This window comes from Salmo salar, chromosome 22, assembly GCF_965601325.2.
Source record: "Salmo salar chromosome 22, fSalSal1, whole genome shotgun sequence".
Classification (NCBI taxonomy): Eukaryota; Metazoa; Chordata; class Actinopteri; order Salmoniformes; family Salmonidae; genus Salmo; species Salmo salar.
In genome coordinates, this window is record NC_138312.1 from 10,875,620 (window position 1) to 10,947,708 (window position 72,089).

Sequence of the window (72,089 nt, forward strand, 5' to 3'; positions counted from 1 at the left end):
AGCTACTGGGCGTGCAGGCTTTTGATCCAGCCCTGCTCAAACAGATCAGAGTCAGTTTATCAAGGTCCGGTTGAGCAGCTCATTTGTAAAATGTGGTTTGTTAGAGGGGGACTGGAATAAAAGCCTCCACAAACTGTACACTCTTAGAAAGAAAGGTGCTATATAGAACCATATAGGTTTCTTTGGTTTGTCCCCATAGGTGTACCCTAAAACCCTCTATGTAGGGTTCTTCATAGAACCCCCTGTATATGGTTCTACCTAGAACCCTCTATGAAGGGTTTTAACAAGAAGCATTTTGTCATATAAAGTTTCTTCCTGGAACCCTCTATGAATGGTTCCATCAGCCTTATTTGCCTTTAGAATTAAATTATTTATGACAATACATTATACAGTATACTGTGTAAACTGAACCCCCTCTGGGGGAAAGACGTTTCTTTCTAGAAGGGATATAGCTTTTGTCCCCCCAAAAAGAAGTTGGCGCAAGGTTTAGGATAATTAACGCAGTAGGTTAGGAGAATTAAGGTAGGGAAAAGGGTTAGGATTAGCTAAAATTAAAAAAAATGCAACTTTTCATGTAAATTTGAAGAAAGCTGCATCCCATTTAGACATGACTGCTTAAGACCTAGGCCTAATCAATGAAGAAAATCAATTAAATGTAATTTTCTTCAAGTGCCAATCTTACTTGCTGCCTCTTGTAATGTTAACCGTTTTCAACTCTCTTGGGTTTCATAGAGGTTGAGCAGGATTTCCTGAAGTTATTTTTCTTTGCCCTTAATTTTCATCTGAAGTACCACATCCTGTAAGATATATTTTCAGTTTGCATATAACATATGCAAAGTAAAATACTGTTCATGTTGTTTGTGACAACAAGAGGTTTCCAAATATGTGTGTTTTGGGATAGAGTGGGTGCCCATTAATCTGCTCATGTTGACTGAGTGCAGTTATTGAACTAGCTCTTCTTGTTCCATGCTGAATTCTTTCTCAAACTTCTCCTTTTAGATCCTCAAATTCTTGAAAACCCTCTTTGACTGTTTAAAATGTTCACATCAGATGAGTTATTGATCTCTTTTCATTTACTGTGTACAGTGCCTAGTGTTATGTTCACAACAGTACAATATAAGTGCATTGATGATTATATATTTCAAGTATTCATACCTGTCAGCATTTCATGGCAGTCAGATTCTGCTTGAAGACGTAGACTCTCAAAGGCAGCATTCATCTTCTATAACAATTACATAATGTAACTGACTCCAAACATTCTTTATTAATGAAGTTAACAAATAAATAAGTATTTTAATATCAAACAAGTGATGGGCTTCCTCTCTTAGAAAGTAAATTAAGAGAACATATGTTGGTTTGAGGACAAAGTAGACCACAAAATGTCTGAATTTCGATTTTGTGTGTTCCTTTTGTCCAGGTGGGAAATGGCAGTGTGGAGTGCAATAGAGATTGCGTCATCTGTGGATCTGTTGGGGAGGTATGCGAATTAGAGTCAGTCTAAGGTTTCTGGGATGATGGTGTTGATGTGAGCCATGACCAGCCTTTCAAAGCATTTCATGGCTACAGATGTGAGTGCTATGCGACGGCCATAATCTACGCAGGTTACCTTGGCGATCTTGGGCACAGGGACTATGGTAGTCTGCTTGAGACGTGCGTATTACAGCCTGGGTCAAGGAGAGGTTGAAAATATCAGTAAAGACGCTTGCCAGCTGGTCAGTGTATGCTCTGAGTACACGTCCTGGTAATCCATCTGGCCCTGTGACCTTGTAAATGTTAACCTGTTTAAAGGTCTTACTCACATTGACTATGGTGAATATGATCACACAGTTGTCCGGAACAGCTGGTGCTCTCATGCATGCTTCAATGTTGCTTGCTTCGAAGTGAGCATAGAAGGCATTTAGCTCATCTGGTAAACTTGCTTCACTGAGCGTCTCACGACTAGGTTTCCCTTTGCAATCCGTGATAGTTTGCAAGCCCTGCCACATCCGACGAGCATCAGAGCCAGTGTAATAGGATTCGATCTTAGTCCTGTATTGATGTTTTGCCTGTTTGATGGTTTGTTGGAGGGCGTAGCGGGATTTCTTATAAGTGTCGAGATTAGTGTCCCGCTACTGAAAGTGGCAGCATTTAGCTCAGTGCGGATGTTGCCTGTAAACCATAATTTCTGTTTGGGATATGTACTGGTCACTGTGGGGACGACGTTTTCGATGCATTTATTAATTAAGCTGGCGACTAATGTGGTATACTCCTCATTGCCATTGGATGAATCCAGGAACATATTCCAGTCTGTAGTAGCGAAACAGTCCTGTAGCTTAGCATCTGTTTCAGTGGACCACTTCCGTATTGAGTGCATCACTGATACTTCCTGTTTGAGTTTTTGCTTTTAGGCAGGAATCAGGAGGATAGAGTTGTGGTCAGATTTGCCAAATGGAGGGTGAGGGAGAGCTTTGTACAGTACACGTTTCTGTGTGTGGAGTAAAGGTGATCCAGAATTTATTTCCCTCTTGTTGCATGTGCTGGTAGAAATTAGGTCAAATGGATTACAGTTTTCCTGAAATAAAGTCCCCGGCCACTCGGAGCGCTGCCTCTGGATGAGCATTTTCTTGTTTGCTTAGGGCCTTATACAGCTCGTTCAGTGCGATCTTAGTTTGTCGTGGTAAATAGACAGCTACAAAGAATATGGATTAAAACTCTCTTGGTAAATAGTGCGATCTACAGTCAATAGGTACTCTAACTCAGGCGAGCAAAACCTAGAGACCTCCTTAATATTAGAGATTGCGCACCAGCTGGTGTTGACAAAGAGACACACACCACCCCCCCTGATCTTATCGGAAGCTGCTTTTCTGTCTTGCCGATATACAGAAAACACAGCTAACTGTATATTATCCATGTCATAGGATATTACAGTTTTGAATGTCCCGTTGATAGGATAGTCTCAAACGGAGCTCATCCAGTTTATTCTCCAGTGATTGCATGTTCGCCAATAAAACGGAAGGTAAAGGCGGATTATCTTTTCGCCAACGCAGTCTCGCCAGGCATCCGAGTAGTGGAGTTCTAGGGCCAAAACCAAAATGTGCACCCAGGGTGACAGCAAATTGGTAACGTTCTTTGACAACAACACATAATTGACAGAGTTAGTAAATTAGCAAGCAAGGGCCTTTGGCTATAGCCATTTTCTTTCTTCAGAAAACATTAGTACACAATCTGAAATTTTGGTACAGTACGTTAGTTAGCTAATAATGTCTGCTAGGCTGGGGTTGGAGACACATTTACAAAAAAACTAATATTTTGCAATAAAATATTTAGATAATTAGCTAAATAATTAATATTGTGAAATATTATGTTAGCTAGTAGCTAGCTCCCTACCTGGAGGTGAAGACAGACAACATTTTTTTTTAATTAAAATGTAATGGCTAAGCTGAGAGCTCAACAGGCAGATAGGACAGATTTTTTTTCCAATGAGTGAGCAGAATGCAATGATTTCTTCACTTTAAAAACCTAAACGACAAACGACTTCTAAACGTTATTCCATCCTAAACTAAATTGTAACATTTCTAAGATATTGATGCGATAGTTCCGTGCAGTTCTTTCTTATCTGCTGTGCTGTTAGCTGAAACATTTAAATATAACAATTAAGCAATTATTTTTGTATTTAGCGTGTGTGGAATGTAAACTACATGGCTGAAAGTATGTGGACACCTGCTCTTCGAACATCTCATTCCAAAAACATGGGCATTAATATGGAGTTGGTCCCCCCTTTGCTGTTTTAACAGCCTCCACTCTTCTGGGGTGGCTTTCCGCTAGATGTTGGAACATTGATTTTATTTTTTATTAACATTGATGCAGGGACTTGCTTCCATTCAGCCAGAAGCACTGATGTTGGGTGACTAGGCCTGGCTCGCAGTCAGCATTCCAATTCCAATTCAAGTTCTTCCACACCGATCTCGACAAACCATTTCTGTATGGACCTCGCTTTGTACACGGGGGGATTGTCATGCCGAAACAGGAAAGGGCCTTCCCCAAACTGTTGCCACAAAGTTAGAAGCACAGAATCATCTGGAATGTCATTGTATGCTGTAGCATTAAGATTTCCCTTCACAGGAACTAAGGGGTCTAGCCCAAACCATGAAAACAACCCCAGACCATTGTTCCTCCTCCACCAAACTTTACAGTTGGCACTATGCATGGGGGCAGGTAGCATGGCATCTACATGGCAACCGCCAAACCCATATTTGTCCATCGGACTGCCAGATCGTGAAGCGTGATTCATCACTCCAGAGAACGCGTTTCCACTGCTCCAGAGTCCAATGGCGGTGAGCTTTACACCACTCCAGCCGACGCTTGGCACTGCACATGGTGATCTTAGGCTTGTGTGCGGCTGCTCTGCCATGGGAACCAATTTCCTGAACCTCCCGACTAACAGGTATTGTGTTGACATTGCTTCCAGAGGCAGTTTGGAACTCGGTAGAGTGTTGCAACCAAGGTCCCATTCAGTGAGCTTGTATGGCCTACCACTTTACGGCTGAGCCGTTGTTACTCATAGACATTTCCACTTCACAATACCAGCACTTACAGTTGACCGGGGCAGCTCTAGCAGGGCAGAAATTTGACGAACTGACTTGTTGGAAAGGTGGCATCCTATGATGGTGCCATGTTGAAAGTCACTGAGCACTTCAGTATGGGCCATTCTATTGACTGTGGAGATTGCATGGCTGTGTGCTCGATTTTATAAAGCTGTTAGCAACGGGTGTGGCTGATATAGCAGAATCCACTCATTTGAAGGGTCCACATATTAACAGAGAAATTGAAAGTTACATCATACCATAGTTAAATATTTATTTTCTTAGTATATGGCTAGGCCATTATACTAATTGATGGAAACATTGTAGCCTAGGTTAGCCAATTCATTCAAACAATCCAATAGCTGTGTATGGGGATACATTATTTTATAATTAGGCTGCAATAAATAAACACAGACCTGATCCAGATAAAATGACAGCTTGTGTTCTGTTGTTTTATTAGTTTATTGCATTTTCTTTCTCTTGAATATATGTCTTTAATTATATCATAATATATCTCCTTGCTATATGAACACAATATCCCATATCTGTTTTTTTTTGTGAAAAAAAAAATATATATATATATATATATATATATATATATATATAAAAGTGTTACAAAACCATTCACATCATGGTCATCATCCATGTATGAAACACATGATTGAAAGTGTGTCTTTGTGTAATTATGTCAAAATACCTCAGTAAGTGGGGCATCAAGACCATCTCCCTCCTTCCAAGTCCCTTGAGCATATGAAAATGATGATGATGACTATAACATATGGTCTGTTGCCTCATGGATCAGAGTACCGTCACAGGACAACAAATAATTCATATCAATTTTCATTGAATCAAAAAAATTGATTTCTGCATTAACAATGACATGTCTTTAATCTCATCAAGTACATCAGTGTAGCCTAAAGGGGGTTATGTCTGGAAGGTTTTTGAAATTACTTGAAAAATAAGTAAAAATCTAACAATAAGTGATATACTATGTCATTTTGCGATATAACGCGCAATTTCTTCCAGGATAAGGAGAAACCTTCAGGACTTAAGAACCAATTGATGCTATATATGCAATATTGTCGGAGACTCCGTATGGGGGTGTGAGGAAATAACGGGTCCTCCGGAGGCATGCAGAGGGCAAATTGAGCCCTGTACCTCCCAAATTTTGTAACATTGCGGAGGGCTCTGCATAGACATGATTGGTTGACGGTAATTGGGGGGTGGGAAGTCCTGTATAAACACAAACTCACTTCCTTGACAACTTCCTTCACACCAGCTCTGCTCAACAGCTCTGCGCTGCTCCGCGAAGCGCAAGAAGTATGAATGCCTGACTTCTGCAGAGTCCGTATCACTGTAAATGCTGCACGGCCAATGCAGACTGCAGATTGACCATGTAGGGCCTTTAACTGTCATTAATGTAAGAGTCAATACTGACACCTAGTGGATAGAAATACATAATGGGTTAAGACGAATGATGTATTGAATTGAATTGTATATAAACCCTGGGTTGAGGATACTATGTATTAACTGTTGTGAGGCTTTGAAGCCACAGGTCGGCCATATTGGCACTCCCTGATAGGAGCAGTCCTCCATGGGAATGAATGGAATTCTACAGTGTTTCAAGGACAAAATTACATATATTTAGGTATTTATTTGTATAGCTCACAAATATCATTTCAAAGTATGCATTAAGGAGGCAAAAACAAATGTAGACATAAATAAATGCATTTCTATAGCTTCCAAAATATTTTTACAACGGTGGGGGAGTGCCAAGATGGAGGCACGGTGGCTTCAACACAGCACCCATAGCAGTCATCTCTTGAACATACACTATATATACAAAAGTATGTGAACACACCTACAAATTAGTGAATTCGGCTATTTCAGCCACACCCGTTGCTGACAGGTGTATAAAATCGAGCACACAGCCATGCAATCTCCATAGAGAAACATTGGCAGTAGAATGGCCTTAAAAATAATCTGTCCTCGGTTGCAACACTCACTACTGAGTTCCAAACTGCCTCTGGAAGTAACATCAGCACAAGAACTGTTTGTCAAGGGAGCTTCATGAAATAGGTTTCCATGGCTGAGCACCCACACACAAGATCACCATGCGCAATGCCAAGCGTCGGCTGGAGTGGTGTAAAGCTCGCTGCCATTTGACTCTAGAGCAGTGGAAATGCATTCTTTGGAGTGATGAATCACACTTCACTATCTGGCAGTCTGACGGACGAATCTGGGTTTGAAGGATGCCAGGAGAACGATACCTGCCCAAATGCATAGTGCCAACTGTAAAGTTCAGTGGTGGAGGAATAATGGTCCGGGGCTAATTTTCATGGTTCAGGCTAGGTCCCTTAGTTCCTGTGAAGGGAAATCTTAACGCTACAGCATACAATGACATTCTAGACGATTCTGTGCTTCTAACTTTGTGGCAACAGTTTGGGGAAGGCCCTTTCCTGTTTCAACATGACAATGCCCCAGTGCACAAAGAGAGGTCCATACAGAAATATTTTGTCGAGATCGGTGTGGAAGAACTTGACTGGCCTGCACAGAGCCCTGACCTCAACCCCATCGAACACCTTTGGGATTAATTGGAATGCCTAACTGCGAGTCAGGCCTAATCACCCAACAGTATTGTCCAACCTCACTAATGCTCTTGTGGCTGAATGGAAGCAAGTCCCCACAGCAATGTTCCAACATCTAGTGCAAAGCCTTCCCATAATAGTGCAGGCTGTTATGGCAGCAAAGGTGGGAACCAACTTCATATTAATGCCCATGATTTTGGAATGAGATGTTCGACGAGCAGGTGTCCAAATACTTTTGGTCATGAAGTGTAGAAATCATTTGTTAAAGCAGGAGTAATTGTTGTTAAGTTGTATTGAATAACATTGTGAATACATGTCATATCAAGAGACTACACCTGATTATTCATGTAACTCACTAACAGTGTTACTTTAAGGCCAGGTTTTTAGAAATGCTTTCAGAGAGAAAGAAACCTGACATGACAGTGTGAACAAAATGTTATAGTGATTTATTAAAGCTTCTAAAAGTTCTATAGCCATTCCATTTTTTTCACAGAATAATAAATTGCAGTTATATAAAAGTGCATTTATGAAATTCCAAACACAGTATAAACAAATGACCTGTATGTAATAATATTCAAAAATATATCACAACACTTATGCAGAAAATGGACCATCTGGAGTCCAGATTGATAAAATAGAGTATATTCTTGCAGGGCGGCAGTACATTTCAGTAGAAATTGCATGCCTATATCATACATAAGTGTATCTTGCTCCAGTCATATTATACTAATAATACATTATTCAATGACAGAAGTGGAAATGGGGCTGAGAATTATCTTTACATGAAATCTGCTACATGGCAAGGACTTGAACTGAATGAATTTGATGTCTACGTTATCTAATTGACTGTATTGCGATGACATCAAATTCACACATTCACATGGTAATGAGAGTTAGACTGTGTCTTCTGCAGTTTTTGCCTCATCAAATGCTCTCAACCTGTCGTTCCTGGCTTCTTTGGCAGCATTGTCCTTGTTGGACTCTTCTTCTTTTTCCTCCAGATTAGCCTTCATTTCCTCCTCCCTTTTCTCTTTCTGCAACAACCGGTAGTTTATACCCATCCCCACAAACAGGAACACACTGGCAATAATAAGGACCACCCCACAGCTCTGGTAGGTGTATTGGTAGTCATTGTAAATGTCTTTGAATTTACCTGTCGAAAAACAAAAGATTAACTTATGATACAATTTACAATTAATAGTCTTTACTTTTCATAAAAATTAACCAGTTAGATGATTGTGTGTCTTTATATAGAAACAAGGTGCGTAACTAAACTACAAATACATGTATGTGTGCACATACTCACCTAGCAAAGGGGGTCCTAACAAGACAGGCCCACACTCCACGATGGTGACCAGTCCCACTGCACTGGAGAAACGCTGGCTTCCCACCAGGTCTATGAGTGTCTCAAACAGCACAGCACTCAGCCAGCCGAAGGCAAAGCCAAAGAAGATGGCATAGATAACAAAGCCTGTGTAGTCCACGGAGATGGGGGCCAGGATGTGGCACACGCCATTCAACAGCACAGAGCAGGCAAAGAAGTACTGCACCCTGGGTCGTATCCACTTGGTATTGGCCACAATGCCCATGGAGGGCCGGGCCACCATGTCCACAAAGGCCAGGATAGACAGCAGGAAGGCTGCTTTCTCTTTGGGGATGTCCCTGCTCTTGGCGAAGTTACTGAGGAACACCAGTGGGGAGAAGAGGCCAAAGAACATGATGACGTTACCCATGAGGTAGAGCACAAAGCCCCGGTGTTTGAACAGCGAGAGGTCAATAAAACTGTTGCACTTCTGCCCACATGTCATACTCTCTTTGGCAACATCTTCACTTTTCAAGGAAGACTGTGGTTTTGGTTCGATGGGTCTCATGAGAGAGCCAGCCACGCAGCAGTTGAACAGCAGGCCTCCCAGGATCAGGAAGCTTCCCCTCCAGCCAAACTGGTCAAATAACCAACTGTTGAGTGGGGCCAGGGTGGACAGGAACACCGGGCTGCCTGCCATGGCGATTCCATTGGCGATAGGCCGCTTATGGTAGAAGTACTTCCCAATCATAGTAAGGGCTGGGTTCAGATTGAATGCCAGTCCCAAGCCTGTTGAAATAAATGTATAACAGTTCAAAAAATATTTATGTTTAGTGAATTCCCATTGGTTTTAGTCTAGACACAGGCTACGAGAGTGGTGATAGAGATCCTAAAGAGTTCCCTAGAGGGCGATAAAGGTCCTTAACAGAAAAAAACAAATTGTGATCATAAATGAAAGAGGCCTACCTCTGACAAAGGTTGAAACAGTACTCATATTTAAGTAAAAGTAAAGATAACTTAACCTCGGATCCAACCCTTTTTTCAATTTTCACCTAAAATGACATACCCAAATCTAACTGCCTGTAGCTCAGGACATGCATATTCTTGATACCATTTGAAAGGAAACACATTGAAGTTTGTGGAAATGTGAAATTAATGTAGGAGAATATAACACATTAGATCTGGTAAAAGATAATGCAAAGAAAAAAGCATGAGTTTTTTTTGTATTTTTTGTACCATCATCTTTGAAATGAAAGAGAAAGGCCATAATGTATTATTCCAGGCCAGGTGCAATTTAGACTTTGGGCACTAGATGGCATCAGTGTATGTGCAAAGTTTTAGACTGATCCAATGAACCTTTGCATATCTGTTCAAAAGGTTGTATCAAGACCACCCAAATGTGCCTAATTGGTTAATTCATACATTTTCAAGTACATAATTGTGCACCCTTCACAAACAATAGCATGGTATTATTTCACTGTAGTAGTTACTGTAAATTGGACAGTGCAGTTAGATTAACAAGAATTGAAGCGTTCTGCCAATATCATATGTCTATGTCCTGGGATTTTTTGGTTTGTTTCAATCTCATGATAATCATATCAGCTCAACCGTCCCATTAGAAAATAATAAGTAAAAGTGAAAGTCACCCAGCAAAAAGTCTCAAAGTATCTGGTTTTAAATGTACTTAAGTACAGTGGTGGAAAAAGTACTAAATTCTCATAAAAGTAAAACGTAAAAGGAAATGCTTATACATCAAGTTCCTTATATTACGCAAACTAGACGGGACAATTTTTTCTTTCTTTCTTTTTTCTTTATTTTATTGATGGACAGCCAGTACCACATTCCAACACTCAGACATAACAAAGTATTTATGTTTAGTGAGTCCGCCAGATCAGAAGCAGTAGGGATGACAATGCGTTATATTGATAATTGTGTGAATAGGACCATATTGCTGTCCTGCCTGAGTTAATATTTTTGGGTGTGAGGGAAAATGTATGGGAGTAAAAAGTACATATTGTCTTTAGGAATGTAGTTGTCAAGAATATAAATAATAAAGTACAGATACCCCACAAAACTACCTAAGTAGCACTTCAAAGTATTTTACTTAGTTACTTTATATATCACTGACCTCCGACCACTCCCACACAGAAGTACAGTCCTTCCACTGAGTTGCAGAAGGAGGCAGAAATCAGTCCACACCCAGACAGGAATCCTCCACACATCATGACTGGACGACTCCCATACTTATTAACCAGGATACTGCTGATAGGACCTGAGACAAAACACAAACATCACAAATGACAAATGCAATCCAAACAGTCAAGATGGTTCACGCGTTGGGAAAAGTTACATTAGGCAAATATGCCCAAGCAAAACTGACTATACCATTATGACTATTGAAATCAAATTTTGACGACCTTTATAGGATGGCAGAATCACATTTTGAATTCCTTTCTCTTTATTAACATGGTTTTAAATATGTTCATAGAGAAGATTCCTTTCTTTATTCAAAACGTGAAAAAGGGAAATACTGTATAATAAGAAAAGCCAGATAACTTGAGAGATATGTTATATTTGACCACTAGAGTTCCCCAAAGCCACTGTTCTGAGAAACACCGGTGCAGCCAGAGAATCAACACAACTTGTGCAATGATTTCTCTCACTGCAGCACTGCAGCAATTTCTCTGGTCTAGCAACTGTTCGCAATGCAATCTCACACCAAACAAGACAATCACAATGAAATTGTGAGGTGACGCTACGGTTTGTGTATTCCTAACGTATGTGCCGAGAATGACAAAAGAAGAAGTCTCTAAAGAGCACTTCAGAACTAGGCTACTGTAAAATCCTGCTTCATTCTGCTCTGTGGGTGATAATGTGTGTGCAGGATGATGATGTGTGTGTGTGTGTGTGTGTGTGTGTAAGAGAGAGGTTTTGTATAGAAAAAAAAAGTTGAAAGTACTTGGACACAATTAGGACTGAAACCATAAAGTACATTGCATTTGATGTCCACTGTCTCCAAGCAGCATACTTAGCACAACATAAATACAGTAGAGTAGGCTACACTTAATGCGTCCGCATGCTTCCCAGCCAAAACAGTTTGTGCATATATTATGATGACATTTGGTGACGTTTTTGTTTGTTTTGGACTTTGGTAAGGGTTTTGTTGGCTGTTCGGGCACACAACATTTTTTCTCAAGGCCAGTCGAAGTTCGGGAGCCAAAGTCTACACCCCTTCATCGGTGACTGGTCAACATTAGGGATTCTTCAATAAAGTCTTTGTTGTCATTCAACAAGAGACAACTAGTTTTCATGAAAAATACTGCATCAAACATCATGTTAGTCATTTAGCAGACGCTCTTATCCAGAGCGACTTACAGTAGTACTAATGAGTGCATACATTTATCGTACTTTTTCGTACTGTTCCCAAGTGGGAATCGAACCAACAACCCTGATGTTGCAAGAGCTATGCTCTACCTACATCTTAATTAGATGTAAAACTGCGCAACTAAGATCTCCTTGGCAAAAAATGTATGACAGATTTCTTGAGTTATCTTCGATTAATTGTGACTATTTTGAGAACTGGCTATCGCGTCTCAAAATGGACAAACAGTACTATTGCCGATTCATTTTTTTCAAGCAAAGGTCTTCTAAGGGAGTATGCAAGCACACTTTTCGGTTCGCCTAGCCGACATCAGCTAGACACCAGCTGCACTGAGGCATGGTGACTCCTTTAGGCAGACTCATTCCCTATGGGTATCCTACCATAAGTCCCATGTAATAGTAAATACTATCCCTTCATTTTGAAACAATACATTAAAAGGGAAATTACCTTTGTTCCACCCATTGTACCACCGATGTCTGAATATACAGTTTATTGTCTATTGGTGACTTGAATAACATACTCCACATTTTTCTAATCAATGATGGCCTCAGGTTCACCCCACAGTCTACTACTACAGTATATGCCCTATTATCTCCCCTTCTGGAAACATTGGAGGCTGTTCACAATATCATCATTTTGTTATTGTCTTAGACTGCAACATATTCATTCCAATAAGGTGTGGCTGAATCTGAGGTTTTGGCAACACCAATTCAAGGTAACTACGGATCATAAACTGAGCCTAACCACAGCTAGCTCACTACACTATGTGAACATATGCCTACTCTCTGTCTGCATGCCCACTCTCTGTCTGGCTTACAACAACAGGGCCAAAATGGGAGCGAAGATCGACGTGGAAGATGCTTCAGCCTCCCTGCCAAATCTCGGCACCACTGAAGGAACCTAAATAGAATGTGACAGTTTTTATTTAGAGGTTGTCCAGACTCATTTGCCAGCTCGGAACATGACAAAGGCTTCTTAGATTGTAATGCAGGCGAGGCTAAACTCCAACAAAGAGCCTGTCCCCTCCCTTTACAAAGAAGAGCTGGTGAGGGGGGAAAAAGTCTGAGGAGGTAGCCTATGACCAAACCTGACAATGTAAGACATTATGAGAAGGATAGGATAGGTAAGAAATTCAAGAGGGGACAAGAGGACTACGTCCCATTATTCAGTAAATGTATTAATTTTCCATAACATGATTTTTTTTTATAGCATTCATGGATGACTCACAAATACTATTCAATAAATTGTTATGGCAACTTACAGTTAAATAAGGCAAGCAACACAAGCCATTTTCTGTAGCGCATGAACGCCTACCTATCAAAAATGTTACATGTATGGATTGCCACTGTGCTGCTACTTGGTCTTTGGGAGTCTAGGTAGGTTACTGTTAAGTACTTCAAGACAACTGTAAAAAAAAGAAGGTATTTCTAAAAACAATTGATTCAATGACTCATTGAACTACAATCTAGAAGAACACATATTGTGTGCTGTGTACCGTTGGCCATCACTCCCATTATAAGGCTTGCCAGGACTGGGTTGTAGACGTCATTAGGGTCTGAGTCTGACAGGACCTGTGTATTCTGGTCCTGTAGAGGGGTTAGAGGTTGTGGGCTTACACAGTAATGTGTTCCTCATCATGCACAGGCAGTAATGTGTCCAGAACCTAGCTAACATGCAACCTACTCAGAGCTCAGAGAGGGGGAACTGGGATCTCCTGGGAACCATCTGAGACATTCTTACTGCATGACCCAGTGACCTGGCTTTCACCCATGCAGCTCCTGAACGTGTGCCTGAGCTAGGTGTCATCTTTTGAAGGAATGTACTGCTGAACAATAAATAGCAGTGATTCACTGATCTGGTGGGGGGCAGCCACGGCAGCTTTGTACTTCAGTAGGGTTAATGACTGCTTATCCATCTGAGTGGACTATACTTACACACATGATGCCGGTCGCTTATATACTAAGTTAGGAATATGGTTCCAAAATCATTCAAGAATTCATAAAGTGCTGCTATTACTGAAGCTTGACCTACTATACTGTGTATATAGTTTGTGCTACTACACGTGAAACATACCGGCACTAATCCTCTCATGAGTTCAGTATTTTGGTAATTACTCGTACAGTTGTTTTTCTTACACGTTATTGTAAACAGGCAATACTACTAAGCCGGCTGAAAACGCTGGCAATTTGTGCAGTTAATAACAATGTTTAGTAACTTTTACGAGACAACACCGCACCAGTTTATTACATTCATCTCCCCTCCTGGAGAGAACACAGACAATGCCGACAACGCTTTGTTACCTGATGCCAGACCTCGTCTTGAGGGACAAGGGGCATGAGAAGGAGAGTCCCTCTGATTACTGTTCTGTGTGTGTGTGTGTGTGTGTGTGTGTGTGTGTGTGTGTGTGTGTGTGTGTGTGTGTGTGTGTGTGTGTGTGTTGAATGTCATGCAGATGAAAAGAGGCGTATCACCGGTTTACTGGGCAGACCTGTAGAACATCACCCAGCATTTGATTCACCCCAGTCCCCGCTGGTACAGGAAGCCAGACCAACCGACACACTCACAGTGGTCTGCCTGACTTTCATGTTGGCCATTTCATCTCCTCAGCCTCAGATGTCACCTGGGACAACATTGATGTGATCAGAGCATTGACAAGCGCACTGGAAAGAGAGGAACCGCATCCACAGAGAATCAGGAGACAGACACCGTTGCACTGTTAAAGACGTTGCTTCTGAAGAGTAAAAGCATTCCCATTTCATTTCATTTCAAAGACAGTGGTTTGATTCAGGCCTCACCGTCTCGTTTTGGACAATACACTTCATCTTGATGTGGTGCCCAGTGACCTCACTCCACATAGTCAATGGGTGGGAAACTATGGGAGCTCTGTATGACTGAAGAAAAGAAGGTGCATGAACGGTCCACTGAGCAAAAGGTAGAGTGTATTCTTCAATTGCATTCGCACTGAAAGGTATACCGAGAATACGGAGGTCTAACATAGGCTTCCAGATCCAGGCATGTTAAAAGGAGCGGTCAGAGCATGAAGGACGATGGTAGACATTTTCTAAGATGTTGTCGTATCGATCATTCACATTTTTTTGCATCAAATAAAATATCTAAAAGAAAGCCAAATTGAAGTTTCCAAAGTCTCAAACGTCATCTGGAGAGCTGTAGGAGGATATGGTGCGACACGATTTGGGACACATGCTTAATGATCTAAAGTAGCTAAAAGGTGTCAGTAGCACTTAAAAATGATCATCACCATTCCCTTCATGGGATTACCAAGCTTTAGAAGGACACTACTGAGGTGTTTAGCAGCTGTTATTACTGATGACAATATCAATGTAGCTAATGGGCTCTTAGGCAGCGGTTACACGCTGCCAACAACAGGTCTGGGTTGAAGTAGCGTTTGTTTTCTATAAAATATTTTAGCTGTGCTTGATTGAGTTTGCCTGGCGCAATGGAACCAATTAAATGGTCGCCTGGGCCGTTCCCTGCCAAGGTTCAATCAAAAGCTCAATGTATTGGAAAGAAGGCAAATACCCTTTGAACCCAGGTCTGTTACACAATGCTCCACTACTCACTCTGGCTGTGCATCTTACAGCTCACTTCTGCTACACACCATCTCATCACACTAGCTCTCCCTACTGGGAAATTAACACATTCCGTTTGCAATTGTAATATGTTCCATGGCATGTAAAATTTGTAATGTATTTAGGAACAAAAAATGCACTCCATTCTTGCTTTTCAGGCGTTTGTGAAAGCAAAGATGGTTGGAGTACACTTTTAACATGTTAGAATTTAATTTGTGTGAAAAAATATGTTATTGTGTTATTATTGTATATCCAAAACGTTTTTAACATGTACATTTCTGGGAGTGGTGTACTATTTCATTTTCCAGCTCACCTCCAGCGTACATGACTGCCAGCATGATGGAGGAGATCCAGGACACCTGGCTGCTGGAGCAGTCGAAGATGACCTCGATCTCCTTGAAGAAGACAGTGATGGACTTGGGAAAGGCAAAGGAGAACCCGATGGAGATGAAGGCTCCCACCACCACCGCCCAGCCCCAGCCCCCCTCTGGAGGGGTGTACCCCTGGGGTCCTCCAATGGCAGGCGGCATGGCTGCTGCTCACCAAGCTCCTCAGCACAGGACCCTACACAGCAATGGGCACCTGTTGGAGAAAGATGAATAAAGTTTTCAGAAACATGTCATCATTTAAACAAAGCTAGAACTGTACTTTTTTTTATGAATCAAACTATGTTAACAACGTTTCACAATGTGAACACAAACATTAATCACAAAAGTAAATATGTATGTTCAAGGAAGAGTTTTTCTTTACTGTTAAGGTCAGATCAATTAAAATATAATTTCATTTGTCACATGCTTCGGAAAGAACAGGTGTAGACCAACAGTGAAATGCTTACTTACGGGCCCTTCTCAACAATGCAGAGAGAAAGAAAATAGAGAAATAATAGAAAAGTAAAACACGTGGCAAATATTTTTTGCCCGTGCTGATGACATCTATATAGGTCCACCAGTACAGGACTAGTAAAGGCCCAGTCCAATACTCTTGTGAATTTTCTTGAGTGTTTACCAGCATTTGTAACGTGAGTCTGATCATTTTCTGTACAAAACAGTTAATCCGATAATAGTTGTGGAATATAAAAAATATAAAAAATATTGCTTAGTCTAACTGAAATGGTCTACTCATTTATTTTCCATAGATGCTTTTATGCAGAGCAACTCACCATCCTCACATCACAGCATTACAAACCACTTGATGTCTCAATTACTGTATTCTGTTTTTCTTCATGGTGATGGAAAGTCTACAGGTACAAACCTAGATGACCAGCCTATATACACAATACAGTAATGCACATTTACATTAAGTGGTTTGTAAGGATGGTAAATTAATACTGCACAAAAAGTGGTTGTTGCCCATAACTTTGCACCTTTTGATGTAAATGTTTGAGGACAGGGTTTTGTTCTTTCTGGATCCCATTAGAATGACAATCGCAGAGAAAGGGACAGGGCAACAACTCTTACAATTCCAACTATTGAATACTGCAGAATACTGTTCTTAATTATACAACGACCTTTTTTGCCAAAGTGGAGATGATGAAAAAAATGTTTTTAATACTAGTTAAAGGCCCAGTGCACTACTTTTGAGAAAAAAAAAATTTCTTCAAAAAAGTCTATTTTTTATATATATATATTTTTTTAATTCTGATTTTTCAGGGGGTCCTGCAGCACCCTCAGCACCCCTACTTCCTGCGGCTATGTTTGGTAGATATCACAGGTGTGTCATGGTCATTTGCTTCAGTGAATTAATGTTATTGCAACAAGAACTAAATATCAAACAGTGAGAGGGGTAAGGCATGCATGAAAATGTCCTGTTAACATCAATGGTTTGATCATTTAAATGTTGACTTAAAAACGGGCAATCAGCAGTTGCTTATTAACGTATAAACGCTTCTTGAGGTTAGTTCATCTGTCGTACCCCATCAGAGCCCAAAATATAAGCTTGTTTTACTCCAACGTTTGTAAACAAAGTCAATCTAAATGAACAGGCTCCACTGCCTGTTTGTTTCCATTTTGGAAAGAAGCCTCAAAACATGGTTAAAACGATCATTTTGAAATCATGGATAGTCAGTCCTTGCATCCATAGATCCGTCTATGAATTTGATAGAGGTTACATTTTTCCAGCCCCACCCCTCAGCTTCTTACCAAAACAGGGTTTGGGGAGTACGCTTTGTTATTGGTTTGACTGCTGATTGCCGCTTTAAATAGTTTCATCTTTAGGCCATTTGCATGATTATTTCTTACCAGTGTATGAAACGCAGAATCCATAACTTCATCCTCCGTATTTCTCAAGTAAATGGATGAATTGTATTGGCCAGAAAGATGCATCCTGAAAAGCCCAATATTGACTGTGTGGGTGACATTTCTGGAGCTGGTTTTTACACCTACTGTAATTCCAGCCGTCCATTATACTCCCACGGCTCCTCACTTCTGAGCTGATGAATACAGGCCCATCTCCAGAGTCACATGGCTTATTGTATTGTTTACACTGGGGAGCCCATCCACAGTGCAAATTGATCAAACCATGAATATATGTTATATTTAGCTTCCTCCAAAGCTAAGGGCTATGCTTTCATAAAGAGAGTAATGATTTAGAGCTTCTGCATGTTCTGTGGAGAGGACTCTTGATCTAAACAAAGTGATGGCCCGCTGTGGTGGTGAAAACAATATAGGATTAGCAGTTTGTGTACTGTACAGTGGTGCCTCTATCTTTCCAGAGTTTTGAGAAATTGGGACGCTAAGCTGAGAGTTGAGCTGGGGTGATATGATTGCATTGATTAAATACTGAAGTTTTGGAGGAAAGTGGGGTGTTTTCTTTTCAAAAGACCATTTTTTCCTCGTAACACTGTCCAGACAGCGCTTTGATGCAAAGGTAATATAATGACTCAATGACCTACAGTGGGCTTATATATGACAGCCTTTGAGTTTCTCGTTTGAACACAAACATTTTTCAGGATGGACTATGTGGTATACAGAAAACCCATTAATGTTGGCTACAACATGTTGCATGTTGCACAGTGTAACAGGAATTTCCAGGTAAACAAAAAGGAGAGCAGTCGTTGATAAAATCAATCAAAGAGCTGTCTGTTTTATTACAATTTGCAACATGGAATTTAACCTAGATATAGGAAAGGTTAAGGGGGATACCTAGTCAGTTGTACAACTGAATGCACGCAACTGAAAAGGCTGCCATTGGAGTCTCTTAAAGTCATTCACCGTGCCATGCTGGTTTACAATGTTCCTTTGTTAGCGGCTGTAGAGAGAGAAAGGAAAAAGAAGACGGTGTTCCCTATTAACTTCAACTAAACCAGGCCATGCAGTTATATTGCACAGGAGTTTGCACATATCCAAAGTGCACTTATCAGGAGTGGACTGCACTGTTAAATAGGTGTGAGAATGCAATGTACGGGGGTGTCCTCTTACAGCCGTCACTTCCTGCCCAGGGAACAAAGGTCAGCAAAAAAGATATGTCTCTGTCTGAAAATAGTCTTTACACTTTCAACAGGCAGTCTCTCAATCCTTACATGTTTGTGCTAGAGCACAGGGCACACCCGCCGTGTACACTTTGTACATTCTGTGCATGGGGTCAGGGAATTCGTTGAGTCCCACACGAACAACACTGTGTAATGATATTCTGTTTTAATTCATGAATGGAGGAGAAAAATCAGGACAAAGACAATGTATATTAACGATTTATAAACACATCAAGGTTATAAATAATGAAATGAACAAGGGTGGCAATTTCCTCCACTCAAGAAGAATGAAAACTTTGCAGACTCTTTAGTTGAAAACTCATTTTGACCCTGCTTTCTAGGTTTACCATGTGCAGCCAGCATGCATGGAGGATGAAATATGAGTCATGGGAACATGGGTAATGGAGAATGGCCCCCTCATTGGCTAAAGTTCTGTAATAAGCAGCCAAAGTGGGAGGCCTGACAGTGCCACGTGAGATGGAATATGCTGCTTCAAACGTGCCAGCGGCACATGTGCTCGGCGCTAGACGATATTAGCTGTGCTACAACAAGGTCTATGTCTTATTATATAAAAGGTTAAATCCCTAGCAGACATCTTGTTGCTTCAGAGAGGCGCACAAGCCCGGTGATCAGAAGCCCCAGGACTTTAAGCGAACATGGTCCCCCCCAAATGGATGTGTGACTAACAGAAACTAATGTGGATCAGGTCAGGACAAAAGTTGGGTTGTTGGACCAATATTAGGTTATTTCAGTATGCTCTTCTAAAGCCTACGATATAAGCAGTGAAATTTAGGTTGAAGGCTTGGTAGGAATGAGGAGGCCTATAGTTTTGTAGTAGGCGATCCCCATTGATTTCCATTGCAGCCATGCCTCAAACATCCTCCTCATTGCTATAATGACTCCAAAGTGAGCCATCATGATCATGACCATCTGTCAATGCTTTTCAGGGCATGAACAATGAAAGAAATTGCAACGTTTTTTTTTCTCCCCGTCACTCACATAACAACCTGTCATACTGTAGGTGTCACATCAAACGTATAAGTGAGATGCCCCTATCTTTTCCCACGTCTACACATTGACATCTCAGAGCTAATGCAGATGGATGTATGGGTTGCATCTTACCTTGCCAGCAGCTCTTTCTAAATCCAGATGAGCTCTGCAGGCTGAGATGGGGAGCTCTCACTGAGGCACTTCAGCGCAGGACAGACTGCATACTATATCCTAAGTGGATCTGTGGAAGAAGCAGAGACCTCTGCAGAAGTCTGGTCCAGAAAGTCTGAGAGACAGTCCCAAACTATAATTAATACTTCAGAGTCAGCATAAGGGCTAGTCTGTGAAGTGGAAGTGGACAAAAGTTTGGTTAATTCAGTGGCCAGATCAAACAGCTGGGTCGGCCAAGGCACTAGAGTGCTAACTGGTGAGGTCAGTCCAGCCAGCCAGCCTCTTATTGGTTGTTTGAAGATTAGAGCCGTGCCCCTGAAATGTTTTCCCCTCCTCCTTGTCATGTGTCTCCACTCCAGCCCACACCAACTGCAGTACTGACCCTACAGGAGACATCAAAGAGTGCGATACACACTAAAGTCTGGGCTTAAAAATCTAATCAAAATGTATTGGTCACATACACATATTTAAGCAGATGTTATTAAAGTTGTAGCAAAATGCTTGTGTTCCTAGCTGTTGCGCCTTCTTCACCACACAGTCTGCATGCGTGGAACAATTCAGATTGATGTGTACGCTGAAGAACATGCTCAAAAAAATAAAGGGAACACTAAAATAACACATCCTAAATCTGAATAAATGAAATAATCTTATTAAATACTTTTTTCTTTACATAGTTGAATGTGCTGACAACAAAATCACACAAAAATAATCAATGGAAATCCAATTTATCAACCCATGGAGGTCTGGATTTGGAGTCACACTCAAAATTAAAGTGGAAAACCACACTACAGGCTGATCCAACTTTGATGTAATGTCCTTAAAACAAGTCAAAATGAGGCTCAGTAGTGTGTGTGGCCTCCACGTGCCTGTATGACCTCCCTACAACGCCTGGGCATGCTCCTGATGAGGTGGCGGATGGTCTCCTGAGGGATCTCCTCCCAGACCTGGACTAAAGCATCCGCCAACTCCTGGACAGTCTGTGGTGCAACGTGGCGTTGGTGGATGGAGCGAGACATAATGTCCCAGATGTGCTCTATTGGATTCAGGTCTGGGGAACGGGCGGGCCAGTCCATAGCATCAATGCCTTCCTCTTGCAGGAACTGCTGACACACTCCAGCCACATGAGGTCTAGCATTGTCTTGCATTAGGAGGAACCCAGGGCCAACCGCACCAGCATGTGGTCTCACAAGGGGTCTGAGGATCTCATCTCGGTACCTAATGGCAGTCAGGCTAACTCTGGCGAGCACATGGAGGGCTGTGCGGCCCCCTAAAGAAATGCCACCCCACACCATGACTGACCCACCGCCAAACCGGTCATGCTGGAGGATGTTGCAGGCAGCAGAACGTTCTCCACGGCGTCTCCAGACTCTGTCACGTCTGTCACATGTGCTCAGTGTGAACCTGCTTTCATCTGTGAAGAGCACAGGGCACCAGTGGCGAATTTGCCAATCTTGGTGTTCTCTGGCAAATGCCAAACATCCTGCACGGTGTTAGGCTGTAAGCACAACCCCCACCTGTGGACGTCAGGCCCTCATACCACCCTCATGGAGTCTGTTTCTGACCGTTTGAGCAGACACATGCACATTTGTGGCCTGCTGGAGGTCATTTTGCAGGGCTCTGGCAGTGCTCCTCCTGCTCCTCCTTGCACAAAGGCGGAGGTAGCGGTCCTGCTGCTGGGTTGTTGCCCTCCTACGGCCTCCTCCACATCTCCTGATGTACTGGCCTGTCTCCTGGTAGCGCCTCCATGCTCTGGACACTACGCTGACAGACACAGCAAACCTTCTTGCCACAGCTCGCATTGATGTGCCATCCTAGATGAGCTGCACTACCTGAGCCAATTGTGTGGGTTGTAGACTCCGTCTCATGCTACCACTAGAGTGAAAGCACCGCCAGCATTCAAAAGTGACCAAAACATCAGCCAGGAAGCATAGGAACTGAGAAGTGGTCTGTGGTCACCACCTGCAGAACCACTCCTTTATTGGGGGTGTCTTGCTAATTGCCTATAATTTCCACCTGTTGTCTATTCCATTTGCACAACAGCATGTGAAATTTATTGTCAGTGTTGCTTCCTAAGTGGACAGTTTGATTTCACAGAAGTGTGATTGACTTGGAGTTACATTGTGTTGTATAAGTGTTCCCTTTATTTTTTGAGCTATATATATATATATATACACATACACACACACACACACACACACACACACACACACACATACTGTCACGTCCTGACCAGCAGATGGAGCTGGTGTAGTAGTTTGGGGGTCAGGACGTGGCAGTCTGGTGTGTGTCTTGTGACTCCTGATCAGGAACAGCTGGGAATCGTTGTTCCTGATTGGGAGTCACATATGTAGGAGTTGTTTGTCACTGGGGTTTGTGGGTAATTGTTTCTGTTTGAGTATTTTCCTAACAGGACTGTTTGCTGTCGTTTTGTTCATTTTGTAGTGTTCTCTTGTTTATTTGAATTAAAATTCTAATGATGAACACATCCTCTGCTGCACCTTGGTTCCCTCTTACAGACAGCCGTTACACATACATACATACATACATACATACATACATACACAGTCGTGGCCAAAAGTTGAGAATGACACAAATATACATTTTCACAAAGTTTGCTGCTTCAGTGTCTTGAGATATTTTTGTCAGATGTTACTATGGAATACTGAAGTATAATTACAAGCACTTCATAAGTGTCAAAGGCTTTTATTGACAGTTACATGAAGTTGATGCAAAGAGTCAATATTTGCAGTGTTGACCCTTCTTTTTCAAGACCTCTGGAATCCGCCCTGGCATGCTGTCAATTAACCTCTGGGCCACATCCTGACTGATGGCAGCCCATTCTTGCATAATCAAGGCTTGGAGATTGTCAGAAATTGTGGGTTTTTGTTTGTCCACCCGCCTCTTGAGGATTGACCACAAGTTCTCAATGGGATTAAGGTCTGGGGAGTTTCCTGGCCATGGACCCAAAATATTGATGTTTTGTTCCCCGAGCCACTTAGTTATCACGTTTGCCTTATGGCAAGGTGCTGCATCATGCTGGAAAAGGCATTGTTCGTCACCAAACTGTTCCTGGATGGTTGGGAGAAGTTGCTCTAGGAGGATGTGTTGGTACCATTCTTTATTCATGGCGGTGTTCTAATGCAAAATTGTGAGTGAGCCCACTCCCTTGGCTGAGAAGCAACCCCACACATGAATGGTCTCAGGATGCTTTACTGTTGGCATGACACAGGACTGATGGTAGCGCTCACCTTGTCTTCTCCGGACAAGTTTTTTTCCGGATGCCCCAAACAACCGGAAAGGGGATTCATCAGAGAAAATGACTTTACCTCAGTCCTCAGCAGTCCAATCCCTGTACCTTTTGCAGAATATCAGTCTGTCCCCTGATGTTTTTCCTGGAAAGAAGTGGCTTCTTTGCTGCCCTTGACACCAGGCCATTCTCCAAAAGTCTTCACCTCACTGTGCATGCAGATGCACTCACACCTGCTTGCTGCCATTCCTGAGCAAGCTCTGTACTGGTGCTGCCCCGATCCCACAGCTGAATCAACTTTAGGAGACGGTGCTGGCGCTTGCTGGACTTTCTTGGGTGCCCTGAAGCCTTCTTCACAACAATTGAACCGCTCTCCTTGAAGTTCTTGATGAGCCGATAAAATGGTTGATTTAGGTGCAATCTTACTGGCAGCAATATCCTTGCCTGTGAAGCCCTTTTCGTGCAAAGCAATGATGATGGCACGTGTTTCACTGCAGGTAACCATAGTTGACAGAGGAAGAACAATGATTCCAAGCACCACCCTCCTTTTGAAGCTTCCAGTCTGTTATTTGAACTCATCAGCATGACAGAGTGATCTCCAGCCTTGTCCTCATCAACACTCACACCTGTGTTAATGAGAGAATCACTGACATGATGTCAGCTGATCCTTTTGTGGCAGGGCTGAAATGCAGTGGAAATGTTTCTTTGGGATTCAGTTCATTTGCATGGAAAAGAGGGACTTTGCAATTACCGTAATTTTCGGACTATAAGCCGCAACTTTTTTCCCACGCTTTGAACCTCGTGGCTTAAACAATGACGCGGCTAATATATGGATTTTTCCCGCTTTCAAATTTTCTTTCTCAAAAAGAAACACATTCTGTGACGTGCTCAGTTTTTTGGCGGCATGAAGCTTTCATTAGACCAATGAAATTGCCGAAAGGGTTAAGGTCAAACAACTTTTTTGTTTACTGTTTAGATTAAATCGAGTGCTCAAACTTCCCATCATTCTGATTATGTTAGTCATTTTGTCACGCTGATTCCTGGGGGCACAACAAAGTATTTGCAGCCACTCGACATCAGTGTAAATTGTGCATTTAAGGTGGCGCCTCGTGTTCAGTGGGAGGCTTGGATGACAAGTGGGGAGAAATCCTTCACTAAAACGGGCCGCATGCGAAGAGCAACTTATGGTCAAGTCTGCCAGTGGGTCCTGACACCGTGGAGCATTGTCAAAAAAATCCACTATCATCAACGGGTTTCGAAAGGCTGGACTGCTGCGAGTTGAAGAGGGCTCAGCGGGGGATTTGCCTCCGGATGAAAGTGATGAGAGCGACAATGAAAACGATCCAATATCGGATGAAGCAATTCTGAGGCTATTCAACTCCGACACCGAAGGAGATGACTTCAGTGGTTTCAGTGCACAGGAGGAGGAAGATTGTGACCAATGACTTTCTTGGTAGGCTACTGTTTACAGCTAATATTTTTTTTTTTGTTACAAGCCGTGTTTCCTTAAAGCCTATTTAGTTTTGTTACAAGCCGTGTTTCGTTAAAGCCTATTTATTTTTGTTACAAGCCGTGTTTCGTTAAAGCCTGTGTAAAGTTCATTTGTTTCAATGTACCGGTAGGCACCTGCGGCTTATAGACATGTGCGGCTTATTTATGTTCAAAATATATATATATATATTTTTTTTAATTCAGTGGGTGCGGCTTATATTTGGGTGTGCTTAATAGTCCGGAAATTACGGTAATTGCAATTCATCTGATCACTCTTCAAAACATTCTGGAGTATATGCAAATTGCCATCATACAAACTGAGGCAGCAGAATTTGTGAAAATTAATATTTGTGTCATTCTCAAAACTTTTGGCCACGACTGTATGTATGTATATAAATAAAACTCAGCAAAAAAAAGAAACATCCTCTCACTGTCAACTGCGTTTATTTTCAGCAAACTTAAACGGTGTAAATATTTGTATGAACTGCTCTTCTCTGTGTCACGGAGGCTCTCCGCACTGCTAAAGCTAACTCTCTCTCCTCTGCTCTCATCCTTCTAGACCTATCTGCTGCCTTTGATACCGTGAACCATCAGATCCTCCTCTCCACCCTCTCCGAGCTGGGCATCTCCGGCACCGCGCACGCTTGGATTGCGTCCTACCTGACAGGTCGCTCCTACCAGGTGGCGTGGCGAGAATCTGTCTCCGCACCACGTGCTCTCACCACTGGTGTCCCCCAGGGCTCTGTTCTTGGCCCACTCCTATTCTCGCTATACACCAAGTCACTTGGCTCTGTCATATCCTCACATGGTCTCTCATATCATTGCTATGCAGACGACACACAATTAATCTTCTCCTTTCCCCCTTCTGACAACCAGGTGGCGAATCGCATCTCTGCATGTCTGGCAGACATATCAGTGTGGATGACGGATCACCACCTCAAGCTGAACCTCGGCAAGACGGAGCTGCTCTTCCTCCCGGGGAAGGACTGCCCGTTCCATGATCTCGCCATCACGGTTGACAACTCCCTTGTGTCCTCCTCCCAGAGTGCTAAGAGCCTTGGCGTGACCCTGGACAACACCCTGTCGTTCTCCACCAACATCAAGGCGGTGACCCGATCCTGTAGGTTCATGCTCTACAACATTCGCAGAGTACGACCCTGCCTCACACAGGAAGCGGCGCAGGTCCTAATCCAGGCACTTGTCATCTCCCGTCTGGATTACTGCAACTCGCTGTTGGCTGGGCTCCCTGCCTGTGCCATTAAACCCCTACAACTCATCCAGAACGCCGCAGCCCGTCTGGTGTTCAACCTTCCCAAGTTCTCTCACGTCACCCCGCTCCTCCGCTCTCTCCACTGGCTTCCAGTCGAAGCTCGCATCCGCTACAAGACCATGGTGCTTGCCTACGGAGCTGTGAGGGGAACGGCACCTCCGTACCTTCAGGCTCTGATCAGGCCCTACACCCAAACAAGGGCACTCCGTTCATCCACCTCTGGCCTGCTCGCCTCCCTACCTCTGAGGAAGCACAGTTCCCGCTCAGCCCAGTCAAAACTGTTCGCTGCTCTGGCACCCCAATGGTGGAACAAGCTCCCTCACGACGCCAGGACAGCGGAGTCAATCACCACCTTCCGGAGACACCTGAAACCCCACCTCTTCAAGGAATACCTGGGATAGGATAAAGTAATCCTTCTAACCCCCCCCCTTAAAAGATTTAGATGCACTATTGTAAAGTGGTTGTTCCACTGGATATTATAGGTGAATGCACCAATTTGTAAGTCGCTCTGGATAAGAGCGTCTGCTAAATGACTAAAATGTAAATGTAAACATAGCAAGATTCAACAACTGAGACATAAACTGACATAACAAGAGACATAAACAAGTTCCACAGACATTTGACTAACAGAAATGGAATAATGTGTCCCTGAAGAAATGGGGGGGGTCTCTTTAGTGTCCTAAGTTTTCATAACTGTGACCTTAATTGCCTACCGCCTGTAAGCTGTTAGTGTCTTATCGACCATTTCACAGGTACATGGTCATTAATTGTTTATGGTTCATTGAACAAGCATGGAAAACAGTATTTAGACCCTTTACAATGTAGATCTGTGAAGTTATTTGGATTTTTACGTATTATCTTTGGTAGACAGGGTCCTGAAAATGGGACGTTTCTTTTTTTTCAGAGAGAGAGAGAGAGAGAGAGAGAGAGAGAGAGAGATATTGTATTATACAGGGCATATTTGGAAAAGAGACCTAGGCGTATAAATGTTTTCCCTGTTAAATTAAAGGTGAAATAAAAATAAATATATAGGATATATCGAAAGTCAGAGCAGTCAGACAACTTTCTCCCTCATAAGCAGCTTGTATTGCTCACTTCTGGCCTCAAATCATTCTGATCACTTCAGAGATTGCTTTAGGCGAGGCCTTAGTCCAACTCCCTCAGGTGTCATTTTGTTTTCTATGCTCAGGGCCTGGGAAAGGAAACATCTCCGAGCACTGCAGGAGGTTAAACAAACATAGAGCACTACTGTTTTGTAATCAGCACTGATTGCTTGTAGGAAACCACCAGGTGACATCATAGCACTGACGGCTATTGAACAGCAACCTCTGGTCCTTGGTTTATTTCGTTGTCCCTCCCCTCATTAGAATCTAATGAGGACTTCTGAGACATTCCATAGGGAGGATGGAGGATGTGACTGTCTGCTCCACCCACTACACAACAATTGCACAACTACCAGCCAGGTTATCAGCTATGTGACATGTCCACCAAAAAATATGTCCTCCTATGCATTTCAGTGAACAGTAGTTTTGCATATCATGGCTTTGGGGCAATTCTTTCTACTAAGCCATTCAGGTAATACCGGATTGCATAATTAATCCTTCCCATAATCTTTTTCTTTACTTCCAATCAGGGCCATTTCTTCCTACCTGCTCTGCTCTCTTTTTGAAAATAAATATTTTACCATTGCCAATGTGGTATAATAGATTAAACCACCACATCATCACAGGGTGCTCTTCTCTTGCTCGCTCTCTGAGAAGATACATTGTTTCAGGCTGTTATCATGCATGCAGCACCTGTTGTACGTGCAGTGTGGATCACAATGAGCCATGCCTTGTTGGCCCTGCTTATCAGTCTAATCATACAATCCCAAAAGCCACCACTAACCTGTACCCCTGCACACTGACTTGGTACCAGTACCCCCTGTATATAGCCTCGTTACTGTTATTGTGTTACTTTTTATTCTTATATTTTACTTTAGTCTATTTGGTAAATATTTTCTTAACTCTTCTTGAACTGCACTGTTGGTTAAGGACTTGTAAGTAAGCATTTCACGGTAAGGTCTACACTTGTTGTATTCGGCGCATGTGACAAATAAAGTTTGATTTGATTTAGTCAGCTACCAGCTCCCACTGACCACATCAAATCACATTTATTTATTAAGCCATTTTTACATCAGCAGATGTTACAAAGTGCTCATACAAAAACCCATCCTTAAACCCCAAACAGCAAGCAATGCAAAAACTCCCTAGAAAGGCTTGAACCTAGGATGAAATCAAGAGAGAAACCAGGCTCTGATGGGTGGCCAGTCCCCTTTGGCCGTGCCTGTGTGGAGATTAAAAGAGTCCATGTGTAAGAGGTGCGTAACTGGCTGCAGGGAAGTCAGGCGCAGGAGAGCAGAACTGGGTAATAACCGGAGCAGTTTAATGAGGCAAAACCAACGGCACCCAGAACAACAAAATATGGGTTGAAATAACCCGTCGCAAACCAGTCTGAAGTGCACATACACTTTACAACAAACAATTCCACACACAGACATGGGGGGGAACAGAGGGTTATATACACGTCAAGTAATGAGGGAATGTAAACCAGGTGTGTGGGAAAACAAGACAAAACAAAGGGAAAATGAAGGTGGATCGACGATGGCTAGAAGACCGGTGACGTCGACTGCCGAACGTTGCCCGAACAAGGAGAGGAACCGACTTTGGCGGAAGTCGTGACAACATGTGAGTGTAAAACTCTCCAATCTAATCATAGTCTGTCCAATCAAAGGTGGATCTACACTCAGAGACAATGACATCATCCCCTCCCAGTTCAAGATGCAGTAACTGGATGTCTGTTGGCTATGTAGTGTTTTTCCTTGCCAAAGCGGTTACTCATTTTTTAATTTTATCTTTATTTAACCTTTAACTAGGCAAGTCAGTTAAGAACAAATTCTTATTTATAATGACGGCCTACCCTGGTCAAACCCTAAAACGGACGACGCTGGGCCAGTTGTGCGCCGCCCTATTGGACTCCCATTCACGGCGAGTTATGATAGAGCCTGGAATGGAACCAGCGTCTGTAGTGACGCCTCTAGCACTGAGATACAGTGCATTAGTCCGCTGCGATACTCGGGAACCCACCGACTGATTATTAATTAATAGGAATAAAGAAGTTGAATACTAAATTTCACCTGGCTGCGGTAATCAAGGTTGTATTTTTTTTTTTAAATCTCTAACAGTACTTTACATACTGAAATGCAGACTATTCATCCTAGCCCAGACCTGGCTCTCCAATTGATGTGTGTGAGAGAAGGAATTAAGACCCTCTACCAAACACTAACAGTAATGCACATGGTTTTACCTGTAGGATTACATCTGATTAACACAGCTATGTGAAAAAAATACCCTGCATTAGCCTTTGACTTCCCAGGTCTGGATTAGCTAAGTTTCCCTATAGAATGATAAGCTCCATGATAATAGGCTCTGGGGTTATTACCACTGCAGTTGACTTACTCCACCATCCTGCTGCTGCACTAAATGAATAAAAGAAAGTGTTGATTAAAAGGCCTCTGTCTGAACCATGGTGACAGGTCTCGCTAAACATTTCAGTCCCTGGACAGGAGCATGACCACCCGTAGTGCGGCTATGAAGAAAAGATGATAACACTTAATGATATTTCATGAATAACCATGCAACAAGCGGGACTTGTTTACTATAGCAGTTACTGCTTGTCGAACATCTCATTACCAAATCATGGGCATTAATATGGAGTTGGTCCACCCTTTGCTGCTATAACAACCTCCACTCTTCAGTTGGTGTTGGATCATGGAGCATTGCTGCAGGGACTTGCTTCCGTTAAGCAACAAGCATTAGTGAGGTCGGGCACTGATATTGGTCGATTAGGCCTGGTTCACAGTCGGCGTTCCAATTCATCCTGTCACACCCTGATCTGTTTCACCTGTCCTTGTCTCCACCTCCATCCAGGTGTCACCCATCTTCCCCATTATCCCCTGTGTACTACACCTGTGTTTTCTGTTTGTCTGTTGCCAGTTCGTCAAGCTTACCAGCGTTTGTCCTGTCAGCTCCTGGTTTTTCCCAGCCTCTCTTTTGATGTCCTCCGTGACATGTTGAACTGGTTCGTCTTCATCTACATTGATGACATTCTCGTCTTCTCCCGCTCCCATCAAGAACACGTGCTCAATGTCCAGCAGGTCCTTCAACACCATCTGGAGAATCAGCTGTTTATAAAGCCTGAGAAATGCGAGTTCCATCACTCTACCATCCCCTTTCTGGGTTACATCATCTCTGTGGGAGTGTCCAGATGGATCCCGGGAAGGTGAGAGCAGTGATGGATTAGCCTCAGTCTACGTCCAGGGTACAGCTGCAACGTTTCCTGGGGTTCGCCAACTTCTATCGCCGCTTTATCCGGGGTTACAGTCTCTCTATCCTCAAAAGACAATTAACCCACTGACAAATCGTGAGACATATTTTCTACTTTACAAAACTGCACACGTAGCCTTGTTACACCCCCTCACTCTCCCTGCCACCTTGTGTGTTTGTGCTTTTATTTGCAGATTGGGGACAGGTGGAGCTGATTGGGTCGTTAAGGTGACAAGTTGCACCTGGGTTCGGGATCAACTAGGATATAAAAGTTCCTGGTGCCCAGTCCAGGCGCTCTCTCTTCAAAAGCATCGTTTTGTTTTGTGATCTGGTTGAATATGGTTTTTGATTAGGCACACCCTTCAGCACTTACACATTTTACCTTCATCCATGCATCTCCATTACACCCCTCACATGCCTACTTCCACACTTCACAGGTTAGTTTTCCTTTGTAGTTTTATACTTTTTAGTTATTAATAAATATTTTTGCTCATTAACTGCCAGCGTGTGGACTCCCTTGCTTGTCACCATCTAAGAGCCAGGTTGTGACAGCCTACACAATACACTTCAGTATACAGTATCTGATACATTAATTCGGTCACACTTTTGTAGCTAAGAATTTTTCTGCACTGCAGGAAATGCAGATGAGCTTTGTAATTAACATACATTTACTGAAAACCAACACTAACACATGGTTATATAAACAGTACTGCACTTTTCATGTAGCTTACTTTTGGCCAGATGATAGTCTAACCACCGATCAAGCAACATTATGGACTAAACGTTAAAATCCTGTTGCTGCAAGATGATTTTGCTGTGACAATATAGGTGAAATTAAGATCCTAAATCTGTATGATACATTATGGGTGAAAATGTGTTATACATACTCAGACACACATAAGGAGTATGAGATCTTCCACAAATCTTTTCTGGACCAGGGTTGCAGGTTAGTCACTAGGAGGCATTCCTCATTGTGGAGCAATACGGGACATGTAGTGGCGCTTTTCCATTGAGGGCCACACCGTGCTGAGCTGTGAATATCATGGTTCCTATTTCATTTCCATTGGCCCATGGCCCACTTTATTCCTGGAACCAAGCAGGATATTTGGCCTTGTTTCAAATCTGGTACTGACCTTGAACCAAGTAGCCCGGTGCATGGGGTAACAAACTATGTCATAGTGTTGCGTATGTTGTTAATACTCAATGAGCATTAAACCTCTTACATCTAGATGTTCCGCTAGCGGAACGCCTCGCCAATATCCAATGATAGAGCGTGGTGCGAATTACAAACTCCTCAAAAATCCAAAAACGTCCATTTTTCAAACATATGACCATTTTACACCATTTTAAAGACAAGACTCTCCTTTATCTAACCACATTGTCCGATTTCAAAAAGGCTTTACAACGAAAGCAAAACATTAGATTATGTCAGGAGAGTACCCAGCCAGAAATAATCACACACCCATTTTTCAAGCTAGCATATAATGTCACAAAAACCAAAACCACAGCTAAATGCAGCACTAACCTTTGATGATCTTCATCAGATGACTCTCCTAGGACATTATGTTATACAATACATACATGTTTTGTTCAATCAAGTTCATATTTATATCAAAAAACAGCTTTTTACATTAGCATGTGATGTTCAGAACTAGCATACCCACCGAAAACTTCCGGTGAATTTACTAAATTACTCACGATGAACGTTCACAAAAAACATAACAATTATTTTAAGAATTATAGATACAGAACTCCTTTATGCAATCGCGGTGTCCGATTATAAAATAGCTTTTCGGTGAAAGCACATTTTGCAATATTCTGAGTAGATAGCCCGGCCATCATGGCTAGCTATTTTGACACCCACCAAGTTTGGCACTCACCAAACTCAGATTTACTATAAGAAAAAATGGATTACCTTTGCTGTTCTTCGTCAGAATGCACTCCCAGGACTTCTACTTCAACACCCAATGTTGTTTTGGTTCCAAATAATCCATAGTTATATCCAAATAGCTGCGTTTTGTTCTTGCGTTCAAGACACTATCCGAAGGGTGATGCGCCGGCGCGTATCGTGACAAAAAATTTCAAAATATTCCATTACCGTACTTCAAAGCATGTCAAACGCTGTTTAAAATCTATTTTTATGCGATTTTTCTCGTAAAATAGCGATAATATTCCGACCGGGAGACCTCGTTTTCGTTCAAACACTGAAAATAGAAAATGGAGTCTTCACATGCACGTGCGCACCCGTGTCATTGTTCTCAGAACGACCACTTTCCAAAAGCCCTACTGTTTTTCGCCCAGGGACTGCAGAGTCATCATTCCCCGTTCCGGCACCTTCTGAGAGCCTATGGGAGCCTTAGAAAATGTCACGTTACAGCAGAGATCCTATATTTTCGATAAAGAGGCTATAGAAGGCCAACAAATGGTCAGAGAGGGCACTTCCTGTATGGAATCTTCTCAGGTTTTGGCCTACCATATGTGTTCTGTTATACTCACAGACACCATTCAAACAGTTTTAGAAACTTTAGGGTGTTTTCTATCCAAATCAAACAATTATATGCATATTCTAGTTTCTGGGCAGGAGTAATAACCAGATTAAATCGGGTACGTTTTTTATCCGGCCGCGAAAATACTGCCCCCTATCCTAAACAGGTTAACAATATAAGAGAAGGTAAATCTGACTACGAACAGTACAGCCACAGATACAGTGCATTCGGAGAGTATTCAGACCCCTTCACATCTTATGTTACAGCCTTATTCTAAAATAGATTAAATTACATTTTTTTCCTCATCCATCTACACACAATGCCATATAATGACAAATTGAAAACAGGTTTTCAGACATTTTTGCATATTTAAAAACAGATACCTTATTTACATAAGTATTCAGAACCTTTGCTATGATCCTCGAAATTGAGCTCAGGTGCATCCTGTTTCCATTCATCATCCTTTCTACAACTTGATTGGAGTCCACCTGTGGAAAATTTAATTGATTGAACATGATTTGGAAAGTCCTACACCTGTCTATATAAGGTCCCACAGTTGACAGTACATGTCAGAGTAAAAACCAAGCCATGAGGTCGAAAGGAATTGTCCGTAGAGCTCAAAGGCAGGATTTTGTCAAGGCACAGATATGGGGAAGGGTACCAAAACATTTCTGCAGCATTGAAGGTCCCCAAGAACACAGTGGCTTCCATCAGTCTTAAATGGAAGAAGTTTGGAACCACCAAGACTCTTCCAAGAGCTGACCGCCCGGCCAGACTGAGCAATTGGGGGAGAAGGGCCTTGGTCAGGGAGGTGACCAAAAACCCGATGGTCACTCAGACAGAGCTCCAGAGTTCCTCTGTGGAAATGGGAGAACCTTCCAGAAGGACAACCATATCTGCAGCACTCCACCAATCAGGCCTTTATGGTAGAGTGGCCAGCCGGAAGCAACTCCTCAGTAAAAGGCACTTGAAAGCACACTTGGAGTTTGCCAAAATGCACCTATAGACTCTCAGACCATGAAAAACAAAATTCTCTGGTCTGATGAAACCAAGATTTAACTCTTTGTCCTAAATGCCAAGCATCACGTCTAGAGGAAACCTGGCACCAACCCTATGATGGAGCATAGTGGTGGCAGCATCATGCTGTGGGGATGTTTTTCAGCCGCAGGGACTGGGAGACTAGTCAGGATTGAAGGAAAGATGATTGCAGCAAAGTACAGAGATATCCTTGATGAAAACCCGCTCCAGAGTGCTCAGGAACTCAGACTGGGGCAAAGGTTCACCTTCTAACTTAACAGGGGTGGGCAACTCCAGCCCTCGAGCGCCTGATTGGTGTGACACTTTTTCTCCATCCCTAGCAAACACAGCTGATTAATCAAACTGAATTCTGAACTGAAGATCATGATTAGTTGATTATTGGAGTCAGGTGTGTTAGCTGGGGCTGAGGCAAAACTGTGACACAAATCAGGCCCCCGAGGACTGGAATTGCCCAACCCTGTAACAGGACAACGACCCTAAGCACACAGCCAAGACAATGCAGGAGTGGCTATGGGACAAGTCTCTGAATATCTTTGAGTGGCCCAGCCAGAGCCCGGACTTGAACCCGATCGAACATCTCTGGAGAGACCTGAAAATAGCTGTGCAGCAACACTCGCTATGAGATGTCTGTAACTGCTGTTTCATGTGGGGTTAAGGTATCACGTGGACAGTGTGATTAAAGCAGAGACACTACCATTTCTGCATTTCACTTTGTACTTATGTGCGCAGGTTATTTTTACGCACATTACTAACAGAATTATTTCACTCGATTGTGATTTAGACAGATTTTTACTTCATGGTGACTTCACCTTGAGATGATTTCCCTCTTACATTATCCTATTTAAAATTGAAGCTTCGACAGAATAAACAACCCCAAATGAGTTTACTTTCACCAACGCTCGCCAACTTTTAACCAATGTCGCCAACCTTTTGGTACCGGGAGTTGGTGAAGAGTGCTGCAGGGCCAGAGAGATCTGACGACGGATGGTTCCAGGGGTTTTGAGAATGGACAGTGAGGCCTGCCTGGGGTTGCTGTGGAGGTTCAGTAACCAGACTGCCGGGATTCAGTGAGGGCCGTGGACCATCATAGATCATCACAGACCAACACAGAGGACTATTAGCCATCATCTCCATCCATCCAGCAACTTTCTGAAACTGTTTCTACTCTACAGTATATCCTTAAACTGAGTTTGAGTACATACTGTACATTATGTCAGAGCGAGCAGGTTATGGTAACACTGCCCCTGGTGGTGAGGGTAACCCTGTAGTTGACTTACAGCCACAGATTGCAGAGCTATATAGGAAACATGATGAAGCAATGGCAACTATTGCCGCTCTGGGTAATGGTCAACAAGGTCATATGTGTATGTACCTAGAGAGCGTCTTTAAAGATGGTTGGTCAGTTGACGAGTTCATTGAGGAGGTTGAACGTGTAATTTGAGCCAGAGATCAGAGTACTGATGAAAAGGTAGATTTCATACTGTCTCTGTTGAGGGGGTCAGCCTTAGAGGAAGTGCGGTTACGCATGGGTGGGGAGTAAAAGCAGCCCAGTGACCTGTTCTCGTATGTAAGGGGGCTAATATAGAGAAGTGTAGCGCATCTCAGCTGTTACACACCTTCTATGGCCTGCATCAGAGCGAGGGAGAGGATTTTTGTTATTTCTCACATGCACTCTCGCAGATACTTAGCTCTGTACTGAAACAAGAACAGGACTCTGTTTCTGAGGATAAAATGTATAAAAATGTCAGAAACCAGTTCCTTGAGGGCGTCATAGATCCTGCTCTCAAGAGAGAGCTGTGGAAGTTAGTCAGGAAGAGGCCTCAGTCTCCTCTGTTTGATGTTCGTGAGGAAGCCATCACCTACTCACTGGATGACCAGCCCTGTAACACTAAAGTTGTCAAGAGCAGGAAAGTGCTGTGTGACAAGAGAGGGAGGGATTCTCAGTGTTCTGACCTAGAAACCAACTGTCTCTTTGGAAGATGTTCTTAAAATGGTGACCGAGCATTGTATTGTCATTGGGGAGCTAATAAATGCAGTCTGAGGTCTTGCTCTGAACAAGGAGAAGAATGGTAATGACACAGGTGGGACACCTCGAGCCAAACCGAAGTTTACTGATGACAGTCAGACAATTTGCTTCAAGTGAAAAGGGCTGGGACACATTGCTAAGCAGTGCACAAAGAAGAGCATGTCAGTAAACAATCGGTTCCAAGAGCCGGACAATTCGGGGAAGATCTGTAGGCTTACTTGTACTTGTAGTTGTGGCAGGTTTCTTGAGCGTGCAGTTGGCAAATGTCCAGTTGTAGATCTCAAGATTGGGGGGTGGGGGGTCACTGCAAACTGTTTGCTATATACCGGGAGCCAAGTCAGTACTATCACTGAGTCATGAATAAAAAATAAAAACCTTTACCGTTACAAAGGTAGACATAAAGAACAGAGAAAAGCAGTCATCTGATATAATTTGGGATGCTTTTAACGCATACATTGGGGGAATGATAATCTCATACACCACAAAAGTTAGAAATTAAAGATAAAGAAAAAGGCAATAAAAAATCTTTAGAAGGTAAAAAAGAAAATACAATTTCTGAACTTAAGCAGGAATATGATCTTTTACTTTTGAATACAGCCAACAACTACAGCTTAAACTCAAATAAAGCATACTACTTAATAGCAAAAAAACCTGCTAAACATCTCACAGCCCTCACAAAACGAATACATGCCAAACCAGTTATACTTTTAAGAGATAAAGATACAAATGTGTTAATTGGAAACAACAATGTGATTTATGACAATTTCAAAAGCTTCTATGAAAATCGATATAAATCAGAATTATACAACAGTTGGACAGTTGGATCCTACAGCCTTCCTTGACTTCAACAACCCTGAAGCAATTATCAGCAGAACAAAAATAATCACTAAAAACAGAGATCAACCAAAAATAAATATTGGACACTGCTAAAACATTTTATATATTTATCTTGGCAAGTCAGCTAAGAACAAATTCTTATTTACAATATTTACAATGACAGCCTAGGAACAGTGGGTTAACTGCCTTGTTCAGGGGCAGAACGACAGGTTTGTACTTTGTCAGCTTGGGGATTCGATCTAGCAACCTTTCAGTTACTGGCCCAATGCTTTAACCACTAGGCTACCTGCTGCCCCAAAATGGAAAAAAGCAGCAAGAATGGACGGCTTTCCCATAGAATTCAATTTAACATTTTGGGACACAAATGACAACACATGTCATTTAATGCATTACTTACTAGTTACATGTATCAAACAGTTATTTCAGTTATATTAAATCCAGGAAAATCTGGAGCGTCCCATGCTGATTACAGACCCATAAGTTTCATAAATTGTGACAATAAAATAATAACAAATCTCATAAGCAATATTATGCCAAAAGTCTTTACCAGACTTGATACATATCAATCAAACAGGGTTTGTTAAAAATAGACACAAACAAATAAAATATGTTTCAGTTTAATACAATATATAGATTTATCAATAATGGCTATTGATGCCGAAAAAGCTTATGACCGTCTTGAATGTATAAAAGTACAAAAGTTATGAGCAAATAAAGGGAACACTAAAATAACACATCCTAGATCTGAATGAATGAAATAATCTTATTAAATACTTTTTTCTTTACATAGTTGAATGTGCTGACAACAAAATCACACAAAAATAATCAATGGAAATCCAATTTATCAACCCATGGAGGTCTGGATTTGGAGTCACACTCAAAATGAAAGTGGAAAACCACACTACAGGCTGATCCAACTTTGATGTAATGTCCATAAAACAAGTCAAAATGAGGCTCAGTAGTGTGTGTGGCCTCCACGTGCCTGTATGACCTCCCTACAACGCCTGGGCATGCTCCTGATGAGGTGGCGGATGGTCTCCTGAGGGATCTCTTCCAGACCTGGACTAAAGCATCCGCCAACTCCTGGACAGTCTGTGGTGCAACGTGGCGTTGGTGGATGGAGCGAGACATGATGTCCCAGATGTGCTCAATTGGATTCAGGTCTGGGGAACGGGCGGGCCAGTCCATAGCATCAATGCCTTCCTCTTGCAGGAACTGCTGACACACTCCAGCCACATGAGGTCTAGCATTGTCTTGCATTAGGAGGAACCCAGGGCCAACCGCACCAGCATATGGTCTCACAAGGGGTCTGAGGATCTCATCTCGGTACCTAATGGCAGTCAGGCTACCTCTGGCGAGCACATGGAGGGCTGTGCGGCCCCCCAAAGAAATGCCACCCCACACCATGACTGACCCACCGCCAAACCGGTCATGCTGGAGGATGTTGCAGGCAGCAGAACGTTCTCCACGGCGTCTCCAGACTCTGTCACGTCTGTCACATGTGCTCAGTGTGAACCTGCTTTCATCTGTGAAGAGCACAGGGTGCCAGTGGCGAATTTGCCAATCTTGGTGTTCTCTGGCAAATGCCAAACGTCCTGCACGGTGTTGGGCTGTAAGCACAACCCCCACCTGTGGACGTCGGGCCCTCATACCACCCTCATGGAGTCTGTTTCTGACCATTTGAGCAGACACATGCACATTTGTGGCCTGCTGGAGGTCATTTTGCAGGGCTCTGGCAGTGCTCCTCCTGCTCCTCCTTGCACAAAGGCGGAGATAGCAGTCCTGCTGCTGGGTTGTTGCCCTCCTACGGCCTCCTCCACGTCTCCTGATGTACTGGCCTGTCTCCTGGTAGCGCCTCCATGCTCTGGACACTACGCTGACAGACACAGGAGACCTTCTTGCCACAGCTCGCATTGATGTGCCATCCTGGATGAGCTGCACTACCTGAGCCACTTGTGTGGGTTGTAGACTCCGTCTCATGCTACCACTAGAGTGAAAGCACCGCCAGCATTCAAAAGTGACCAAAACATCAGCCAGGAAGCATAGGAACTGAGAAGTGGTCTGTGGTCACCACCTGCAGAACCACTCCTTTATTGGGGGTGTCTTGCTAATTGCCTATAATTTCCACCTGTTTCTATTCCATTTGCACAACAGCATGTGAAATTTATTGTCAATCAGTGTTGCTTCCTAAGTGGACAGTTTGATTTCACAGAAGTGTGATTGACTTGGAGTTACATTGTGTTGTTTAAGTGTTCCCTTTATTTTTTTTGAGCAGTTTATATATATATGAGATGTAATAAAGTTCAGGAAAATAGTTTTGTTATTTTGGACACATATTTAACCCCTTATTTTTGTTGGCAAAAAACTACCTCCATACTTCCATTCACTTGTATGGGTTAACTTCAGATGAGTCTTGTGACAACTGTGGTTGTGAGTCTAATCTTTCCATATAGTGTTTATATTAGTTTGTAGGCCAAACTGTTCGGACGCTGAAGACGTTATCGTGAGAAGATCGATTTTCGGGATGTCTCTTAGTCTGACAAACACTGATGGATTTGAATCGGGATTTTTTATTATGTTACGTAGATTGTCACATGGGTTAATGCCATAATCTGTAATTGTTTTTATTAAATCAATCACTTTTATTTTTTAGCTGTTACAAATAAACAACTTGAAAAACAAATATTTTGGGTTGCTAATGCTTTTGCACAATTGTCTCTTTGTTCTGATTAGAATCCTTGGCACATGTCCTTGAAATGCAGGTTCAAGGCAGAACCTGCACCACTTGTCCACGGCCATGAACTTCTTAAGTCTAGGCATCCCGCTAGCGGGACAACTTCCAGTGAAACTGGAGGGTGCACAAATCAAATAAATAATCATCACAATTATGAATATTAAACATTTAGGTACTTACAAGTGTCTTATATTGGTTGAAAGCTTACATTCTTGTTAATCTAACTGCACTGTCTGATTTACAGTAGCTATTACAGCGAAAGCATGCCATGCGATTGTTTGAGGACAGCACCTCACATCAAAATATTTTCAATCGGCACAGGTTTCATAAATTCACAAATAGCGATTAAATATTCACTTTTTGAAAATCTTCCTCTGATTTGTCATTCAAAGGGTCCCAGCTATAACATGTAGTGTCGTTTTGTTAGATAAAATCCTTCTTTATATCCCAAAAAGTCTGTTTAGTTGGCGCCATCGATTTGAGCAATCCACTCGTTCAACAAGCAAAGAAAAGTCCAAAAATCTACCCCTGAACTTTGTTTCAACAAGTCAAAATACATTTCTATTTATTCCTCAGATACCCTAAAATGTAATCAAACTATAGTATTTCTTACAGAAAGAAGTATGTTCAATAGGAAACTGATTTTAGCAGGTGCGTCTTGTCTTCTTGGCGTGCGCGCAAACATGGATTTCCAAGCCGGTGTCCTTGTACTAAAACTGTTATTTCTTCATTGTTATTCAAGTTACAAGCCTGAAACCTTGAACATAGACTGCTGACACCGAGTGAAAGCCATAGGAATTGCATCCTGGGAGGTAGAATTGAGTATGCCCTTATACTGGCCATTGGAAGAGCATGGTCTCTCAAAACAAATATTCTGGTTGGTTTTTCTTTGGAATTTTCTCCTAACATATCTATTGTGTTACATATTATTTAAACATTTCTACAAACTTCAAAGTGTTTTCTTTCCAATGGTACCAATTATATGCATATCCTGGCTTCAGGGCCTGAGTAACAGGCAGTTTACTTTGGGAATGTCATTCAGACAGGAAGTGGAGAAAAAAGGGGCCTTGCCTGATTTAAAAGGACCAAAGAAAAGTTTGGCCATGGGAAGAAGTCTAAGCAACCTGAGGATACAACAAACACCGGTTGGGGAATAGAGCAGTCATCAGTGAGTTAATTTCTATCAGACTGATTACACTTCAAGTGGCAATCCATAATCCAAACATAAACAAAAGGATAGCCCCGCCTCACAAAGCTTAGGCATTTGGTTGGAGAAATGTTATCACTCTAATATTTGGTGTGAAACTTCTCTCTCGCTCTCTCAAATTCAAGTGCAGATTGCTTTATTGGCATACAATTGGTAGATATTGCAAAGGAGTATAGTGATATAGCATTTCAGTAAATACAGTACAATGTAATGAGGATAATGAAATACAGTTCATTTCAATATTAATAATAACAGTACATACTGCTGTTGTATTGTGTATTCTTTGGTCGATACGTTTAAATAAATACAAATAAGATTATAAAAAGCATTATTTTTGAAAGAATGGCTAATAAATAAACAACAAAATGTACATGGATGATGGTTACAGTATCTATTACTTGTACAATGCCTTGAAAAAGTATTCATCCCCCTTGGTGTTTTTCCTGTTTTGTTGCATTACAACCTGTAATTTAAATAGATTTTTATTTGGATGTCATGTAATGGATATACACAAAATAGACCAAATTGGTGAAGTGAAAGGAAAAAAATTACTTGTTTCAAAAAATGTAAAACAAAAAAATTATGGAAAAGTGGTCAGTGCATATATATTCACCCCCTTTGCTATGAAGCCCCTAAATAAGATCTGGTGCAACCAATTACCTTCAGAAGTCACATAATTAGTCCACCTGTGTGCAATCTAAGTGTCACATGATCTGTCACATGATCTCAGTATATATACACACCTGTTCTGAAAGGCCGCAGAGTCTGCAACACCACAAAACAAGGGGTACCACCAAGCAAGCGTTGGAGACCATGAAGACCAAGGAGCTCTCCAAACAGGTCAGGGACACAGTTGTGGAGAAGTACAGATCAGGGTTGGGTTATAAAAATATATCTGAAACGTTGAACATTCCACGGAGCACCATTAAATCCATTATAAAAAAAATTGAAAGAATATATCACCACAACAAACCTGCCAAGAGAGGACCGCCCACCAAAACTCATGAACCAGGCAAGGAGGGCATTAATCAGAGAGGCAAAAAAGAGACCAAAGATAACCCTGAAGGAGCTGCAAATCTCCACAGCGGAGATTGGAGTATCTGTCCATAGGACCACTTTAAGCCGTACACTCCACAGAGGTGGGCTTTACGGAAGAGTGGCCAGAAAAAAGCCATTGTTTAAAACCTGTTACGGCTAGACGTTCCGCTAGCGGAACCCCTCGACAACATCCTGTGAAATGGCAGAGCGCCAAATTCAAATTAAATTACTATAAATATTAAGCTTTCATGAAATCACAAGTGCAATACATCAAATTCAAGCTTAACTTGTTGTTAATCCAGCCGCCATGTCAGATTTCAAAAAGGCTTTACGGCGAAAGCAAACCATGCGATTATCTGAGGACAGCGCCCCATCATACAAATGCATAACAAATCATTTTCAACCAGGGAGGTGTGACACGAAAGTCAGAAATAGCGATATAAAAATGCCTTACCTTTGATGATCTTCTTCTGTTGGCACTCCAAAATGTCCCAGTTACATCACAAATGATCCTTTTGTTCGATAATGTCCGTCTTTATATCCATAAAAACTCAGTTTAGCTGGCGCGCATCAGTCAAAAATCCACTCAGTTTCCTTCTGTCCAAGATGCATACAAAATGAATCCCAAACGTTACCAATAAACTTTTCCAAACAAGTCAAGCAACGTTTATAATCAAACCTTAGGTATCCTATTACGCAAATAAACGATCAAATTTAAGACGGAGAATCGTTATTGTCTTTACCGGAGATAAACAAAAAGAACGTGCACTTGTCCATGAGCAAGGAAACACTACAAGCCAAAATGGGAGCCACCTAGAAAAACTACAATTTCTGGGTCATTTTTCCAAAAACCAGCATCAAACTCTTTTTAAAGACTGTTGACATCTAGTGGAAGCCCTAGGAACTGCAATTTGGGAGGACAGGGGCTTATAATTATAGTACTAGCCATTGAAATAGAGGTAAGCTGAATTTCTTTTTTGGGGGATGGTTTGTCCTCGGGGTTTCGCCTGCCATATCAGTTCTGGTATACTCCCAGACATAATTTTAACAGTTTTAGAAACTGTAGAGAGTTTTCTATCCAAATCTACCAATTATATGCATATCCTACTTACTTACTATCTTACTTTGGGCACGCTTTTCATCCGGATGTGAAAATACTGCCCCCTAGCCCGAAGAGGTTTTAAAGAAGAAAATAAACAAACACGTTTGGTGTTCACCAAAAGGCATGTGGGAGACTCCCCAAACTTATGGAAGAAGGTACTCTGGTCAGATGAGACTAAAATTGAGCTTTTTGGCCATCAAGGAAAACGCTATGTCTGGTGCAAACCCAACACCTCACTTCACCCCGAGAATACCATCCCCACAGTGAAGCATGGTGGTGGCAGCATCATGGTGGGGGACGTTTTTCATCGGCAGAGACTGGGAAATTGGTCAGAATTGAAGGAATGATGGTGCTAAAAACAGGGAAATTCTTGAGGGAAACCTGTTCAGTCTTTCAGAGATTTGAGACTGGGACGGAGGTTCACCTTCCAGAAAGACAATGACTCTAAGCATACTGCTAAAGCAACACTCAAGTGGTTTAAGGGGAAACATTTGAATTTATTGGAATGGCCTAGTCAAAGCCCAGACCTCAATCCAATTGAGATTCTGTGGTATGACATAAAGATTGCTGTTCTCCAGATGGAACCCATCCAATTTGAATGAGCTGGAGCAGTTTTGCCTTGAAGAATGGGCAAAAATCCCAGTTGCTAGACGTGCCAAGTTTATAGAGATATACCCCAAGAGACTTGCAGCTGTAATTGCTGCAAAAGGTATTGACTTTGGGTGGGGTGAATAGTTACTCACACTCAAGTTTTCCGGTTTATTTTGTGTTATTTCTTTGTTTCACAAGAAAAAATATTTAGCATCTTCAAAGTGGTAAGCATGTTGTGTAAATCAAATGATACAAACCACCCGTAAATCTATTTCAGTTCCAGGTTGTAAGGCAACAAAATATTGAAAAATGCCAAGTGGGGTGAATACTTTCGCAAGCCACTGTAAGTTAACCTGTTGGGTCTAGGGGGCAGCATTTGCACGTCTGGATAAAAAAAATGTACCCGATTTAATCTGGTTACTAATCCTACCCAGTAACTAGAATATGCATATACTTATTATATATGGATAGAAAACACTCTAAAGTTTCCAAAACTGTTTGAATGGTGTCTGTGAGTATAACAGAACTCATTTGGCAGGCAAAACCCTGAGACATTTTCTGACAGGAAGTGGATACCTGATGTGTTGTATTGACTTTAAACCTATCCCATTGAAAAACACAGGGGTTTAGGAATATTTTGGCACTTCCTATTGCTTCCACTAGATGTCACCAGCCTTTACAAAGTGTTTTGAGTCTTCTGGAGGGAGATCTGACCGAACAAGAGCCATGGAACGGTGATGTCCCATTAGACACCTGGCGCGCTACTTCATGTTGGGTACCCTCGTTCCAATACGTTATAAAAGACTATGCATTCGTCCACCTTGAATATTATTCATGTTCTGGTTAAAAAAGGCCCTAATGATTTATGCTATACAACGTTTGACATGTTTGAACGAACGGAAATATATTTTTTCCCCTCGTTCATGACGAGAAGTCCGGCTGGCTTACATCATGTGCTAACGAGACGGAGATTTTTGGACATAAATGATGAGCTTTTTTGAACAAAACTACATTCGTTATGGACCTGTGATACCTGGAAGTGACATCTGATGAAGAGAATCAAAGGTAATGGATTATTTACATAGTATTTTCGATTTTAGATCTCCCCAACATGACGTCTAGTCTGTATCGCAACGCGTATTTTTCTGGGCACAGTGCTCAGATTATTGCAAAGTGTGATTTCCCAGTAAGGTTATTTTTAAATCTGGCAAGTTGATTGCGTTCAAAAGATGTAAATCTATAATTCTTTAAATGACAATATAATATTTTACCAATGTTTTCTAATTTTAATTATTTAATTTGTGACGCTGACTTGACTGCCGGTTATTGGAGGGAAACGATTTCCTCAACATCAATGCCATAGTAAAACGCTGTTTTTGGATATAAATATCAACTTGATAGAACTAAAAATGCATGCATTGTCTAACATAATGTCCTAGGAGTGTCATCTGATGGAGATTGTAAAAGGTTAGTGTATCATTTTAGCTGGTTTTATGGTTTTGGTGACCCTGTCTTTGACTTGACAAAACATTACACACAACTCTTGTAAATGTACTGTCCTAACATACTCTAAATTTATGCTTTCGCCGTAAAACCTTTTTGAAATCGTAAAACGTGGTTAGATTAAGGAGATGTTTATCTTTCAAATGGTGTAACATAGTTGTATTTTTGAAAAATTTGAATTTTGACATTTATTTGGATTCAAATTTGCCGCTCTTGAAATGCACCTGCTGTTGATGGAGTGCACCACGGGTGGCACGCTAGCGTCCCACCTAGCCCCAAGAGGTTAAATACAATGTAAATACTTCAGAGAATTGATGGTAATGGAATGTCCCTCAAGCTATGGCAATCATACAGTATACTGGCAGTAATATTTGCCGTTTCTCCCTTACCCAGTGTAATTCCCAGCTTTATGTCATTGGTAAATGCACAGAAGTAGGGAATTGATTGGGATATTTTCTTGAAAAAATATTATTTAGTATTATTTCTTACATTAGCTGAAAAAGTGCATTTGTCTCTACCTCCCCTGCTGTGCAGCGACCACATAGACACTGTCTTTTTGTGTCTCCCTTTTTCTATAGCCAATTGGTGGTCGCTGAGCCTGTATTTGGTCAGGATCGGTCTCTGTTTTGTATCTCTGGTAGAGTAGCGATATTCTGCCAATTTGAATTCACTTTTGAGGGCCAAATAGCAATTTAGTTTATTCTGTGTTTTTGTTTAATTTTCCCAATTTGTCAAATAGGAGGTTTTCATTTCTGTAACAATTAGATTGATTTCCCTGTGTGTTTAGATAATAAGGTTGTTCAGTGTTTCTAATTAACAGCTAACATAGGGGACTCTTTTCAGGGTTCAGCTCTTGGGTTTCCACTGCTTTGAATTGTAAGGATGTTTTTGGGCTTAATTTGAAATGGTGCAAAAATGTTAGCGTCCTTTTCTTTACAATTAAAGGGAATCTCCGAGTTCCGCTCTGCATGTATTATTTGGTCATTTCTTTTGGATATAACATAGCATATATATATTAGATTTTCTATTTGTTTTTTCTCCCAATGCTTGTAATCATATGTACAGGTTGGACCCCAAACCTCACTTCCACATAGTGCAATTGGTAAAATTTCAATGTTAAATATTTTATTTGATAATTTTCTTTTTAATGGAGTAAAATGCTTTGCAGGCTTTTCTGATGAGCATGCTGGTTCATTGGTGTGTGTAATATGTGTATGTGGTCTTTCGTTCTGTCTTTGGGTAGAAAGCCAATTCGTTTTTGCTGAGAGCGTTATGTTGTGTGAGGAAGGTCTGTATTTGGTCATTGAGAATACAGCAGAACAGTTTCCCCTTGGAGACACATATTCCCCTATCATTATTGGAGTCTAGTTTGTAACCTTTTTTTTTATATATGGGGGTTATGAGCCCCTGGTTCCAAATATCAGGTAAGCAAGCCACTCTCTAACACCAGTTTGAATAGTTTTAATAAGGTATCCTGCAGCTCAGGATTACTGTGTTTAACCTCTATGGGCTATGTGGGACGCAAGCGTCCCACCCCTGGTACACCATATCAACAACAGGTGAAATATCAAGAGCGCCAAATTTGAAAACAATTAAATGTCATAATTCAAATTTCTCAAACATACAACTATCTTACACCCTTTGAAAGATAAACATCTCCTTAATCTAACCACGTTGTCCGATTTCAAAAAGGCTTTACGGCGAAAGCATAAAGTTAGATTATGTTAGGAGAGTACATTGACAATAGCTGTGTGTAATGTTTTGTCAATTCAAAAACAGGCGTCACCAAAAGCAGAAAACCAGCTAAAATTATGCACTAACCTTTGACAATCTCCATCAGATGACACTCCTAGGACATTATGTTAGACAATACATGGATTTTTTGTTCTATCAAGTTCATATTTATATCCAAAAACAGCGTTTTACTATGGCGTTGATGTTGAGGAAATCGTTTCCCTCCAATAACCGCCAGTCAATCAGCACAAATTAAATAATTACTATTCGAAAACATTGGTAAAATATTATATTGTCATTCAAAGAATTATAGATTTACATCTCTTGAACGCAACCGGATTGCCAGATTTAAAAATAACCTTACTGGGAAATCACACTTTGCAATAATCTGAGCACTGCGCCCAGAAAAATACGCTTTGCGATACAGACTAACCGCCATGTTGGAGAGCTCTAAAATCGAAAATACTATGTAAATAATCCATTACCTTTGATTCTCTTCATCAGATGTCACTTCCAGGAATCCCAGGTACATAACAAATGTAGTTTTGTTCGAAAAAGCTCATAATTTATGTCCAAAAAGCTCCGTGTTGTTAGCACATGATCTATGCCCGCTGGACTTCTCTTCATGAACGAGGGGAAAAAAATATTTACGTTCGTTCAAACATGTCAAACGTTGTATAGCATAAATCATTAGTGCCTTTTTTAACCAGAACATGAATAATATTCAAGGCGGACGATTGCATTCTCTTTTAAAACGTATTGGAACGAGACTACCCAACATGAACTCGCGCGCCAGAGTCTAATCGGCCACCACCGTTCCAAGGCTCTTGTTCGTTCAGTTCTCACAGTAGAAGACTCAAACCACTTTCTAAAGACTGGTGACATCTAGTGGAAGCCATAGGAAGTGCTCAAAGATTAATAAGCCCCTGTGTGTTTCAATGGCATAGGCTTAAAGGTAATTCAACACATCAGGTTTCCACTTCCTGTCAGAATTTGTCTCAGGGTTTTGACTGCCATATGAGTTCTGTTATACTTACAGACACCATTCAAACAGTTTTAGAAAATTCAGAGTGTTTTCTATCCAAACCTGAACAATAATATGCATATTCTAGCTTCTGAGTTGGTGTAGGAGGCAGTTAAAAATGGGCACATATTTTTTTCAAAATTCTCAATACTGCCCCCTAGCCCCAACAGGTTATGCATTTCATTCCTGATGCTGTCAGGGCCACATGCCTTTCCAGGTTTAAGGCTTTGTATTTTATTTTAAAGTTCAGCCTGTGTAATTTGGTAGTCAATTGGGTTCTGCTTGTTTATATATGTGGGTTTTAGGGAGCTGAGTTTGTCTTGTTTAAGTAAAGTCTTCTAATGCAATTATTATTCAAAATTATCTTTCCAAATGTTGCCATTTTAAATGGCTAGGTCATTCCTCAGTTTTCCATTTAGACCATTCCATTTCTCCCAGAACTGGCTTCCATCAAGCAAATCTTCAATCTCTTTCAGAGTGTTATCAAAATGCTTCCATTTCTTCCGTCTTAGGTTTGGTTTTATTCGTTCAATGTGTCAAAATATTGTTGCCGAACATTTCTATCCTTTGGTTGATGATGTTTTCTATTTTATAAAGATCTCAGGTTTGATCCTTATGAGATTACGTTCACCATCAAACCATTTGTCTTTTTGAGATTTCCAATTAGAACAGTATTTTTAATTTTCCATACATTTTCCCTCAGCTTGAAACTGGTTGGTCTCTCTTTGGAGATTATCATAAAACGGATCATCATAGTAAGATGAAACTGAGGGAGAAGCATACATCGCAGTATCTACAGTATTCTGCAATTTTCTATGTGCTGGGGGGCTATGGTCAGTCTCTCTGGTAAAATTATCCCATCTTACCTGGTGTCCTGTGTGAACTTAAGTATGCTCCCCTCTAATTCTCCCAGCTCTCTCCCCTCCCAGAGGACCTGAGCCTTAGGACCATGCCTCAGGACTACTTGGCCTGATAATTCCTGGCTGTCCCCATTCCCGGTCCACCTGGTCTGCTGTTTTTCCTGTGGCTATGGAACCCTGACCTGTTCACCAGACGTGTTACCTTGTCGTGCTGCTGCTCCAGTTTCAACTGTTCTGCCAGTGGCTATGGAACCTTGACCTGTTCACCGAACGTGCTACCTTGTCCCGGACCTACTGTTTTAGACCCTCTATCTCCCTCTCTCTCCCTCTCTACTGCTCTCAACCTCTGAATGCTCAGCTATGAAAAGCCAACTGACATTTACTCCAGATGTGCTGACTTGCTGCACCCTCGATGCTGGCCTTCTAAGCAGAGTTGCGAAGAAAAAGCCTTATCTCAGACTGGCCAATAAAAAGAAAATATTAAGATGGGCAAAAGAACACATACACTGGACAGAGGAACTCTGCCTAGAAGGTCGCCTCTTCACTGTTGATGTTGAGACTGGTGTTTTACGGGTACTATTTAATGAAGCTGCCAGTTGAGGACTTGTGAGGCATCTGTTTCTCAAACTAGACACTCTAATGTACTTGTCCTCTTCCTCAGTTGTGCACCGGGGCCTCCCACTCCTCCTTCTATTCTGGTTGGAGCCAGTTTGTGCTGTTCTGTGAAGGGAGTAGTACACAGCGTTGTACGAGATCTTCAGTTTCTTGGCAATTTCTCACATGGAATAGCCTTCATTTCCCAGAACAAGAATAGACTGACGAGTTTCAGAAGAAAGTCCTTTGTTAATGGCCATTTTGATTCTGTAATCAAACCCACAAATGCTGATGCTCCAGATACTCAACTAGTCAAAAGAAGCCCCGTTTTATTGCTTATTAAACAGAACAACAGTTTTCAGCTGTGCTAACATAACTACAAAAGGGTTTTCTAATGATCAACTAGCCTTTTAAAATCATAAACTTGGATTAGCTAACACAACGTGCCATTGGGACACAGGAGTGATGGTTGCTGATAATGGGCCTCTGTACACCTACAGTATGTAGATATTCAATAAAAAAACAGCTGTTTCCAGCTACAATAGTCATTTACAACAATATCTACACTGTATTTCTGATCAATTTGATGTTATTTTAATGGACCAAATTTTTGGACATTTCTAAGTAACCACAAACTTTTGAACGGTAGTAAACTCAGCAAAGAAAGAAACGTCCATTTTTCAGGACCCTGTCTTTCAAAGATAATTCGTAAAAATCCAAATAACTTCACAGATCTTCACTGTAAAGGGTTTAAACACTGTTTCCCATGCTTGTTCAATGAACCATGAACAACTAATGAACATGCACCTGTGGAAAGGTCATCAAGACACTAGCAGCTTACAGACGGTAGACAATTAAGGTCACAGTTATGAAAACTTAGGACACTAAAGAGGCCTTTCTACTGACTCTGAAAAACACCAAAAGAAAGATGCTCAGGGTCCCTGCTCATCCGCGCGAATGTGCCATAGGCATGCTGCAAGGAGGGATGAGGACTGCAGATGTGGCCAGGGCAATAAATTGCAATGTCCGTACTGTGAGACGCCCAAGACAGCTCTACAGGGAGACACGATGGACAGCTGATCGTCCTCGCAGTGGCAGACCATGTGTAACAACACCTGCACAGGATCGGTACATCCGAACATCACACCTGCTGGACAGGTACAGGATGGCAACAACAACTGCCCGAGTTACACCAGGAACACACAATCCCTCCATTAGTGCTCAGACTGTCCACAATAGGCTGAGAGAGGCTGGACTGAGAGCTTGTATGCCTGCTGTAAGGCAGGTCCTCACCGGCAACAACGTCGCCTATGGGCACAAACCCACCGTCGCTGGACCAGACAGGACTGGAAAACAGTGCTCTTCACTGATGAGTCGCGGTTTTGTCTCACCAGGGGTGATGGTAGGATTCACGTTTATCGTCGAAGGAATGAGCATTACACCGAGGCCTGTGCTCTGGAGCGGGATCGATTTGGAGATACAGGGTCTTTCATGGTCTGGGGAAACCAAGCTTTATCTTCCTGACTGATGTCTTGAAATGTTACTTCAATATATCCACATAATTTTCCTTCTACATGATGGCATCTATATTGTGAAGTGCACCAGTCCCTCCTGCAGCAAAGCACTCCCACAACATGATGCTACCACCCCTGTGCTTCACGGTTGGGATGGTGTTCTTCGGCTTGCTTCCTCCAAACATAACGATGGTCATTATGGCCAAACAGTTCTATTTTTGTTTCATCAGACCAGAGGACATTTCTCCCAAAAGTACGATCTTTGTACGATCCCCATGTGCAGTTGCAAACCGTAGTCTTGCTTTTTTATGGCGGTTTTGAAGCAGCGGCTTCTTCCTTGCTGAGCGGCCTTTCAGGTTATGTTGATATAGGACTCATTTTGCTGTGGATATAGATATTTTTGTACCTGTTTCCTCCAGCATCTTCACAAGGTCCTTTGCTGTTGTTCTGGGATTAATTTGCACTTTTCGCACCAAAGTACGTTCATCTCTAGAAGACAGAATGTGTCTCCTTCCTGAGCGGTATGATGGCTGCGTGGTCCCATGGTGTTTATACTTGCGTACTATTGTTTGTACAGATGAACGTGGAACCTTCAGGCATTTGGAAATTGCTCCCAAGGATGAACCAGACTTGTGGAGGTCTACAATTATTTTTCTGAGGTCTTGGCTGATTTCTTTTGATGTCAAGCAAAGAGGCACTGAGTTTGAAGGTAGGCCTTGAAATACATCCACAGGTACACCTCAAATTTGTCAATTAGCCTATCAGAAGCTTCTAAAGCCATGACAACATTTTATGGAATTTTCCAAGCTGTGTATGAGGTATTGGTATGAGGTTCTTTGTCCTATATTTATATATTTTTAATCCCAGGCCCCCATCCCCACAGGAGGCCTTTTGGGAGGCCATCATTGTAAATAAGAATTTGTTCTTAACTGACATTCCTAGTTAAATAAAGGTTAAATAAATAATACTAAAATAAAAATATGAATAACACACCAGTAAAGCTAAATGAATTTGATGTTATTTTAATGGACCAAAGAAAAAAATGTATGAAATTGTATGAAATGTATGCATTCACTACTGTAAGTCGCTCTGGATAAGAGCGTCTGCTAAATGACTAAAATGTAAATGTAAAAATGTTCTTACTGTGGAATGCAGTGTTTGTTTCTCGCCAGACACAATAGGACCCAAAAAGTTGACAAGTTTGCCAAATGCACCTGGAAGCACCTGGATGACCATCAAGACTCTTGGAGGAATGTTCTATAGACAGATGAGTCAAAAGTATTACTTTTTAGATGACATGGGTCCTATTATGTCTGGTGAAAACCAAACATGGCAAACCACACTAAGAACCTTATACCAAGAATTAAGCATGGTGGTGGTAGTGTGATGGTTTGGGGATGCTTTGCTGCCTCTGGACTTGGACAACTTCCTTAATAGAAGGAACCATGAATTCTGCTCTGTATCAGAGAATTCTACAGGAGAATGTCAGGCCATCCGTCTGTGAGCTGAAGCTGAAGGCAAATGGAATGACTGTGGAGGACACAGCAAATAAATACCCCTTCTGCAGGAAAACCTCTGGGGTAAGTTTAAAACCATTTTGTAGATAGCGTTTCAAAGCTGCAATCTGTTGGAATACGTAAGACAATCGTTGGGGTACTTATTTTTTTTCAATAAGCTTCCTAGTGTCAGCACATTATACACTATTGATCAAGGTAGTTTGGTTGGGCAATACTTTGAGAACTCAAGATTTCAGCTTAAAACATGTCATTCATTTAAGGCATTAGTGACGAATCAACATGATTTCTAAAGTTGTATTACGGTCTCTCTCGGTCTGTCTCTCTGGCTTGTTGTCTTTCTATAGTTGTATGAGGAGGTGGATCGCATCCACTTTACAGTAGGCAACATTTGCCGTCGCTTCAATGAGGGCTTCACCGAAATTCTTCCTAAGGTGCTTGTTATGGCTGAAGGGAAATCCCAATTAGCAAAACTCTACATGGATGCAAGAGAAACACTCACTGAGGATCTACCTGAAACGTACAATAATCCATCACAGTCATTAAATATTGCCTATACTGCACATTATCAGGGATTGTGGCTTTGGAAATGTATTCTTTGAAAGTTCATGTAAGATAAAAAGGAAAAAGCAGCATGTGCTTTCTGGTTATTGATTCTCTCTCTCTCTCTCTCTCTCTCTCTCTCTCTCTCTCTCTCTCTCTCTCTCGGAACGTACTTCAGAGCTGGGCTTATTCTCTTTTCATCCATCTTTAAAGAGAAGGTGCACCATTATACAGTATGTGTGCATCTAACATTTTAGGGACACACACCACTGATAATCACCTCACAATATCATCTCACCCACACAAATATGCACACTTAACACTAGGGCTACCACACAATTTATAAAATGTATTCCAGCTAATTTACTTTCCCCCCTATCTTTGGGTTTATTTTGTCGAGGGCGAGGCCCAGTAAGCCATATCCAGCCACACTGCTGGTAGACCAAGAAGACTGGAAGACAGCATTCGCCAGTAGAGGTGCCAGTGTGGTCAAGGTGGATGGTGTGGAGACACAGGCGTGGACAAGGAGGGTGATTTCAGCCATCTGTGCGTATATTGTTTTCAACATGGCATACCCGCCCCACCTGAATAACAAACAACTTTAACCAGAATCATCAACCTCCTGTATTAAATCAACCACCATACCTCATCCACACCAGTGCCCCAAGTGCCCTAGAATTTCAATCTGATGAAGTTGGTCCAGCACGTAGGATTTATTCATGCACATTAATCTAATTTCAGTATAACCTGTGGTCTTAATGACCTTAAATCAACTTTTTTCAAATATGAGTCTTTCAGACAATATGTGTCAGGTCCTGACCAGTATAAGGGGTTATTTGTTATTGTAGTTTGGTCAGGACGTGGCAGGGGGTGTTTGTTTAGAGTGTTTCGGGGTTTGTTGGGCTATGTTCTTTGTTAGTCTATATCTATGTTAGTTCTAGTATGTCTATTTCTATGTGATGTTTATTGGGTGGACCTTCAATTGGAAGCAGCTGCTCCTCGTTGCTTCAAATTGAAGGTCCTATTTAAGAGGGGTGTTTTTCTATGGGATTTGTGGGTAGTTGTTCCTTGTTTAGTGTAGGCGGAGGTAGCGGTCCTGCTGCTGGGTTGTTGCCCTCTTACGGCCTCCTCCACGTCTCCTGATGTACTGGCCTGTCTCCTGGTAGCGCCTCCATGCTCTGGACACTACGCTGACAGACACAGCAAACCTTCTTGCCACAGCTCGCATTGATGTGCCATCCTGGATGAGCTGCACTACCTGAGCCACTTGTGTGGGTTGTAGACTCCGTCTCATGCTACCACTAGAGTGAAAGCACCGCCAGCATTCAAAAGTGACCAAAACATCAGCCAGGAAGCATAGGAACTGAGAAGTGGTCTGTGGTCCCCACCTGCAGAACCACTCCTTTAATGGGGGTGTCTTGCTAATTGCCTATAATTTCCACCTATTGTCTATACCATTTGCACAACAGCATGTGAAATTTATTGTCAATCAGTGTTGCTTCCTAAGTGGACAGTTTGATTTCACAGAAGTGTGATTGACTTGGAGTTACATTGTGTTGTTTAAGTGTTCCCTTTATTTTTTTGAGCAGTGTATATTCCCGCTGCATTTTGGTCCAATCAATACGACATATTGCCCATGACAATATGTTTGCTGAAGGCATAGACACTGTGTTTTACCCTCTGATGATACTGACGAAACAGGTTAACAGGTTTTAAGTGAGTATTGTGATTGGGTCTACTTTAAGGAGCACCCAGTCTTTAAACCCTATCCAAATGCTTCATGACATTTTTATAAGGATGAATTTGAAGTGGTGAACCCTTCAGGCTCTAAGAGAAACAAACACAAATTGTGTGCCTTTTACTGTACTATAGATTATATGGATGGAAGGTATTGGTCTCAAGTGGAGCATATTCATTTAGCTTTACTGGTGTGTTATTCATATTTTTATTTTAGTATTATTTATTTAACCTTTATTTAACTAGGAATGTCAGTTAAGAACAAATTCTTATTTACAATGATGGCCTCCCAAAAGGCCTCCTGTGGGGATGGGGGCCTGGGATTAAAAAAATATAAATATAGGACAAAACACACATCACAACAAGAAAGACACTACATAAAGAGAGACCTAAGACAACAACATAACAGCAAAACATGACAACACAGCAGGGTAGCAACACAACATGACAACAACATGGTAGCAGCACAACATGGTAGCAGCACAAAAACATGGTACAAACATTATTGAGCAAAGTCAACAGCACAAAGGTCAAGAAGGTAGAGACAACAATACATCATACAAAGCAGCCACAACTGTCAGTAAGAGTGTCCATGATTGAGTCTTTGAATGAAGAGATTGAGAACTGTCCAGTTTGAGTGTTTGTTGCAGCTCATTACAGTCGCTAGCTGCAGTGAAATGAAAAGAGAAGCGACCCAGGAATGTGTGTGCTTTGGGGACCTTTAACAGAATGTGACTGGCAAAACGGGTGTTGAATGTGGAGAATGAGGGCTGCAGTAGATATCTCAGATAAGGGGGAGTGAGGCCTAAGAGGGTTTTATAAATAAGCATCAACCAGTGGGTCGTGCAACGGGTATACAGAGATGACCAGTTTACAGAGGAGTATAGAGTGCAGTGATGTGTCCTACAAGGAGCATTGGTGGCAAATCTGATGGCCGAATGGTAAAGAACATCTAGCCGCCTGAGAGCACCATTACCTGCCGATCTATAAATTATGTCTCCGTAATCTAGCATGGGTAGGATGGTCATCTGAATCAGGGTTAGTTTGACAGCTGGGGTGAAAGAGGAGCGATTACGATAGAGGAAACCAAGTCTAGATTTAACTTTAGCCTGCAGCTTTGAGTTGTGCTGAGAGAAGGACAGTGCCCCGTCTAGCCAAACTCCCAAGTACTTGTATGAGGTGACTACCTCAAGCTCTAAACCCTCAGAGGTAGTAATAACACCTGTGGGAAGAGGGGCATTCATCTTACTAAACCATGACATTTGTTTTGGAGGTGTTCAGAACAAGGTTAAGGTTAAGGGTAGAGAAAGCTTGTTGGACACTAAGAAAGCTTTGTTGTAGAGCATTTAACGCAAAATCCGGGGAGGGGCCAGCTGAGTATAAGACTGTATCATCTGCATATAAATGGATGAGAGAGCTTCCTACGGCCTGAGCTATGTTGCTGATGTAAATTGAGAAGACCGCAGGGCCTAGGATTGAGCCTTGGTGTACTCCCTTGGTGACAGGCAGTGGCTGAGACAGCAGATTTTCTGACTTTATACACTGCACTTTGAGAGAGGTAGTTAGCAAACCAGGCCTAAGACCCCCTCAGAGACACCAATACTCCTTAGCCGGCCCACAAGAATAGAATGGTCTACCGTATCAAATCAATCAATCAAGCCCTTCTTACATCAGCTGATGTCAAAGTGCTGTACAGAAACCCAGCCTAAAACCCCAAACAGCAAGCAATGCAGGTGTAGAAGCACAGTGGTTAGGAAAAACTCCCTAGAAAAGCCAGAACCTAGGAAGAAACCTAGAGAGGAACCAGACTGAGGGCTGAGCAGTCCTCTTCTGGCTGTGCTGGGTGGAGATTATAACAGAACATGGCCAAGATGTTCACAGCAGGGTCAAATAATAATAATCACAGTGGTTGTTGAGGGTGCAACAGGTCAGCACCTCAGGAGTAAATGTCAGTTGGCTTTTCATAGCCGATCATTCAGAGTATCTCTACCACTCCTGCTGTCTCTAGAGAGTTGAAAACAGCAGGTCTGGGACAGGTAGCACGTCCGGTGAACAGGTCAGGGTTCCATAGCGGCAGGCAGAACAGTTAAAACTGGTGCAGCAGCACAACTTTCAGTAGTTTAGTTGCAATAGGGTCCAGTATGCAGCTTGAAGGTTTGGAAGCCCTGATTATTTTCATCAATGAGTCAAGAGATATAGTACTAAAAAACTTGAGCGTCTCCCTTGATCCTAGGTCCTGGCAGAGTTGTGCAGACTCAGGACAACTGAGCTTAGGAGGAATACGCAGATTTTTGCTTTTTAATGATCATGATCTCTTCCTCAAAGGAGTTTATGAATTTATCACTGCTGAAGTGAAAGCCATCCTCTCTTTGGGAATGCTGCTTTTTAGTTAGCTTTGCGACAGTATCAAAAATACATTTTGGATTGTTCTTATTTTCCTCAATTAAGTTAGAAAAATAGGATGATCGAGCAGCAGTGAGGGCTCTTCGATACTGCACGGTACTGTCTTTCCAAGCTAGTCGGAAGACTTCCAGTTTGGTGTAGTAGCACCATTTCCGTTCCAATTTTCTGGAAGCTTGCTTCAGAGCTCGGGTATTTTCTGTATACCAGGGAGCTAGTTTCTTATGACAAATGTTTTTAGTTTTTTGGGTTTCGACTGCATCTAGGGTATTGCGCAAGGTTAAATTGAGTTCCTCAGTTAGGTGGTTAACTGATTTGTGTACTCTGACGTCCTTGGGTAGGCGGAGGGAGTCTGGAACGGCAACTAGGAATCTTTGGGTTGTCCGAGAACTTATAGCACGACTTTTGATGATCCTTGGTTGGGGTCTAAGCAGATTATTTGTTGCGATTGCAAACATAATAAAATGGTGTTCCGATAGTCCAGGATTATGAGGAAAAACATTAAGATCCACAACATTTATTCCACAGGACAAAACTAGGTCCAGAGTATGACTGTGGCAGTGAGTAGGTCCGGAGACATGTTGGACAAAACCCACTGAGTCGATGATGGCTCCGAAAGCCTTTTGGAGTGAGTCTGTGGACTTTTCCATGTGAATATTAAAGTCACCAAAAATGTGAATATTATCTGCCATGACTACAAGGTCCGATAGGAATTCAGGGAACTCAGTGAGGAACGCTGTATGGCCCAGGAGGCCTGTAAACAGTAGCTATAAAAAGTGATTGAGTAGGCTGCAGATTTCATGACTAGAAGCTCAAAATTGAAATTTGCTATCAGAAATGTTAGCAATACCTCTGCCTTTGCGGGATGCGCGGGGGATATGGTCACTAGTGTAACCAGGAAGTGAGGTCTCATTTAACACAGTAAATTTATCAGGATTAAGCCATGTTTCAGTCAGGCCAATCACATCAAGATTATGATCAGTGATTAGTTCATTGACTATAACTGCCTTGGAAGTGAGGGATGTAATATTAAGTAGCCTTATTTTGAGATGTGAGGTATCACAATCTCTTTCAATAATGGCAGGAATGGAGGAGGTCTTTATTCTAGTGAGATTGCTAAGGCCAACACCACCATGTTTAGTTTTGCCCAACCTAGGTCGAGGCACAGTCACAGTCTCAATGGGGATAGCTGAGCTGACTACACTGACTGTGCTAGTGGCAGACTCCACTTAGCTGGCTGGCTGGCTAACAGCCTGCTGCCTGGCCTGCACCTTATCTCATTGTGGAGCTAGGGGAGTTAGAGCCCTGTCTATGTTCGTAGATAAGATGAGAGCACCCCTCCAGGTAGGATGGAGTCCGTCACTCCTCAACAGGCCAGCCTTGGTCCTGTTTGTGGGTGAGTCTCAGAAAGAGGGCCATTTATCTACAAATTCTATCTTTTGGGAGAGGCAGAAAACAGTTTTCAACCAGCGATTGAGTTGTGAGACTCTGCTGTAGAGCTCATCACTCCCCCTAACTAGGAGGGGGCCAGAGACAATTACTCGATGCCGACACATCTTTCTAGCTGATTTACACGCTGAAGCTATGTTGCGCTTGGTGACTTCTGACTGTTTCGTCCTAACATCGTTGGTGCCGACGTGGATAACAATATCCATATACTCTCTACACTCTCCAGTTTTAGCTTTAGCCAGCACCATCATCAGATTAGCCTTAACGTCGGTAGCTCTGCTCCCTGGTAAACAGTGTATGATTGCTGGATGATTCGTTTTAAATCTAATACTGCGGGTAATGGAGTCGCCAATGACTAGGGATTTAAATTTGTCAGAGTTAATGGTGGGAGGCTTCGGCATCTCAGACCCCGTAACGGGAGGAGTAGAGACCAGAGAAGGCTCAGCCTCTGACTCGCTGCTTAATGGGGAGAACCGGTTGAAAGTTTCTGTCGGCTGAATGAGCGACACCGGTTGAGCATTCCTACAGCATTTCCTTCCAGAAGCCATGAGAAAGTTGTCCGGCTGAGGGGACTGTGCGAGGGGATTTATACTGTACTTACTGGCGGCACAGACGCTGTTTCAATCCTTTCCTACACTTAAATTACCCTTGCCTAACGATTGCGTCTGAAGCTGGGCTTGCAGCACAGCTATCCTCGCAGTAAGGCGATTGTTCTCCTGTATATTATGAGTACAGCGACTGCAATTAGAAGGCATCATGTTATTTACTTCTTAGCTTCGGCGGGTGGACGTTCTGACAAACCACGTCCAGATAAAGCGTCCGGAGTGAAAAGGTTGAATGAAAAAAGTTGAGCGAGGGGAAAAACAAAAAATATAAACGTAATTAAAAAGTAAAAACCGTAAAGTTGGCAGGTAGCAAAGTAAGGTTAGCAACAAACCGCACAGCAGCACGTAAACAAGTCTACAAGTTGTGACCGGAAATGATCTTTGAGTACACTGAATCAAACACTTTGGCCAAGTCAATCAAAATAACAGCACAATATTGCTTAGAATCAAGGGCAATGGTTGCAGTGACACATTCATAACCTGAGCGGAAACCAAATTGCATACCAGAGAGAATACTATAGACATAAAGAAAGTCAGTCAGATTATTGACAAGTTTTTACAACACTTTTGATAAACAGGGCAAAATAGAAATAGGCCTATAACAGTTAGGATCAGCTTGATCTCCCCCTTTAAATAAAGGACAAACTATGGCTGCCTTCCAAGCAATGGGAACCTCCCCAGAAAGGAGAGACAGGCTTTGCGATGATAGGGGCAACTTCTTAGGGCTAAGGTCCTTTTTTCAAAATTTCCACCTGACTGACATGCCCAAAGTAAACTGCCTGTTGTTCAGGCCCTGAAGCCAGGATATGCATATAATTGCTACCATTGGAAAGAAAACACTTTGAAGTTTGTAGAAATGTTAAAATAATGTAGGAGAAAATCCAAAGAAAAACCAACTGGACATTTTTGAGAGCCCATGTTCTTACAATGGAAAGTATAGGGGCATTCTGAATTACAGCTCCCATGATGCAATTCCTATGGCTTTCACTCGGTGTCAGCAGTCTATGTTCAAGGTTTCATGCTTGTAACATGAATAACAATTAAGAAATAACAGTTTTAGTACAAGGACACCAGCTTGGAAATCCATGTTTGCGCACACGCCACGAAGACAAGACACACCTGCTAAAATCAGTTTCCTATGGAACATACTTCTTTCCGTAAGAAATACTATAGTTTGATTACATTTTAGGGTATCTGAGGAATACATAGAAATGTATTTTGACTTGTTGAAACAAAGTTTAGCGGTAGATTTCCGGATTCCTTTCTCTGCATGTAGAACGAGTGGATTGCTCAAATCGTGGGTGCCAACTAAACTGAATTTTTGGGATATAAAGAAGATTTTATCTAACAAAACGACACTACATTTTATAGCTGGGACCCTTTGGATGACAAATCAGAGGAAGATTTTCAAAAAGTAAGTGAATATTTAATCGCTATTTGTGAATTTATGTGCCGGTGGAAAAACCTGTGCCAGTGGAAAAATATTTTGATGTGGGGCGCCGTCCTCAAACAATCGCATGACATGCTTTCACTGTAATGGCTACTGTAAACCGGACAGTGTAGTTAGATTAACAAGAATTTAAGCTTTCGACCGATATAAGACACTTCTATCTACCTATATGTTTAATATCCATAATATATGTGATTATTTATTTGAATTGCACGCCCTTCAGTTTCACCGGAAGTTGTCCCACTAACGGGATGCCTAGCCCTAAGAATTATAAGAAAGGGTTTAAACCATCTGACCCAGATGATTTTTTGGGGTCAAGTTTAATGAGCTCCTTTAGCACCTCAGACTCAGTGACTGCCTGCAGGGAGAATCTTTGTAGCGGGGCAGGGGAAAAAGAGGGAGAAGCATCTGGGAAAGTCGCATTAGAAGGGGTAGGAGTTGAGGAAATGTCGAACAGGCAAGGAGGCATGGCTGTCAAATAGGAATCCTGACTTAATGAAGTGATGATTAAAGAGCTCAGCCATGTGCTTCTTGTCAGTAACAACGACATCATCAACATTAAGGTACATGGGCAGCTGTGAGGAGGGTTTATTCTCCAGGTCTTTAACCGTTTTCCTGAACTTCTTGGGGTTAGACCCACAAAGAGAGAACTTCTCCTTAAAGTAAGTAACTTTGGCCTTCCGGATAGCCTGAGTGCACTTATTTCTCATTTGCCTGAACGATAGCCAGTCAGCCTGAGTATCCGTGTGCTGAGCATTTTGCCAAATGCAATTCTTGAGGTGGAGTAACTCTGCAAAATCACGATCGAACTAGGGGATGAACCTGTTTTTAATTCTCATTTTCTTTATGGGGGCATGTTTGTTAGCAATACCACTGAAAATATCAAAAAAGAAGGTCCAAGCGTCTTCGACAGAGGGGATCAAGCTGATTCTATACCATTTTACAGAGGCCAGTTCATGAAGGAAGGCTTGCTCATTAAGGTTTTTTAGCAAGCGTCTATGACAAATCAGGATAGGTTGTTTCACTGAGCAGCCATTACGAACACAGGCTGTAAAACAGTGATCACTAAGGTCGTTAAAGAAACACCATTCTGATACCTATCAGGATTATTTGTGAGGATAACATCGAGGAGAGTAGCCTTTTCTGGGTGTTTGGAGTCATGCCTTATGGGATTGGTGATAATCTGAGAAAGATTTAGGGAGTCTCATTGCTTTAGGACTTGGTCAGGTGGTTTAAGCATGTCCCAGTTTAGGTCACCTAGCAGGACAAATGCAGACTTAGTGTAAGGGACCAGGAAAAAGCTTAGGGCAGGTAGGGTACAGGCCAGTGCTGATGGAGGACGATAGCACCCAGCAACAGTCAACAAAGAGCTATTTGAAAGTTTAATGCTTAAAACCAGCAAATCAAATTGTTTTGGGACAGACTTGGTAGAGACAACCGTGCACTGAAGGTGATCCTTGGTAAAGATATTTAAAGCAATATGGTTGGGAAGTAATCTTGAAACCAATCCTACATGATCTTGAAGAGCTCTCAACCGATGGGTTCCCTGTAAATGTTGGTGGAGCTGAGTACAAAGTTAATGCTGCGCTAGCAACCTTTTCTTGGTATAACCTTTCAGCTCACATGATTGGTGGGTTCAGCATGTCATTTAACTCTGGTAGAATTTGTAGGTATTGCATGGCAACTTATTCAGAAATGAAAGAAAAGTTCCAGGAGGACAATATTGTTTTAAGAACATCTGAGGTTCATCAATATCACCTTGAATGTATCTAAAAAAAAACATGACAATATACAGGGTACTGAGTAGTTGTCCTTTGGATGAACTGCCATATTTTGACACAATTTATTAGAAGGAGTAATTCCTTCATGACAATATACGGGGAACTGAGTAGTTGTCCGTTGGATGAACTGCCATGTTTTGACACAACTTATTAGAGAGAGTAATTCCTTTAGTTATGAGATTTGTTTTGAGCCATACAAGAGGTAAATGAAGAACTGCAGAAAATGTCATCAGGCCAATTGTCAAGGCAAACAAACCAGTACAGTTGTCTGTAAGACTTCTGCAAAAGTCAGGTATTGTTGGATCTGCATCTCAGAAGGGGTGTCTTTTTAAGTTGCTGCCTTTTCTGATTGCACACCGTGTTCCACCTGATTGTAAATAGTGGCATGTTTTCCTGTCATGGCAAAAGGTTGCAGATATTGTTATGGCTCTTAATGTAACGAAATGTAATCGGATATGTTATCTGTGTAATCCCCAAATGTTATTATTTATCATCAGAGGGCCATAATCGGTAACTGGTAATGCTGCATACTCCAAGAAAGGTTAAAATCTCACCTTTCTGGTAAAAATAGTTATAAATTGCTTTTGAGGACACAAGTTCAAGTCCACAGAACAAAGATTATATGAAGATGTGAAATATTTTATATGATGTATTTCCTATTCAACAAAACTGTTTGAATAAGGCTTGAAATGACTTACATTTTTTTCATATATAATCAATTTATAAAACGACTAACTGGGATCTTGTAGTTTGTTTTTTTTATAAATTGAATGACTTTTGATTGTATTCTGATGTTCATATACAGTGCCTTCAGAAGGTATTTATACCCCTTTGACTTATTCCACATTTTGTCTCACAGCCTGAATTGAAAATTGATTAAATTGATTTTTGATTTCATCCAGCTATACACAATACCCTATAATGATTAGTGAAAGCATGTTTTTAGACATTTTTGCTAATTTATTGAAAATGTAATAAATATCTAATTCACATAAGTATTTACACCCCTGAGTCAATACTTTGGAGAAGCACCTTTGACAGTGATTACCGCTGTGAGTCTTTCTGGGTAAGACTCTAAGAGCTTTCCAGACCTGGATTGTGCAACCTTTGCCCATTATTGTTTGAAGCTCTGTCAAATTGGTTGTTGATCCTTTCTAGACAATCTTTTTCAGGTCTTACCATACATTTTCAAGTAGATTTAAGTCAAAACTGTAACTGGGCCACTCATGAACATTCACTGTCTTATTGGTAAGCAACTCCAGTGTAGATGTGGCCTTGCCGTTTCAGGTTATTGTTCTGCTGAAAGGTGAATTCATATCCCAGTGTCTGGTGGAAAGCAGACTGAACCAGGTTTTCCTCTAGGATTTTTCCTGTGCTTAGCTCCATTCCGGTTTTTTTCTAACCTGAAAATGATGCTGAAAATGATTAATGATTACAAGCATATCCATAACATGATCCAACCACCACTATGCTTGAAAATATGTAGAGTGGACTCAGGAATGTGTTGTATTGGATTTGCCCCAAACATAACACTACGTATTCAGGACAAATTGCTTTGCCACATTTTTTTTGCAGAATTACTTTAGTGCCTTGTTGCAAACAGGATGCATGTTTTGGAGTACTTGTATTATGTACAGGCTTCCTTCTTTTCACTCTGTCAATTAGGTTATTATGATGGATCAACAGCATTGTAGTTACTCCATCTGCAGTTTTCTCCTAACACAGCCATTAAGCTCTTTAATTGTTTTAAAGTCAGAATTTGCCTCAGGGTGAAATTCCTGAGTGGCTTCCTTCCTCTCCGGCTACTGAGTTAGGAAGGACACCTGTATCTTTGTAGTGACTTGTATTGTTACACCATGCAAAGTGTAATAAATAACTTCAACATGCTCAAAGGGATATTCATGTGGAAAAATGCAAGGGGTGTGAGTACTTTCTGAAGGTCTAAAATAAATGCTGAAGAAACTCAAGGTACATAATCGGGTTTCAAAAGTCACAAACTACAACTATGTACCCCTGACAAGGGGTACGATGGACATACCTTATAGGGTACCACCCCAGTGACAAGTGTTTGTACCTTTTTTAAGGCACATTTTGGAACTTTGTGAGTGTAGCCATTCCACAAAGGACATTCCCTTAAAGAGGAAATCTGCAGTAACTACATCCATTGTTTTGACTTATAAATTAATGATATTGTCACGTATACTCCCTCTCCGGCCTCTAGGTCACCAGGCTGCTCGTTTATGGCGCACACCTGTCACCAGCGTTACGCGCATTTACGCATTATGACACTCACCTGGACTCCATCACCTCCTTGATTACCTGCCCTATATATGTCACTCCCCTTGGTTCCTTCCCGAGGCGTCATTGTTTATGTTTCAGTTTCATGTCTGTGCGTTGTTCGTGGTTCTTGTTTTGGATTATGTTGCGTTTTTTCATTAAAACACTTACTCCCTGCACTTGATTCCGAACTCTCAGCGCACATCGTTACAGATATGTACCCATTGATGCTTGAAGAATAAAACTTGTAAATGCCTCATGAGCTTAGTTTAACCGTCGTACCAAATCAGAACCCAAAATATAAGCTTGTTTTACTCCAATGTTTGTAAACAAACTAAATATAAACAAACACTGTATAGCCTTGAAGCATGTTTAAAATTACAATTTGATATCATGGATGGTCAGTTCTTCTAACCATAGCTTGTCTAGGAATTTGAGAGTGGTTACATTTCTCCAGCCCCACCCCTCAGCATTGTAGTGAAACAGCCTCTGTAAGGGCAACCAAGTTTTCTGATTGGCATTTTAATAATAGGTGAGACTGCTTTCCGGCCAATCATAATTTTTATATGAGCCAGAGGGGAGAGGTTATTTTCCCTGTTCCTTCCTCTGTTCTTACACACTATTGGTCTTGGCTGACTGATGTCCAGCACTGATGACCAGGTTTGAATGTCTTAGGGTAACGATGGAAGGTATTCATAAACCAGTTTTACCCCTATGAGTCAAATATAATTGGTGAAGAACTTAAACTGTGAGCTATCTATTAGGTCATGCATTGAACAACTGAAAGCACACATACTGTAGGCTATCATGGGCAGCATGCACTTGCAATGAATACATTTATAGACTTCCCTCAGTTTTGGTTGCCAATGGTGGGGGCATGACCCGAGAATTCCCTTTTAGAAATAGTTATCAGTGCTTCAAGGATGGGGCATTGATTCATAACATCTCTTCAATAAGTCTTCCAGCTAGAGAGAAAGGCTAGATCCACATCCCTTTTTGATGTAGATGACAACATTTATGATTCCGATCATAATTTACAAACAGTAGTCTACAGCATAACTCTTGCACATTGAGCCGGAGAGCTTTAGCTGGTATGAATGAGTTTTCACTTGTAAGGATCAAAGTAAGTCAAGCAGTCATATGTGCTTTGTTTAAAGATGGTCATGAAAAGTAGACCGCTTCTCTTGAGCCTGAACCATAGTTCACCTCATCCCCATCTCTGGAAATAGACCCAAGGTACACAAATATACAGTAAGAAGCTTCATTTCGCCATCAACGCTCATTGACTTCTCATTGTGGTTATCACACACACTGATATAGAAACAACTTCTAACAAACTTACATTGTGTGTGCAGTTTTGATTTTAGAATGTAAATATTGGTGGGGCAAACCCCCCAAAATTGTTTTAGATGCATGCCAGCAAAGCCACTACACAACACAACAATAAACAATACATTAATTGGACTATAACAGTCACAAACGGTGCCCACAAACTGTTAGGCCTACATAAAGCTGTCCCAACAGATGAGTCCCAACACCTTACCATTGTTACACCTGGCTGTCAGCTGAGCCTTGTCTGGCATTGAAACAGTTCATTCAGCCTCATGTACTGCCTTTAAAAAAACATTGCTGATATGGTTGACTTGCTTAAACAAATGTGTTTTCTACTGACCATTTGAGATGTACAAACTATGGCATAAGGGGACCACGAGTGGATAAGAGGCAATCTGTAATTTCGATTAAGACATTAATGAGCGAGCTAGAACGAACGTAGTCAATATAACTATTTGCTCAGCATTTTTTAAATGTACAGCGACAGAATTCAGAACATGGGTCGTTCTTACAGTATTCTCCCTGTACACCAAGTCAGAACCATAGGATAAATAAAGGGGGCATATAAGCAGACAATGAAAGCTCTTACAATATTCTATGATGACATTTCTCTAAAACAAGCTATAGGCTACATGTGCACCACCAAGTGAGAACATGAGGAGAAAAGGGAACAAATTATTAGGGTGAGGCACATTGGCTACTAACATCTTACTACACAACATACACTTAGTATTATTTTCTTACCTACGGTATACATATTGTCCTGGCATATTACATAATTTATTCAGCAGCATACAAGATATATTTGGACTTGTTGTGCTGTGCTCACTTGAACAGGAAGGTGGCGCGGAAGTCCTTCGTGGGCAAATTTTGTCATCAAGCTTTCTCATCAAAGTCTGGCATTCTCTGGATTTATGGTGTTCTCAAGACAACTGGGAACTAAAAAAAAAAGAAGGTTGAATCATGACATTAGTGATCTTCAGGTCGGAACTGTAGAAAGAGGCCCGAGTTCCCGACTTCAAATTCCGAGTTGGATGACTGTTCAAAACTTATTTTCCCAGTCGGAGCAAATTGTTCCAGAGTTCCCAGTTGTCTTGAACTCACTGAAGTCTAACATTTCCGAGTTTCCAGTTGTTTTGAAAGCGGCAGAAGTCATGCTGGATTGACAGCATGGCCAAGGTTGAATGTTTATCCTTTTAAGCTTTGAAAATAGACCCTTAAACCCAGCCTTGGACCACACATCCACTCCACTGAATAGCAGGATAGTGATTGCTTTGCAATGTTTGCAGTTAACCACTGATTCCTTCCAAACCACTCATTGTTGAATTTGCGATTTCCAACTTGCTGTGTAATGTTCATGTCCAATGGCCGATGAGCATCGATACCTTTTATCTAAAATTTCTCTTCATAATTCCTCTTCATATGACAAGGTTTGAAAAGGATTTGCCAGTAGATTGTCCACTTGATTCATGATGATGACTGCTAGCTTGCTAGTTAAGATTTTGAAAGTATGATGTTGACATGATCAGTCCAATCAAAGCTACAGTAAATATAATGTGATTTGACATCATTTTATCTGTGGCCAATGACCTTGAGCCTTCTTGGATGGGCACTTCTAATGTAATTCTATTGCAGCACCCAAGGGGCTTGAATTTTCTAGCTCTCCCCGTAGATTTTGCGGTGACGTAGTGTCCCCATGAGTGACAGAACACTGAGCCAATCACGGCGCAACTAGAGAACATTACCAACCTTTACGCTCTGTATTTTCCACTGGCTGCCCCACCACCACAGAAAGCACTGAGCGGGGCTGAAACACCTACATTTTGGAGCTGCCTTACTCAAGAAAGCAAAAAAGAGACCATGTTTGTATACAGCTTTATTAACTCAATGTTATTTTATAGCTAAACAGGTGGGGCTCTGCCCTAAACAACACCTATTGCTCTACATGTATAAAGTTTTGTTTGTATGGTATTGTGACATGTAGCTTCACCACAGGAGCTCCATTGTAAGCCAATGGGACCAATAGTGAGGTAGGAAGCAGGATGACACACCACTGTTAGTAGGTACTGTATGAACTGTTTGTGTAAAGATAGGTTCAGAGAACACTTCGCAGAGCACGTGCTTGCAGAATGAGGGACCCTCCTATTTCTGATCCTTTTCATGTGAACAAATACAATGCTTGGCATCTGGTCGTTGACCAATAACGCCCTCAAGACTTAAACCAATACAGCAATTTAATTGGTTTATCTGATTTTGTTGATCTCTTGAGAGGTATCAAGATAGTAATTTGTTTTTTTTATTCATAACCCTTTCAGGTACAATGTTGCTTTCAGCTGGTAATCTAGTTATTTCTTTCCTAGAGGATTGTTTGTGAAAGTGTCACGGATCCCTCTGGAACTTTCATCACGCACACCTGTCCCCTATTCCCACTGATTAGTATTTGCATATATGTGCCCTTTTCTTTCCATGGTCTTGTCGATTATTGTTACAATGTCCGTTGGTGCGTGTGAGTACCTGTGCTGTGTGTTTTGAGCTTTCGTGCCCTTGTGGATTGCGCAGAAGATTACGGGTCTCGTCCCATGTGATAATCATTGTGCGCTAGTGTTATTTATTTGAGGTACTGCTCGCTCTTTTGTTTGGCTTTCAACCCTGTGTTTTTGTTACGTGTTTGTTTGGTCTTCGCCCCCGTGCCTTTACACGGAACGCTGTAATTTGGGTACAAAAATAAATATATTACGCATTCCTGCGCCTGTCTCCCAAATCATTTATACCAACGTGACAAAGTTTAAAAGGTATTCAAATCATATATATATATAAATACAGTACGTTTTTTAAACCTTCCTAACAGTTCTGTATAGTAACTAAGTAAAAATATATGGAAGTAGTACTTATGTAGTTTTTTGGTATCTGTGCTTTACTTAAAAGTTTAAATATATTTTTACAACTTTTACGTTTACTCTGCTGTACCAGAGATGCTGAATATAGATAGTCTCCAAACTAACAATGTGATTTGTTGTCCCAAATGGGGGAAGGCAGGCATTCTGTTTATCGGTCTGCTTATCGCTGTATTCCTGCACAGAGTTTGACCCTCTCGCTTCGTCTCTTCCTCTCTGTCTGTACCAAAATTAACTAATGGTTAGAATCAACGCAATTCTGCATTAAATGGCGCTTTCTCAGTGACGGAGTTCTGTTAACCTGAGCTGCGATGCACCGGTCTATGGCACATGGCGTGAATGGGCAAAAGCGGAAAATGGGGAGCGCCCTCTCAAATCGAACAGTAGCCTAATCTGCGTCGCTCGGTCATGTTGTCAACAACCAACAAGGCAGCACAGTGCACCAGAAACATACAACTCTCTTTTCCATAAAATAATTTAGAAGTTTCAAACTAGTTTTCATTTGGAGGGCAGATAAAGCGTTTTTATTAAAAGCAAGTGAAAACACAGAATCCAACTCATTACTCGATGTGCTTAATCTAACCTAGGCTATGTCACTTTGTTTTGAGCCAACTTCGCAGTGGGCTTTGAAGGGAGCACCTGGCTCGAGGCAAACTCCTCCCACTGGGGTAACCCAGGCCAGATAATTGAATCTCCTCAGTAGGATGACCCTATTATGCTGTTATTTGTTGCATAATGCATTTATTTTGACTAAAGAGTACATTCTATAGTACGGATAGTAGCATCTTAATTTGAGCCTTTTGCTACAGCAGGAAAATAATCCTACGGCAACAGGAAATGTGAATTAATGCATTTTTGTAGGGGTTGATACATTTCCGAAAGGGAAAATCAAATGTGAAATTTCAAAGTGGAAATGACAAACTTCAGAAGCATTTTTAAACCTCAAATGTACTACAAGTTATGCACAATGTCTCCTGCAACAGGGTCATCAAATGAAGTATTAGGGAAGCCAGATCTCGGATATGGCCGTTGTTTTCTCCCGCCCAGCCCTTCCCAAACCTTTTGGTGGTTGTACTCGTTAGTGTTGCTGAATTGTGGTTGGAGGAGAGATGGACAGAGGGAGAAGTGGAAAGGTGGTGAGAGGAGTACAGGGGAAGATGAGAAGTAGAGGTGGCAAGAGGAGGGCAGAGCTGAGTTTTAGGCAGGCAGCAGGCAACAGAGTAGACAGCAGTAACGGGAGAACTGCTGCTGCTGCTACTCTGTCCAAGAACACACGCTGGAGAGCTGACCTTGAGGGGATTGGAGAAAATTGACAGGGGGAGAGCGGTTAGAACGGGCCAGCCATACATCAGGCAGGCAATTTGGAGCACTTTAGCCGATGGGGGCCAATTCCTACAGCAGTGCCATAGATCAGAGTTTTCAGGTCTGAACACGCGCTCAAAGGGATAGGTTACATTTCTGAATGACTGGGCGGCCGATCAAATCCCAGCAAATCATTCACACACAACAAGTGCAGAGTAACCATCAGGATTTGTGATGCAATGAGAGAGCATCAGCTGATTTATGTACCTCTATTTGTAGCCTTGCTGTATCACCAGCTTTTGGTTTCAGTTCAGAACACGTTTTAAAGAGGCTCCATCAAAATGTCCGGTTCAATAATGTTGAGCATCAAGGACAATAAACTTATGAACTGCAGGATACAGATGATGTCTCCCATGTACGTGAATGGAATATATAAATACCCACATTGATGAATACAACATAAACAAATTCAATTTTAAAACGAAAATAAAACATTATTTTCCCTTTTTTTTTTTAAGAGGCGATAAACAATTCAGCATCACATTGCCTCTCAGTCGCAATGTTGCTCTTTGCAGATATTGTGCTGGCTGAACATTTAACGATTTAAAATTAAAAGGCCTTTCTTCCCGGCTGCTTGACCTTTTCTATTACTGCTTCTATTTTGGATCTCAGTGTCTCACTGTACCTCTGAGACAGGCCAGATGGCTGGCCTATTGAGTGACAGAATCTCAGAGACAAGATCAGGGTCTCTGGCTCAGGCCCAACAACACCCAGTCTAGTCTGGTCTATGAGGTAATAGGCAAAGGCCACATACATAACTAACTCCACCAAGGCATTGAATGTCCCCATCATGGTGTTACTTCCCAGTGTGCATGTGACACAACTCGACAGCTTGCGGGGTAACATACAGTAAGGCACGATGTTATGGAAAGGTCACATAGAAATCTCTCTGTCATGTAGAGTAAGAAATCATGTAAGTTCTATACATGCAACGTCCAGAGCATTGCACCCTCCTGAATGTGACCCTGAAATATTCTAACAACAAAACGTGACCATTGGTATCAAATAAAATAAAATGTTATTTGTCACATGCGCCGAATACAACAGGTGTAGACCTTCAAATGAAATGCTTATTTACAAGCCCTTAACCAACAGTGCAGTTTTAAGAAAAAAAAGAAAAAAACGAAAGAAATAAAAGTAACAAATAATGACAGAAAAATAACAATAGTTAGACTTATATACAGGGGGTACTGGTACAAAGTCTATGTGCGGGGGCACCAGTTAGTCGAGGTAATTGAGGTAAAATATACAGTTGAAGTAGGCAGATTACATACACTTACACTCGTTTTTCAACCACTCCACACATTTCTTGTTAACAAACTATAGTATTGGCAAGTCGGTAAGGACGTTACTTTGTGCATGACACAAGTCATTTTTCCAACAATTGTTTAGAAAGATTATTTCACTTATAATTCACGCTGTCACAATTCCAGTGGGTCAGAAGTTTACATACACTAAGTTGACGGTGCCTTTAAACAGTTTGGAAAATTCCAGAAATTATATCATGGCTTTATAAGCTTCTGATAGGCTAATTGACATAATTTGAGTACATTTGAGGTGTACCTGTGGATGTATTTCAAGGCCTACCTTCAAACTCAGTGCCTCTTTGCTTGACATCATGGGGAAATCAAAAGAAATCAGCCAAATTGTAGACCTCCACATGTCAAGTTCATCCTTGGGAGCAATTTCCAAACGCCTGAAGGTACCACGTTCATCTGTACAAACAATAGTACACAAGTATAAACACCATGGGACCACGCAGCCGTCATACCGCTCAGGAAGGAGATGCGTTCTGTCTCCTGGAGATGAACGTACTTTGGGGGGAAAAGAGCAAATCAATCCCAGAATAACAGAAAAGGACCTTGTGAAGATGCTGGAGGAAACAGGTACAAAATTATCTATATCCACAGTAAAATGAGTCCTAAATCAACATAACCTGAAAGGCCGCTCAGCAAGGAAGAAGCCACTACTCCAAAGACGCCATAAAAAAGCCAGACTACGGTTTGCAACTGCACATGGGGACACAGATTGTA

General features: G+C 41.7%; 1 protein-coding gene across 1 annotated transcript; it reads right to left on the reverse strand.

Moving 5' to 3' along the window:
- Positions 1-7,577: 7,577 nt before the first annotated feature.
- On the reverse strand, positions 7,578-20,295 carry LOC106582732 (monocarboxylate transporter 1). The gene is made up of 5 exons (XM_014166106.3): positions 20,014-20,295; positions 15,739-16,007; positions 10,582-10,725; positions 8,457-9,242; positions 7,578-8,303 (listed from the first exon to the last, which is right to left on the reverse strand). Exons 2-5 carry the CDS (start codon positions 15,953-15,955, stop codon positions 8,044-8,046), a joined length of 1,407 nt encoding a protein of 468 aa, XP_014021581.1. The 5' UTR covers positions 15,956-16,007; positions 20,014-20,295; the 3' UTR covers positions 7,578-8,043.
- Positions 20,296-72,089: the final 51,794 nt, after the last annotated feature.

Excerpts from the sequence above, each read along its gene's own strand:
- LOC106582732 (XM_014166106.3), bottom strand. The coding sequence starts at position 15,955 with ATGCCGCCTGCCATTGGAGGACCCCAGGGGTACACCCCTCCAGAGGGG. Across the intron at positions 9,243-10,581 it reads CTGTGTGGGAGTGGTCGGAG|GCTTGGGACTGGCATTCAAT; the intron begins GTCAGTGATATA and ends TTATTTCAACAG. Across the intron at positions 8,304-8,456 it reads GTTAGGACCCCCTTTGCTAG|GTAAATTCAAAGACATTTAC; the intron begins GTGAGTATGTGC and ends GTTTTTCGACAG.